At 40.2% G+C, this 72089-nt stretch overlaps 2 pseudogenes; both read left to right on the forward strand.

Annotated features, from left to right (window-relative positions):
• Positions 1-21245: 21245 nt before the first annotated feature.
• On the forward strand, positions 21246-22012 carry LOC137234468 (transmembrane emp24 domain-containing protein 1-like; annotated as a pseudogene).
• Positions 22013-22185: 173 nt separating this feature from the next.
• Positions 22186-47912, forward strand: LOC137234469 (cytosolic Fe-S cluster assembly factor Nubp2 homolog; annotated as a pseudogene).
• The last annotated feature ends 24177 nt before the right edge of the window (positions 47913-72089 follow it).

Below are 72089 nucleotides of genomic sequence, written 5' to 3' on the forward strand. Positions count from 1 at the left end.
CCTACCAAATTTCACAAGGGTTGGTAAATTTTTGTTCGACTTATGGCATTAAAATTATCCTAGACAAATTAAATGAAAAAGGGAGGAGCCACGCCCATTTTAAAATTTTATTTTATTTTTGTATTTTGCTGCACCATATCATTACTGGATGTGAATGTTGACATAATTTTCTTATATACTGTAAAAATATAAAATTTTTTGTTAAAATTTGACTTCAAAAATTTTTTTCTAAAAGTGGGCGTGGCCGTTCTCCGATTTTGCTAATTTTTATTTAGCACACATTTAGTAATACGAGTAACGTTTCTGCCAAATTTCATCATGATATCTTCAACGACTGCCAAATAACAGCTTGCAAAAATTTTAAATTACCTTCTTTTAAAAGTGGGCGGTGCCACGCCCATTGTCCACAATTTTACTAATTTTCTATTCTGCGTCATTAGCTCGACTCATCTGGCAAGTTTCGTCGCTTTATCCGTATTTGGTAATGAATTATCAAACTCCTCTTCGCCTCTACTGTCGCGCCTTTTATACTTTTTGATTTCTCATTGCATATTTCCAGGCTTTTCTATTCCAGAACTTACTAGTTTGTTTCAGCTACAAAATCGCCAGCCACAACTACATTTATAACTTCTCATTTGAGTAATACTTGCACAAAATATTGCCCTCTCTTGTGACAACTCAGATAAAATATATGCATGTGTTTGTGCATTGGTTCTACGCTGCTCGTAAACGTACATATGTATGTGTAGACGCAATTATTGATTCGTTTATGTAGATACATAATGATTGAATTATTGATGTGAATTCACGTCACTGCTTAGCATCGGCTTAGAGATAGTGGCACCCCTTATTTTTGCTAATATTCGTAACAATATGTATATAGTATATATATATATATATATATTCGCAATTTCAGCCTCATTTTAACATCCATAAGCTTCAAAAATCACCGATTGCTTACGTATATAGTATATATAGTTGTGCAAAAAAATCATAGAAATCGGGGATATATATAATATATATATGATGGTATATATAGTATATATATATAGTATATATATATTTTTTTTTGCGATTTCAGCCCCATTTTAACAGCTAGAAGCTTCAAATTTCACCAAGTGCTTACGTGTATAGCATATATTGATGTCTGAAAAAATCATTGAGATCGGTGATATACAGAGTATATATCTCAACCGATTGTTCAGATAAGAAACTTTGCGCAACTTCTGCCCCGTTTTAACAGCTAGAATCTTCAAATTTTACCAAATGCTTACGTATATAGCATATATTTTTGTCTGAAAAAATCATAGAGATCGGTGATATATATATTATATACCCCATATAAACTGCCATTTTTGCCCCTTTTTCATGGCTAGAAGCTTCAAAATTCATCAAATTTCATCAAATAGTTATGTTTACGTCATATATTTTTGAAATACGTGATTCGTAGTCATAGTTTTTACATGCAGACCACAAAAAACGTGAAGTTTTGCATCCTCACACAAAGTACCTACCTATTTTTATACCTTTCATGAAAATGAAATGATATATTAATTTCGTCACGAAACCCAAAATTTTAAGTCCTTAAAGGAAAATTTATAGACCCACCATTAAGTATACTGAAATAATCAGGATGAAGAGCCGAGTTGATTTAGCCATGTCCGTCTGTCATTCTGTCTGTTTGTATGCAAACTAGTCCCTTAATTTTTGAGATATCTTGATAAAATTTGGTGAGCGGGTGTATTTGGGTGTCCGATTAGACATTTGTCGGAACCGGCCGGATCGGACCACTATAGCATATATCCTCCATACAACCGATTTTTCAGAAAAAGAGGATTTTTGTCATATCTTCCTCAATATAACAGATTGAAGCTTCAAACTTCACCATATACTTTCGTATATTGTACATATTGTTATCTGAAGAAATTCACGAGATCGGTCGTATATATAGTATACATCTCCCACAACCGATTGTTCAGATAAGAAACTTTTCGTAATTACTGCCCTATTTTAAGAGCTAGAGGCTTCAAATTTCAACGAATGCTTACGTATATAGCATATATTGTTGTCTGAAAAAATCATAAAGATCGGTGGCATAAATAGTATATATATAGTGGTATATATAGTATATATATTTTTTTTTGCAATTTCAGTCCCATTTTAAGAGCTAGAAGCTTTAAATTTCTCCAAATGATTGCGTGTATAGCATATATTGTTGTGTAAAAAAATCATAGAGATCGGTGATATATATAATATATATATGATGGTATATATAGTATATATATATAGTATATATATATATATATTTTCGCAATTTCAGCCCCATTTTAACAGCTAGAAATTTCAAATTTCACCGAATGCTTACGTATATAGTATATATTGTTGTGTAAAAAAATCATAGAGATCGGTGATATATATAATATATATATGATGGTATATATAGTATATATATATAATATATATATATTTTTTTTTGCAATTTCAGCCCCATTTTAAGAGTTAGAAGCTTCAAATTTCACCAAATGCTTCCGTGTATAGCATATATTGATGTCTGAAAAAATCATTGAGATCGGTGGTATACATAGTATATATCTCATACAACCGATTGTTCAGATAAGAAACTTTGCACATTTCTGCCCCGTTTTAACAGCTAGAAGCTTCAAATTTCACCAAATGCTTACGTATATAGCATATATTGTTGTCTGAAAAAATCATAGAGATCGGTGGTATATATATTATATACCCCATATAAACTGTCATTTTTGCCCCTTTTTTTATGGCTAGAAGCTTCAAAATTCATCAAATTGCATCAAATAGTTACGTTTACGTCATATATTTTTGAAATTCGTGATTCGTAGTCATAGTTCTTACATGCAGACTACAAAAAACGTGAAGCTTTGCATCCTCACACAAAGTACCTACCTATTTTTATACCTTTCATGAAAATGAAATGGTATATTAATTTCGTCACGAAACCCAAAATTTTAATTCCTTAAAGGAAAATAGATAGACCCACCATTAAGTATACTGAAATAGTCAGGATGAAGAGCCGAGTTGATTTAGCCATGTCCGTTTGTCAATCGGTCTGTTTGTATGCAAACTAGTCCCTCAATTTTTGAGATATCTTGTTAAAATTTGGTGAGCGGGTGTCCGATTAGACATTTGTCGGAACCGGCCGGATCGGACCACTATAGCATATATCCTCCATACAACCGATTTTTTATAAACAGAGGATTTTTGTCATATCTTCCTCAATTTAATAGATTGAAGCTTCAAACTCCACCATATACTTTCATATATTGCACATATTGTTGTCTGAAAAAATTGATGAGATCGGTAGTATATATAGTATATATCCCACACAACCGATTGTTCAGATAAGAAACTTTTCGTAATTACTGCCCTATTTTAAGAGCTAGAGGCTTCAAATTTCAACGAATGCTTACGTATATAGCATATATTGTCTAGAAAAATCATAGAGATCGGTGGTACATATATACCCCATATAAACTGTAATTTTTGCTCCTTTTTACGGCTAGAAGCTTCAAAATTCATCAAATAGTTACGTTTACGTCATATATTGTTGAAATACGTATTTCGTAGTCATAGTTTTTACACGCAGACCACAAAAAACCTGAAACTTTGCATCTTCACAAAAAATTCGTACCAATTTTTTATTTTATATTTATCTTAAAAATCGTTCAGGTATGTACATCTGTTCACTATATATTTCTTACTTATACAAGATTATTGTTCAGCCCCATTCATGAAAGGTATGAAGTCTTCGGCACAGCCGAAGACAGTCGCATCCTTACTTGTTTGAAATATAATTTCGGAGTATCGAAAACTAGCTGGACTAGTCTTTTTACTTCACATTTATTAAGCGCTTTATGTACTATAGAGTTCTCCTTGTGACTTTTCTTTTCTTCATTTTTATTACTGTTATTATTGGAATTATTTTTAGTTTCCGATCTTGTCTTAACTTTCATTATTTTACATGCCTGTACTGACATTTCTTTCAAATCATTGATATCTATTCGCGACAGAGCGTCTACCACGTAATTTTCTCTTCCAGCTATGTACTCCACCCCAAAGTCATACTCTTCCAAATCTAACCTGATTCTAGTTAATTTTGATGAAGGGTTCTTCATTGAAAATAAATATGTTAAGGGTCGATGATCTGTTTTCACTGTGAATCTTCTGCCATAAACTTATGGCTTAAAATATATAATGGCCCAATGTATGGCCGCCAATTCTTTTTCGATCGTGGCTTTATTTATTTCGCCTTTTTATTTATTTATTTATTTCAATTAGTCAATGGGCTTAAATCCTTAAAGACTATAATACAAACTAAAATTAGGAGATAGTTATTTGAAAAATAATACATGGTACTTAGAAAGCAGATTTTAAATATTTAACAGTTTCGCTTTTGGAGCAGAAAACTCTAGAGTTATAACAGTACTGATAGAGTTAAACTCACGGAGAGCACGAGCAATGGGAGCATTACTGGAATAGTGAGTTTTAAAATTGTCAAAATAAAATGGATAAAAACTGCGAAGACACCTCCGAGGAATATTAAATCGAATCCTATCCAATAAATATGGACAGTCAACGTACCCATTAATAATATCATACGCAAATGACAAGCAGAGTATTGATCTGCGATTTTCTAAAGACTTAAGTCTTAAAAGCAGAAATCGCGCGGAGTAGGCGGGTATAGGATCAGAGAAGTTTAAAGGACGAAGGGCATATTTCAGAAAAATTTTTTGTATTCTTTCAATTCTGGTAATAGCAGTTTGATTACGTGGTCTCCAAATAAATACGCAATATTCCAGATGAGACCTAATAAAAGTCGTGTAAAATAGCTTAAGCGTGTAGGGATTAGAGAATTTGGCAGCATTGCGCCTCACAAAGCCAAGCATAGAATATGATTTAGAGGTTATGAAATTTATGTGCATACTAAAAGAAAACTTATTGTTAAAGACAACACCAAGGTCCTTAATCTCATTAAAACATTGAAGCTCACAATTAGAAATACTATAATTTGTAGTTAGAAGATTAATTGAGGGTCATTTGAAAGCATTTGGAGGGATTCAAAGAGATACGAGAGTTCAGGCACCATTGGTGCAACTTATTAATATTATTCTACAACATTAAGGCATCATCTGGCGTCTTAATGGCAGAAAATAGCTTTAAGCAATCGGCATATAGCAAACACTTCGCGAATGAAAAGCAACTACTTAAGTCATTAATAAATAAGATAAATAAAAGTGGACCTAATATACTCCCTTGGAGAACCCCAGAAGTGGCTACAAACGGACTAGACGATTGTGCATCTATGGAAACAACACACACAACAAACTGTCTGTTAATTAAATAAGACTTTATCCATAAAAGAAACGAAGATTGGAAACCAAGGCAACCTAATTGTTTAATTAAAACACTATGGTGGACTTTGCCAAATTTGAATATATTTCATTCAAACCAAGTGTATATGTTTGTATGCATGTTAATAAGACAGCAGGCGCGTTAAAGCGAATGAAGAATTACAAACAACCATACAGGTAAAGCTAATAAAAGCATGCTAATAAAAACAATTGAAGGAGGACGGATGGCGGGAGGAGACGGAGAGCACCACCGATCGTTTTTCCAAAATAGTTTATATCTCGATCTGTATGAGCCAGATACCAAAAATTTTTGATTTAGGAGAACATTTATATTGAGTTATAACAATTTATAGATTTTACACCAGAGGGGTTGTGAAGGGGGGTATGGGGACGGATGGAGTGTGTCACTGGTCATTTTGTAAGCCCTCGACTTATTTGATATATTGAGTTGTAATATTGGTGAAGATCAGTAAAGGTAAAGTTATGATGTGTAAAAATTATTAAAAAGTAATTTTTCGAAGGGGTCGTGGGACCCCCACCCCCCTTTCCATGTTCGAAAAAAATTTCGCTAGTAGACTATTGTCTGTGTCTCAAATTTGATCAAAATCCATGTAGCCGTTGTGGCGTGATTCAGCCACAAAAACGAAAAAATATAATAATTAAATATTAACTCTTCCTCGGGGGCGGGGACCTCTCCCCCTTTTGAAAAATATATATCTAGTGGATCCTTCCAGACTATTGGCTATATGTGTTCAAAATTTTACCCAAATCTGTGCAGCCGTTCTTGCGTGATTGAGGCACAAAGACAAACGTTTTGACATCCAAACATACAAACATCCAAACTTTCCCATTTATAATATATATTAGAATTAAAATAGAATAGACTAGCCTTTTACCGTGGCCCCGTCCACAAGGAGATAATAAAATACATGAGCTATTCATGTTAGCCTGCTTATCAAGTTATCTATTTAAAAATTAATATGAATAAAAGTATGTATTTTATTTTTGTAATAGAGTAAAAAAAAAGAACTAAATGAGCTGATAGCCTAAAAGGTACGATTACGTGAATAGTAGAGAACAGTTTTTTCCAATTATTAAAATACATTTTGTTTTAAGTTAAATTAATTGATATGACAGGGGTAATGGTCCCCAGCGGGTTAGGGGATTAGAATATACCCGCGGTAGGTATGCCTGTCTTACGAGGCAACTAAAATACCAAATAGATTCAATGGGTTGTGTAGCGCAACCCTTCAGGATACCAGCGCAATATAAAGCTTCAACAAACCCAGTTGTCAACCTCACCTATCCGAGGCGAATCCTGTTTCATTAAAAGCCGAGGCTCTGGCGACCCCGAACTCCTCATGGATCTAGGAGGTGGGAGGGCAAATCGTTCCCGGGATGGTCGGGCTTGGTACCGGAACGTACCGGATCTGCATCTGGCAAAGGACCATCAACATCGATAACACTCCCAAAGGCCTTCGGGGAGTGTCCTTATCGCTACAACAACAACAACATGGGGGAAATGGTGTAACTATTCATAGAACAAAGGAGTGAAAATACAATTAGCTAAAACCAAAGAGAATTTTTTAGATGAAAATAGGGTTGCTTTTTCGAGTACTTAGTTGGTTAAAACATTACAAAATGTGTAATTACAGGTATAACAGTTCGTTACAGTATTCATTTAAAAAAATCAAAAAAAAAAGAACGAAAAAGCTGTGTTAGATATTGTGACGACTATGAGTGACACTAAGTGATACTCACATCCCTAGTCTGATGCTAAATAAATAAAGTCACAACAACAATAAAGAAGACAGTCACTTGTATCTACATAAACGAATCAATCATTATGAATACACATATGTAGGTACACGCAGCTGAGGAGCAAGGCACACCCATATGCAGACATCTTATTTGAGATGCTCCTAAATGTAGGCAATTATAATTGTGGAAGTGTCGCTCACACATACAAGAATTGGGTATGAGAGAAGCTATAAAATCGTGCAATTTTAGTTATAGCTGAGAAGTTTGAGAGCTCATGGATAATGCTAGTAGATTCTAGAAGATGCGAACGAGGAAACCAGAGAGTATAAAAGGCCGCAGATGTAGAGGCGCTGGAATTCAGTTTGATTTGAGTTGTCAAGCAGTTACGAATAAGACGATATCTAGCGAGCAATAGCAGTATTATTTTGAATGTAGAATTTCATTTGAGCTATTAATCAGTTTGGTTATTAAGCAAGCTATTCGTTGCACAGTTTGAGTGGTATTGTGAAGTACTTTAATAAATGCCATTTTGCATTATTACAAATTGGAGTTATTTATTCAACAGTTTAGTGATTCGAACTTAGCAGAGGATTGCAAATAAGAGGATTTGCAAGTAAATTCGTTACAATATTAAAGATAAAACATACTTAATTTTAATTGCGAATAATTTGCAGCAAATCCATGGCGATAAAAGCTCATAATTTAACAAGAAAAGAAGGCTAAGGCTGAGAGCTATGGAGACAAGATAAGGGAAAATCACCATGCAGGAAAATGAACCTAGGGTAACCCTGGAATTGGTTTGTATGACATGTGTATCAAATGGAAGGTATTAAAGAGTATTTTAAGAGGGAGTGGGCCATAGTTCTAAAGGTGAACGCCATTTAGGGATATCGCCAGGTAAAGGTAGACCAGGGCTGACTCTAGAATTTGTTTGTACAATATGGGTATCGAATGAAAGATTTTAATGTGTATTTTAAAAGGGAGTGGGCCTTAGTTCTATAGGTGGACGCCTTTTCGAGATATCGCCATAAAGGTGGACCAGGGGTGACTCTAGAATTTGTTTGTACGATATGGGTATCAAATGAAAGGTTTTAATGTGTATTTTAAGAGGGAGTGGGCCTGAGTTCTATAGGTGGACGCCTTTTCGAGATGTCGCCATAAAGGTGGACCATGGGTGACTCTAGAATTTGTTTGTACGATATGGGTATCAAATGAAAGGTGTTGAGTATTTTAAAAGGCCGTGGGCCATAGTTCTATAGGTGGACGCCTTTTCGAGATATTTCATAAAGGTGGACCAGGGGTGACTCTAGAATTTGTTTGAACGATATGTGTAACAAATGAAAGGTGTTAATAAGTATTTTAAAGGGAGTGGGCCTTAGTTCTATAGGTGGACGCCTTTTCGAGATATCGCCATAAAGGTGGACCAGGGGTGATTCTAGAATGCGTTTGTACAATATGGGTATTATATATTTATTTATTTATTTATTATTATTATTACAGTTTTTATGCCTAGATTTACAACATATAAACTTATCACACGTAATATGAAATCTCCATCGTATCACAGTTGTGCGACAATATAAGTATAATATATTTTTAAACATATTTAAGTCTTCACAGTTTCTAATTTCTACAGGAAGTTCATTAAATCTTTTTAGACCTTTATATAACAAGTTATGCTATCCTCTTTCCGTTGTAAAGAGCGGAAGTCTGAAGCTATTTTTATTTCTCGTATTAATATTGTGAACTTCTCTTTGATATACAATATTGTTGCTCAAATACTCCGGCAGATTACCCTTTTTAATATTAAAAATAAAAATCATCACAAAGAAAAGGATCCGCTGTTTTACACTAAGCCATTGCAATTCATTTAGCATTTCTCTTGTCGGAGTATCGTATTTTTTCTTAAGAATAAACCTCATCGCTTTATTTTGCATTTTTTGTAAACTGTCTATCACACTATCTGCCACTAAAAACAATATGGTAGGGCAGTAATTAAAATGAGGTTCCACGATGGTTCTATATACAAGAATTTTATCCTTTTTTTGAAATAAATTTACATGATCTGTATAAAAAGCCTATCTTTTTTGCAATCTTTTGCTTCAAGTCGTTTACATGATCCTCGAATTTCACTTTATTATAAATAATTATACGTAGGTATTTTATTTTATCTACTTCCATAATTTTGCTGTTTCCGATTTTTAGTTCATTTGTATTACTAATAAGTGTTCTACTTAAGATCATATATTTGGTCTTATCAGCATTTATCTTTAATTTATTTTGGCACATTCAGATATATACACTATCTAAATCTGAATGCATTTTTTCAATAGCTACATTGAGATTTTTATCGCTTATCATAATAAGGGTATGAGGTATGTTTTGTCGAAGGCTGGGGTAACGCTCAGTCAATCCAGAGTCGAGTAAAAGTCCCACAAATCCCTACTGAATAAATACACGATATTTATGTCTTACGAACACACGCACACACGGCTGGAGATATTAGGCGGGCAGCAGCTTTCCGTCGCAAGATGGCGAGGGGGCGGAGCGGCGGCTAACGGTCGTTGGAGTAGAGGAGGTTCGGTAGGGCGGTTGAACGGTCGTGTGATAGGCGGACTCGTACGGCGGTACGGAAGCAGCGGCGGGATAGAAGCAGCGGCTTAACGGCGGTAGGATGGCAAGCGGCCAGTGGCTAGTGTAGCAGCGGCGGGACGGATGCCTCGGCTTAACGGCGGTAGGGTGGCAGACGGCCAACGGTCGTCGTAGCTGCGGCGTGACGGATGCAGCAGCTTAACGGCGGTAGGACGACGAACGACCAACGGTCGTCGTAGCAGCGGCGGGACGGATGCAGCGGCTTAACGGCGGTAGGATGGCAGACGGCCAACGGTCGTCGTAGCAGCGGCGTGACGGATGCAGCGGCTTAACGGCGGTAGGATGGCGAATGGCCATTGGTTTGTGTGGCAGCGGCGGCACCAGCAAGGCGGGAGGGGCACGGCGGTAGTATGGCGGACGGCAAACGGTCGGCGTAGCACCGGCGGGATGGAAGCAGCCGCGGCACCAGAGGGGCGACGATGCGACGGCAGCAGTAGGCTGGCGATGGTGTTTACCTGGACAGCGGCGGCTCGGTTGACGGTATCGGCGGGATGGGATTGATCGGTAGCCTTCGGCAGGATCGGTAGTACGCGGGGTCGGTCACCTGGGAAAGAGACTGCGAGGACTCGTTAGTGCTGGTTTCACCGCTGGACACCCCCGCCTCCCTACTTGCACACTAATAGAAGGTGCGTAAGGGGGCGGAGTTGTACCAGCCGGGGCACCGTGGGTCGACCCGTGGGCGGAGGGGAATGCATCTTAACGGCACAGCGTTAACCCCTGTGGCACGTATCGGCTCACGGCTGAAACCAGAGCTATGGAGAGGGGTCGTGCGGTCGTTCGGGCAGCGGGTCATTCCTTACCCGACCAGGGCGACGGAGGGAAAAGTAGCCCGAAGACACCACTCTCGTCGTCCTGGTGCAGCAAGGGGTGACTCGCGCCACGGCCGCACCCTCTTCTCCCTAGCTAACTAGTGGGAGTGGTCCCACCGCTCCGACCAGCCTATTAAACCAGAGCTGAGGGGGAGGGGTGCTTTGGGTTATTGAGGCGGCGGGCCGCTCAAGCACCAAGGTGGGCGACGGAGGGATAAGTAGTCCGAACACACCATTCGCGTCGTCCAGCCCTGGTGGGGGGTGACCCGCGCCATGACGGCGCCCCTGCCACGCAGCCCGAGCTGAGGGGGAAGGGGGTATTTGGTCATTGAGGCAGCGGGCCGCTCAAGCACCAAGGTGGGCGACGGAGGGAAAAGTAATCCGAAGACACCACTCGCGTCGTCCAGCCCTGGTGGAGAGTGACCCGCGCCATGACAGCGCCCCTTCCACTCAGCTAGCTAGCCGAAGTAGTTATTTTGCCTTTAAAAAGACAACCACTCCCGCTGGCTCACCTGCGAGGACTGAATTGCAAAAATGCAAATTCGATGTTTATATGGGTGGTGCCGCAAACTGGTTGAGAAGTCAACACACAATTATTGTGATTTTCATTGGTTTGCTATCAGTGGTTGTTGACTATGCTATAAAAGAATAAGTTCAAGTGGTTGTTGGCTATGCTATAGAAAAATAAGTACAGGGAGGTTCAGGTTTAAGTGAATAAGGAAATACAGGGGGTTACGTTATTGTAACGCTACGTTACAATCCCCCTCCCACTTCGGTTGACGGAAAGCTGCGGTGGGGAAAGATGGATCTCCAGGCATGGCCTAGGTCTTATGCCGGTGTGCATGTGGGCAAAGCACTTTATTAATTATTTTTTTCCTTTTTTTCTCAAAAATATACAGAGTCATTTCACTTATATCTAACAGAGTTTATGTTTTTAATTCATTTGTATAACGTAAGAATAATTACATTTCGTTTTTCTTAAAACTAACAGAGTATATTTCATACAATTCATTATAATACACAATATTCTTCTTCTTCGTTTCCATCTTCCTCGGGTTGTGATTTCATCATGGCTATCAGGTATTCGGTAAAATGTGGCCCGAAAAAAATAGGTCCCCTTCGCGTTTTTGTTCGGTTGGCTGGCCACTGGTTCTGCTCCCTCCGTGTACACCCGCTCTGACATCGTTTTATTTCGCCGAAGTTTATGCCTGCTGCAGATGCTTTTTTACCCTCTTTTCTGACCACGTTTATTGCCAGTGCCATTTGTGGATTCTCCTAATCCCATGTGCGGTGGTCGCTCAGGAACGGTGCTAACGCTTTTCCGCCGAACTTCTTCCCATTGTCGGTGAGGAAGGTTTTCGGACAACCAAGTAAGTATATGACCTTTTCTTGTAGCGCTTTGGACACGCTTGCCGTTTTTGCTTGGTGCGCCGGGATTAACTCCACCCACTTGTAGAATTTGTAGATCATGGCGAGGAGGTAATTGCTTCTTTGCTTGGAACGTGGTAGTGGTGGCACGAAGTCGATGGTTACTATTTCCCATGGCTGCGGCTATGGCATGGTTGCCAATAATCTCACTGGGCTCTTCCCTGTCGCTTTTTATTGTGTAAAATATGTCTGGTTCGGTGTTTTGTAACGGGCGGCGGGAGAGCGCATTGCATATCGCGTACGGCGCTCTTTTTCGGTACTCTTTATTGAAGTTGTATTTTTGTATAGCCGGGTAACGGGGGTGGAAGCGTTGCTTCAGCGGTCGGTTATGTTTACGGATGGTCGAATGTTCGGCTGCGGTAATTGGGCTAACGGTTTTACTCAAGTTCGGGATGACGGACATCATTGTGTTGGTCGTTCGTTCTTGGTACGTAATCTTTGCTGTCTAGGAATTCGAACAATAGACACACGTCTGGTCTGCCAATTGGACGCTCCGCCTGTTAAGACGTGGTTTGATGTTGCTTCTCTCCAGGTGATTTCGTATTGACTCATCGACGTATGAAAGGGTAGCGCCGGTGTCCACTAGCGCGCGCACGCTCATGCCCTCGTTGGTTATCGGTATATAGAAACGGTCATCTACTTGCATTTCGGCAGCGGGATCGCAGGCTGGTGGTTCAGTAGGCTTCTGTGGCCGCACAAATGATGCTTGGCGGCTTCCTCTCACATAACTTGACGGCATCCTGGATGTGTTGCTGTCGCTAGATTGGTTGGTCGAAGGGCATAGACAGTCCCTGGAGATGATTTGGTCTTATTCACACCTGGAGCAGAACATTCTCCAGCGGCCCCTGCTTTGGAAAAATATTCAGAATTGATCTCTGAAGGGCACGCGAATGATCCCGAAATATTCCAGAAAAATTCCCGAAATTACCATGACGGAATGCCGGATAGATCCCGAAAACTTTCCAGAAATGATCCCGGAAGGGTCCCAAAGTGATCACGGAGTAGTCCCGAAAGGACCCTGATGGAATTCCCGGACAAATCCCGATAATCATATAGCAATGGTCCCGGAAGGATGTGCGGGTTGGAGGGGAAAACGATCGAGCACGTTCTGTGCTCGTGCCCTGCGCTTGCCAGGCTAATACTCCTATTAGGAGTGATAAGGCTGTCAGATCTAGAAGAAGCAATTGGCTCAAGTCCTAGGAAGCTTCTAGTATTTGCCAAGAGGACGGAGTTATTTTATAACATAGGTCCTGGTTTTTGATAGGGTTTTTTCAGTTTGGTCGTTAAAAACAAACTTCTGGTAACACTACGGACTCAATCAGTCTATGTGAGGTCCTCATGGAGCGTCCGGTTCAACCTAACCCAACGTCTTTTGGTGTGCTCTTATAAAATTCAACCTTGTGGTCATCAGTTTAGCAGCCATGCCCACACAGTAACGGTGAAAGAGATATCCATACCTATGAAGCGCATCTAAGCTATTTTCTCTAATCATAATTTTATATGCATAAAACTGCATAGATGAAACTTTTTTTTGTGGGTTAGGTGCCCCACTGCTTGGATAAGTTTGCGGTTTATTTATGCTGTAACCGTCCTCACCATTTAAAAATATGAAACGGTATTGCTGGGAGTCATATGAAGGATGAATTTCTGACACACGATGGAGAGTGTTATCGCGGGACTGTAGGACAATATCGCGGGGCCAGCATTTTCGTCAACTATCAATACTGCGACCTCGCCTGTAGTCGAGGTATTATAACGACCACGCTGTTCATTAACAGGGTGTTTGCCGGCATGGATTACAACCCATAGTTATTCGAATTAGATGGCATACGCTCCATAGAAGTCATAAAACTTCGAGCATTCACATTATTTTCAAGCAGAATGAATTAATTTCAACATATCTCTTTGAAGAGTTGGTGCAGTAATTTGAAAAAATTTTGGAACCATGTTGGGCGGTGGTAATAAACTTCCAATAATGTGGTACACTTGTCCACGTATTTTTTTCTAGGCAGTGTTTTGCACCATACAATCATAAAAACAATGAAATTTGAAAAAGAAATATATACGTTCCTTGATTTGCGCGCGCTAGCTTCCATATGTGTGTACAATGTACATGTACAATATCTTCACAATGTACATTGTACATACATTAGCTCGCTGCGAGCAAAAGACTTGTGCATTTTCCAAGAGCGAAATGACGCACTCTCTTTGGCTGTGAGTATATGTGTCTCTTCACAAACACAAAGTTGTTTTTGTTGGCCCACCGTAGCTTGGGTTTGGCCATCGAAAAGTGTTATGCTTGCATTATTTGGGGTTTTTCATCAGCTTTATCCTAAAAATAAAGGGCTTTAGTTTGTGAAAATGGAAAAAACAAAAGCGCAGGGTGTTTATAGATTTCGCATCGGTGGGTGAGAGGAGGGGGGAGGGGACGGAGGGTGTCACTGCTCAGTTTGCAAGCCCTCGACTTATTAGACCTTTTGAGTTGTAATATTGGTGAGGGTTAGTAAACGTAAAGTTATAATGTGTAAAAATGCTTAAAAAGTAAATGTTCGAAGGGATCGTGGAACCCCACCCCCTTTCCAATTGCGAAAAAATTTCGCCAGTATACTGTTGTCTGTGTCCCAATTTTCATCAAAATCCGTGTACCCGTTCGGACGTGATTCAGTCACAAATACGAAAAAATATAATAATTAAGTTATAGGTGTTCTTAATGGGCGGGAACCTCCCCCTTTTCAAAAAAAATATAGCTAGTGGATACTTCTAGACTATTGGCTATATGTGTGCCAAATTTCATCCAAATCCGTCCAAACAAACGTCGGGACATACAAACAACCAAACATCCAAACAATATATATTAGACTAGATTAAGACTAGCCTTTACCGCCGCCCCGTCCGCAAGGAGAAAATAAAATATATGAGCTATTCACGTTCAAGTTATATATTTAAAAATTATTTTTGTCTAATGTATTGTGACGAATGTTAATGACACTAAGTGATACTCACATCACTAATCTGATACTAAGTAAAAAAAGCCACAACAACAATAAAGCAAGCAGTCACTTGTATTTGCATAAACGAATCAATCATTATGTCTACACAAATGTACGTACACGCAGCGGAGAAGAGATGCACAAGCACATGCATATATCTTATCTGAGATGCTTCCAAAAGTAGGAAGTGCTCTGTGGAAGTGCCACTCACATATACACGCGTATATGAGAAGCCATACACGTGCATCTGCAGTTATAATTTTATAGCAGTAACTGAGTAAATTCTGGAAGCGGCTAGAAATATGCGAACGAGAAATCACAGAGTATAAAAGGCAGCAACAGTAGAGGCACGACAATCAGTCTGATTTAAGCAAGCTATTAGTTGCGAAGTATAAGTGTTAATTGTGAAGTATTTTAATAAAGCCCATTTTGAATTATTGAATAGTGGAGTTATTTATTCAACAGTTTAGTGATTCGAACGTAAAATTTTATGTTTGTGTTTGCGGGGTAATATGGCACCCGGGGTAGTCGGGCGAAGTGCACGCATTTAAAAGAGAGAAATAAAAACAGAATTAATACCGAGTAGTAATAATTTTTTTAACTGTATAAAAAACAAGAGGAATTAATTGCTGTACTTAGGAACAATCATTTATTCACAATATAGTTGGCAATTCAAATTTAACATTTTTGTGCAATTAGAAAAATTAATTCGAATTCAAATGTAAAAGATATGTGGTAAGACTATTCAACTGTGGGATGGTTGCCGGCTCTTTGACGTTCGTGAAAGAGTGTAAAACAAAGAAAGTCCGCGCAACCCGTCGATATTAAACTTTCGTCGAGTTTTTCGCCTTCGAAGTTAGCGCTCGGCAGCGGTGCGCCGTTACCGGTAAATACTGGTATTATTAAAAATCTGCATTGGAGTGGTCGTGAATATTTAGGCTGGTGGCCTAAACATGCCGGCCCCTTGCGGCCAGCAACTTTAAAACCGCGTGAGTACGCCATTAACCGTCCCAAGGCATGATAAATTAAATAAATTAAAATTAGGATATGCTCTCTAGTGGACATCCCTGTTTCCACTAATTCAACCTCTCTGAACGGTGCTGTGAATAAAAAAGAAAAGTTAGTATTTAAGTACGTGGCGTCGCTTGGTTTCAGTTCACATTGTTAATTAGAAGCAGGTTCTTTGATTGGCGGAAAAATTAGATATGATATAAGCTGGATGTAGTTGTGGGCGTTGATCGCTATGCAGAGCACTACTGCTGGAGCGCCCCGGATATAATTAGTCCGAAGACAGTCGGATGCATGAGCAGACCATTGACCGTTGCCGGGGTTGTACCACTTACCATAATGGTGGCGTAGACGTCGGCACCAAGTGTTAGCCGCACGGGCGCGGATCGATAAAACGTCGGCTCAGCGAGTTTCATGAACTGTAATTGTGCGGCGACCGACGAGTCAATCGTCGCGCTTGGGCTCAGACGCGCATATCGTGCTACCACGGTAGCCTGGGTCGTGATCCTTTTCGTAATTCCATACTTCCCGCGTAACACTAAGGTACCCTTCGTAAGTCTGGCCGTGTTAAGCCGCTCAAGCTGGAGGTCGTTGGATAAGTGCGCGTCTATCACGGATGTCGGCGCGCAGGGATCAAGGAGCGCGCGCACCAAATGGAGGCGCCCCCTGCCTCTATTCGTACGATTGCTGTAGGAGCAATAGCTATAAATGATCGGGTAATCGTCGTCGCGTTGTTGGTTGCCCGCAATCGCCCTTTTCTGAAGCCGGTAGGGATCGCCTGTCGTGGGACTATAGTAGTGGTAGTACCTTCCTTACGTGGAGGATACGGGGCCGCTCTGTCAGTGGAGCGTCGGATCGAGTGGAACGGACGCGGCTCCGTGCCGCCCCATCGCCCACTGTCATTGCGGTACGATTGGCGGAAAGGACGTGTCTCCGCGCCATCCCCGTGTTTCTTTTTCATCTGGTCGCGTTTCCGGTCCGGGACTGCTGTGCGCTTTCCGTGTTGAAGCAGCGGTCGGAAGGATCGCGTTTCACCGCTGGAAGCTGGAGCGATAGCTAAGGCTGCTGCACTTCTGGCGATCTCTTCCATCTCTTCCTCCTCATCTGCTACCTGTTGGACCCATGATCGGGTGTCCTCGGTTATATGTATGGAGAGCCCCTCGTCGGCGTTTGCGTCGTCGTCGCGCTCTTCACAATGTATATGTCATGGCCGCGCTTGCTCCTCTTCCATATTCAGCGAGATATGATGTGGTTCCTGGCAGCGGTGACAACGGCCGTTGCTTGGACATATTTCCAACCGATGGGATGGCGTCAAACAATTAGGACAATGGCGGTGTATTACAATGATCCGGAGGGGTTCTTCTGCCGACATTCAAATTGATTTTTGTTGGTTGCTTGAAAATAATTCCTTGGTTTGTGTTTGCGATTGCGTTTGCGTATATGCGTATTCGTTATCGATTCTTTTGCTTTCAAAGGATAAGTTTGTCACAATTAAGGGATGCGACCAACTTTTTCAACTGAGAGGTGATCAACCGCCTCTGTAGATCGGGCATAACCGTATGCCGGGATTTTTCTGGCATAATCGGCAGGAGACGGTGAATTTGCTTCGCGTTGCTCTCTTTTATTGCGTTTAACTGAGAAACCCGTCATTCTGGAACGGGAATTTGTCATATATTTTGGTTTCTGTTGGCGTTCCAAGTTGGGTGGCGTATGGACGGAGACTAGGGGCTTTATTATGGCTCATATTATGGTTGGAATACTCGGGATGAGGGGCTTATGTGGAATAAATAATCTTTTTGTGTTCATCTGCAGAGATAATTATCTATCAATATTACCGAAAAATTTTATTTTTCTAGCCCTTTTTTCTTCTTTTTTAATGCAAGCAATAAGGGATTATATACGCTATTATTTGTGTAAAATAGGGTATCACGGTAAACCCGTGTATTTTCGATGCTCTTTGTAAGTCACGACTTTGTATTGTCGTTTAGGCGACGTCGTTGAAAGGAATGTGCTACAGGTGTAAAGTGTCCCTCATTCGCTGACCTGGAACACTATTTGTTTCGATTTTGGCAATTTGTTTGAAACCGCCAAAATTGTGGTGTGTTTGTTGATTTCACCACAACCCTGGTGGGGATAGCCTACCTTAGCGATTGTGGGAATTTGTGGAGCTGTTAGCTCTTCCACGTATTTGAATGATACAGTTGTGCGGTGCTGTTCATTGGGCAGCGTAATGATACCTAATGGTCATGTCACGAAGGCATTTAAGGAAATTCACGTCTGGGATCTGACGCGATATGGTTTGGTAATCTTTTCTAAAATTTTCATTTCTCCCTTGTTTGTAAGTAGCAAAAGTTTGCTAACCTTGAGATATTTCGTTGTTTTTTTTTCTACATTTTGCTTGCTGTCGACCGCTGTTCACCTGATCAGCTCTTTTGGGATTTTCCCATTCGCTGATGTCCGTCTGACATCACTGTAGTGCAGTGTTGTTGCGTTTACTGAGCTTGTGCATGAAAAACGGCATTTATAGCGTGACCTGTGACTATTGTGTATCAGATTTTATTAAAACAAGCATGTGAGTATGCGGATTGGATATTTTTTCCTAATGTGCGATTAACACTTTCTTTTTTTTCGTTTCAGGGCATCTTCTGAACGTGGGCTTACAGTTAGAATAACTTTTCTGAATGTGCCGCGGAATTGCAACCGAATTCGATTGACGGTGCGGTATTATGCAGTGGAACCCTCGTGGTGTACCCGTTTTTATCGGGGCTACGAGGGGGTCCTTTGGGTGCGACGTGCACGCGCTGACTCCGCCGGCGGGGCAGAGTTGGTGTGCAGAGTATGTGAGCAAACGTTCAGTTGCTTCACAAGTCTGAAGGCCCACTTAAACCGGCACTTGGGGTTCGCACCCTATCATTGCGGCTGCGGAAAAAGGTACCCTTCGGCTTCGTCGCTGTGGCTCCATCGAAAGCGAAAACATGCTTCGCTTTAACGTTTTCCATTTTTTCCTCAGGTTTGTAAATATATATTTCCCAATAAATTATAAATAAATGTAAAATACACTTAATTGGATGATAAACGAAAAAGTTTTACTTTCTTTTCGTCCTTTATTTATTCCTCCACCACTTTTTTCTTTTATAATTTTGTTGTTTATTTTGTTTTTTTTTTTTTTGTGTCCCGAACCATGGCTGTTAGTAAGGTGTGTCGGACACCTTACATAGCTCGCGTACTAATAATCGGGCTTGTCGGATCTCACGGATCTGAATTGTGATCCCATGGGATCGCGGAGAGGGGGCAGCCAGAGCAATTGCCCTGGGGCCCGGCAAGGATAAGCAGTATTGACAGTACTCTAACTAAGATTTCATAGATACATACATATTTTGTTGCTACAAAAAATTGTTTAAAATTGAAAATCTCTAAACTTAAATGATAAGCATCCAATCAAATACTATGGGGCATAGTCATAGTCGAAATAAAATGTGATTTTAAGTTAGATAAACGTTTTTGACACAATTTTATAAGCGCTATCTGTCAAAAATGCTTCAACTAACAATATTCCACTGGATGACTGCCGTCGGCAAGGGTATGATAATGGCAGTAATATGAGCGGTCATTACAAAGGAGCGCAGAGTCATATCCTGAGAGATAACTCCTTGGAAATATTTGCTCCTTGTGCTTGTCATAGTTTAAATTTATGTGGAGTGCAAGCTGCTGAATGTTGTGCAGAAGTCATCACATTTTTTTGGTATTATGCAGAAATTGTATAATATCTTTAGCGCAAGCCCTCAGAGATGGGAAATTCTGAAGGAAAAAACTAATTTCTCCTTGCACAGCATGTCACAAACATCTGTTCGTGTGGATAGTGTGAAACCTTTCGCAACTCACATTCCTCAAATATTGAAAGCTATTGATGAAATCAAGCTTTTCAATCTGAGTTCAGAAACAGTAACGGATTTGAAAGGTGTTGAAGCATATATGGGTAAATTTGAGTGTATCCTCTTAGCCTCCATTTGGATCAAAGTGTTGACGGTAATCAACCATCGAAATCTGGTACTGCAAGCTAGAAATGCCACACTGGACGTGGAAACAGAAAATATACGTAGCCTGATTGATAAGTAGAAGAAGTTCAGATATCAATGGTCGATCATACTACAAGAATGTAAGGTTCTGGCAGGGAGTATAGGAGTTGTGAAAACCTTCGCAGAGAAAAGAAGGAAGATAAGAAAGCGCCAGTTCGATGACACACAGCATGTTTTTTACGTTCTTTTGGACTGCTTGATTGGTAAAAGACGTTTCGAAGCCGTAAATGACATTGCGATTACATTTACGGAAGATGAGCTCAGAGAAAAGGCAGCGGCATTCTGCACGATTTATGGCATCGATATTTCTACGGATCTAATAGATGAAATCATTCATCTCAAAGTCATCCACTTAGCAAATTTGGGATGTGATTCACTGCCACGATTTCAACTTCTGAACAAATTTCATGACTAGAAGATGGAAGTATTATTTCCTAACATCTGCCTAGCATTAAGAATATTTTGCACATTTCCAGTCAGTGTGGCTGAAGGGGAGCGTTCTTTTAGTCTATTGTATCGCGTGAAAAATTTTTTAGGTTCTATTATGAGCCAAAATCGCTTGACAAGCATTGGAACATTGGCGTTGGAGGCCAGCCTTGCTCGCAGCATTAGTTTTGAATCGGTAATTTCCATATTCGCAGACAAAAAATCACGGAAGCTTTTCCTTGGCTGGTTCACGCTCTTAAAATATACATATTTAGAAAAATTTAATGTAAGCAAATCAAATAATGAAATCTAACATTTCATTTATGTAAGTGCTCCAGTAAATCTTATTTTATATGAAATAAAACTGACACTGTAAATTGAAAAATTTATGTATTTGTGTTATTTTTTTTTTACTGGATTGAGTTTATTTTTTAGAGGGGCCCGTAAACGCGAACTGTCCCAGGGGCCCGGCTCGGCTCTCTGTGGCCCTGCTTAAGGGAAAAATGTGATAAGAGTGGCAACCTTGTTTTGTTCATTCAAACTGTCATTCATTCATGTTACATTGTAACATTCAGAATTGTATGCACATCGGAAAAAAAAATGTTCTGGGTGGGTATGTGAGTATCCCCTGTTTTTTTTTTCTTATACATTTATGCTAATTTCTTTGTGGTTTTCTTCGTTTCAGGTATGGCATCTCAATGACTCTGGTGAAGGTCTTGATTATGTGCAGTTAACATGTGCTCTATTTGTTGGAAAAGCCATGAAAGGATGATGAAAAGTTTTCCATGATGTCCCTTGCTGATGCTCATAATCTTTTGTGACATTGTGCGTAGAAACGAAAAGGAAATGACGATGTATGTTGAAGCTGGTAAGCCTGGGTGCTTCTATCATTAAGTTCGGATTGGCGAAACCATCGACCTAGAATATCAAGTAATTGATGGCGGACATGGCGACCTGGACATAACCTTCTCGATCGCTCCAATTGGTTTGATAACTGTACGCGACTATAAAAACCCGAGAATATACATAGGCACGTGGCAAACAAGGAAGATGACTATCGTTTTTTTCTTTGACAATACATTTAGATCTTACCATAGAGAGCCTGTGTTCTTTGAGCTTATCATTGAGCAAGAACGACAATCAAGCTTTAACAATGCCTGGAATAAGGCTTCTACGGCCACGACTCCAGAAGAGCTTTATGCCATCCAGGTACATGCAATGTTAGAGTAGGTTGGAGGCTTACATATGGATTTATCTAAAGCGAATCAAATTCTGAATAGGTTTCGCTCCAATGAAGCACGCGACCGCAATTTGGCAGAAGCAAACGGTAGTAAAGTCACTATGTGGTCATTAATGCCGATTATCGCTCTGATATCCGTAAGACTTCGACAGGTATTTATGCGACAAAACATGTTGATACCAACGATACACGCATGAGTAAATGTTGGCGTGAGTTAGGATTGGGGTATGCATGAAAAACGGCCTATTTAGTAAAGCTGATAAATAAGTGTAGTAATGATGTAGTTCTAATGCAAGGAAAACCCTACCTCTACTGATAGCCAATGAAACAAAAACTGAGTTATAATATAGGAATTAACCAGTGCGGTGCTAGTTGCCCACCGTAATGCAGCAGCGCTAGGAACGGAAAATGGAAATCTTCAAGTCGCCACTGGCGATCTCAAAACCGGCTAAATATACGTTTTTGGCTTCTTTCGTCTCAAAGTATGTTTGCTATACTATATCTTAAAATTAGTCACAATTACATTTAAGTGTTCCTCGTCTGTTGATGCAAAACAAAAGCGGCTATCGTACGTGATAGGTGGTGTGGTGCGAGGATGCAACGCCTCCGGTATGATTGAAAGTGGCCAGAGGCGCCACATTGACCATTTCCGCTGTGACAACAGCATAAGCACTGGATTATGTATATGTACATTAGAGTGGTTTAAAAAATTTTTTTTCCGCAAAAAGACTGTACCGCACCCGCAATTTATTCCTTTGCATGTAAGTAATAAATATCACAACTCCTGGGAGAGTATAATGCCCGACTAAATCTTACAATAAGTTTTAAATATGCTGTTTTACTTATAGTGTATTTATAACAAGAATATGAAAAAGGAAAACAATTTTTGGAAATTCGGATTGGAAATAAGGTTTCCGTTTTTCAATCAAGCATTTTCCAACGTTGCGGAAGACCAATTGACGTATCAAGTCCAAATCCGTTACACATATTTCTCCACATTGGTTAAGGACCACACATATTTTATAAATTTTTTTTTTTTTAAATAAATAATCATAGACCTATGTAAAAGCTATTATCCTTGCAAAAAAAAATCTTCATATCAATCGTATTTTACTTTCAAAATACCATAATAAAAATAAATTTAAGAAACTAAAATATTTGAAATAGGTGTTTCCCCACTCCTTCTTCGACCATTCAATACTCTGCGTTTCGATAGCCATTACTGGAAGAAGAATTGAACTATTGTGAAGAAAGTATATATCCTTTTATTATATATAGAATATTTCTAATAAAATCGGTCAAACCTATTTAATAAATACCCCCCTTTGGACAATTGTACGACAGCACGTAACCGTTTAAACGCTTATGGCCGTCCAACAAAGGGCGCCAAAACATCTTATTCACTCCGCCAACTGGCGCCAATTGGTCACACCAAGGTAGCTTAAATTGTTTTTTCCTCCTGGTCTCTCCAGCACAGTGGGGCTGCTCTTTTCCTCTGCGTTCATAGGCGTATACCGATAAAAATATTTTCTAGGCCGGAGCGTCATCTTTCATTCGCATAACATGGCCTGCTAAGCGCAGCCACTGCGTTATAATTCGCTGGATTATGTTGATGTCTTTCTTAAAGCTTGTACAGCTCATAATTAAATCTTCTTCGGTACTCGCCAACGCCAACGCGTAGAAGTCCGTAAATCTTTCGAAGAACTTTTTCATTATTTCACTAGCTGACGACCACTGCCTTACACCATGGAGGGGTGTTTATTTAATGATTTTTGGGGTCTCTTATAAGAAGTATTCCTCTTCGTATAGGAAATAAGTGTAAAGAGTTTCTTCACAGTAGGTCAATTCTTCTTAATTGGTCAAAAGAGGTTGCCAAACCCATTTAAAAATGTTTAAGTTACGTGAAACGGCCTTCGAGTTATGGCTTCAGAAATGGTACCCAAAGCATTTCCATTCATTTAATTGTTATAAATACACTTTAGAAGAGAAATAGCATATAAACAACTTTTTATAAGGTTTCGTCGGACATGGCTCTCGAAAATTACAAAAAAAAAACCGATTCTGGGCACTTTCAATGAAAATGTGCCACGCCTTAACTTGAAGTTATCTGCCCAAGAGTTTGGAATTTTATTAACTACATGCAAAGGAATAATTTGAGGGGGCGGTACAACTTTTTAACACGCTTTTATTAGCTTGGCCTGTATGTAACGGAATCTTTGAACTTAATTTTCACCGGTTTCTAGAAGTCTGATTAATTTGAAACTTTGAATGCGTATCAAGGACCGATGACAATGCATTAATGTGATGGGGTGGTGACATAAGGTCAACGGCCATAAGGTCAATTGTTCTTATTACCACTTTGAATGGCCATAAGTTTGATTGAAACTTTGCACACGTATCTAGGCTCGATGACAATGCAATAATGTGATGGTGTGGTGACATAAGATCAACGGACATAAGGTCAATTGAACTTATGACCACCCCAAATGGCCATAGATTTGAAACCTTGCACATAATGCGAAAAACGCAGTCCTTTATTAATGATAGAAGAGGATGCATGGCACATCTACGAAAGAACATACTGGAGCCCTTTTTAATTAACACGCTTTTATAAGCTTGGCCAGTATGTAGCGGAATTTTTATACTCAGTTGAGCAGAGCTCACAGAGTATATTAAGTTTGATTGGATAACGGTTGGTTGTACATATATAAAGGAATCGAGATAGATATAGACTTCCATATATCAAAATAATCAGGATCGAAAAAAAATTTGATTGAGCCATGTCCGTCCGTCCGTCCGTCCGTCCGTCCGTCTGTCCGTCCGTCCGTCCGTCCGTTAACACGATAACTTGAGTAAATATTGAGGTATCTTGATGAAATTTGGTATGTAGGTTCCTGACCACTCATCTCAGATCGCTATTTAAAATGAACGATATCGGACTATAACCACGCCCACTTTTTCGATATCGAAAATTTCGAAAAACCGAAAAAGTGCGATAATTAGTTACAAAAGACAGCTAAAGCGACGAAACTTGGTAGATGAGTTGAACTTATGACGCAGAATAGAAAATTAGTAAAAGTTTGGACAATGGGCGTGGCACCGCCCACTTTTAAAAGAAGGTAATTTAGAAGTTCTGCAAGCTGTAATCTGGCAGTCGTTGAAGATATCATGATGAAATTTGGCAGGAACGTTACACCTGTTACTATATGTACACTTAATAAAAATTAGCAAAATCGGAGAAGGACCACGCCCACTTTTAAAAAAAATTTTTTTTTGAAAGTCAAATTTTAACAAAAAATTTAATATCTTTACAGTATATAAATAAATTATGTCAACATTCAACTCCAGTAATGACATGGTGCAAAAAAATACAAAAATAAAAGAAATTTTCAAAATGGGCGTGGCTCCGCCCTTTTTCACTTAATTTGTCTAGGATACTTTTAACGCCATAAGTCGAACACAAATTAACCAATCCTTTTGAAATTTGGTAGGGGCATAGATTTTATGACGTTAACTGTTTTCTGTGAAAATGGGCGAAATCGGATGATGCCACGCCCAGTTTTTATACACAGTCGCCCGTCTGTCCTTCCGCATGGCCGTTAACACGATAACTTGAGCAAAAATCGACATATCTTTAATGAACTTAGTTCACGTGCTTACTTGAACTCACTTTATCTTGGTATGAAAAACGAACGAAATCCGACTATGACCACGCCCACTTTTTCGATATCGAAAATTACGAAAAATGAAAAAAATGCCATAATTCTATACCAAATACGAAAAAAGGGATGAAACATGGTAAGGTAATTGGATTGTTTTATTGACGCGAAATATAACTTTAGAAAAAACTTTATAAAATGGTTGTAACACCTACCATATTAAGTAGAAGAAAATGAAAAAGTTCTGCAGGGCGAAATAAAAAACCCTTAAAATCTTGGCAGGTATTACATATATAAATAAATTAGCGGTATCCAACAGATGATGTTCTGTGTCACCCTGGTCCACATTTTGGTCGATTTCTGGAAAACGCCTTCACACCACTCCCTTTCAAAACTCTCATTAACACCTTTCATTTGATACCCATATCGTACAAACATATTCTAAAGTCACCCCTGGTCCACCTTTATGGCGATATCTCGAAAAGGCGAACACCTATAGAACGAAGGCCCACTCCCTTTTAAAAATACTCATTAGCACCTTTCATTTGATACCCATATCGTACAAACAAAGTCTAGAGTCACCCCTGGTCCACCTTTATCGCGATACCTCGAAAAAGCGTCCACCTATAGAACTAAGGCCCACTCCCTTTTAAAATACTCATTAACTCCTTTCGTTTGATACCCATATTGCACAAACGAATTCTAGAGTCACCCCTGGCCCACCTTTATGGCGATATCTCGAAACGGCGTCCACCTATGGAACTATGGATTACTCCCTTTTAAAATACTCATTAACACCTTTATTTTGATACTCATATTGTACAAACAAATTCTAGGGCCACCCCTGCTCCACCTTTATGGCGATATCTCGAAACGGCGTCCACCTATGGAACTAAGGATTACTCCCTTTTAAAACACTCATTAACACCTTTCTTTTGATACCCATATTATACAAACAAATTATAGGGTCACCCCTGGTCCACCTTTATGGCGATATCTCGAAAATGCGACCACCTATACAACAACCACCACTCCCTTTTAAAACCCTCATTAATACCTTTAATTTGATACCCATATCGTACAAACACATTCTAGAGTCACCACTGGTCCACCTTTATGGCGATATTTCGAAACGGCATCCACCTATAGAACTAAGGCCCACTCCCTTTTAAAATACTTATTAACACCATTCGTTTGATGCCCATATTGTACAAACAAATTCTAGGGTCACCCCTGGTCCACCTTTGTGGCGATATCTCGAAACGGCGTCCACCTATAGAACTAAGGCCCACTCCCTTTTAAAATACTCATTAACTCCTTTCGTTTGATACCCATATTGCACAAACGAATTCTAGAGTCACCCCTGGCCCACCTTTATGGCGATATCTCGAAACGGCGTCCACCTATAGAACTAAGGATTACTCCCTTTTAAAATACGTATTAACACCTTTCATTTGATACCCATATCGTACAAACGCATTCTAGAGTCAACCCTGATCCACCTTTATGGCTATATCCCTAAATGGCGTCCACCTATAGAACTATGGCCCACTCCCTCATAAAATACTCTTTAATGCCTTTCATTTGATACACATGTCATACAAACACATTCCAGGGTTTCCCTCGGTTCATTTTCCTACATGGTTATTTTCCCTTATGTTGTCACCATAGCTCTCAACTGAGTATGTAATGTTCGGTTACACCCGAACTTAACCTTCCTTACTTGTTGAGCTTAATTTTCACCGATGGTGTGGTGTGGTGTGGTGACATAAGGTCAGCGGCCATAAGGTCAATTTGCCTTATTACTACTTTGAATGGCTATAAGTTTGATTGAAACTTTGCACACGTATCAAGGCTCGATGACAATGCAATAATGTGATAGTGGGGTGACATAAGTTTAACGGACATAAGGTTAACGGACATAAGGTCAATTGAACTTATGCCCACCCCAAAGGGCCATAGAGTTGAAACCTTGCACATAATGCGAAAAACGCATTCCTTTATTAATGATAGAAGTGGATGCATGGCACATCTACGAAAGAGCATACTGGAACCCTTTTTATTAACACGATTTTATTAGCTTGGCCTGTATGTAACGGAAACTTTGAGCATAATTTTCACCGGTTTCTAGAAGTCTGATTAGTTTGAAGCTTCGCATACGTATCAAGGACCGATGACAATGCATTAATGTGATGGTGTGGTAACATAAGGTCAACGGCCATAAGGTCAATTGGCCTTATTACCACTTTGAATGGCCTTAAGTTTGATTGAAACTTTGCATTCGTATCAAGAACCGATGACAATGCATACATGTGATGGTTTGGTGACATAAGGTCAACCGCCATAAGGTCAATTGGCCTTATTACCACTTTGAAAGGCCATAAGTTTGATTGAAACTTTGCACACATATCAAGGCTCGATGACAATGAATTAACGTGATGGTGTGGTGACATAAGGTCAACGGCCATAAGGTCAATTGGCCTTATTACCACTTTGAATGGCCATAAGTTTGATTGAAACTTTGCACACGTATCAAGGGTCGATGACAATGCATTAATGTGATGGTGCGGTGACATAAGGTCAACGGCCATAAGTTCAATTGGCCTTATTACCACTTTGAATGGCCATAATTTGATTGAAGCTTTGCACACATATCAAGGCTCGATGACAATGTATTTATATGATGGTGTGGTGATATAAGGTCAACGGCCATAAGGTCAATTGGCCTTATTACCACTTTGAATGGGCATAAGTTTGATTGAAACTTTGCACACGTATCAAGGGTCGATGACAGTGCATTAATGTGATGGTGTAGTGACATAAGGTCAACGGCCATAAGTCAATTGGCCTTATTACCACTTTGAATGGCCATAGGTTTGATTGAAACTTTGCACACGTGTCAAGGCTCGATGACAATGCAATAATGTGATGGTGGGGTGACATAATTTTAACGGACATAAGGTCAATTGAACTAATGACCACCCCAAATGGCCATAGATTTGAAACCTTGCACATAATGCGAAAAACGCATTCCTTTATTAATGATAGAAGTGGATGCATGGCACATCTACGAAAGAGCATCATGGAGCCCTTTTTAACACGCTTTTATTAGCTTGGCCTGTATCTATGTAACGGAATCTTTGAGCCTAATTTTAACCAGTTTCTAGAAGTCTGATTAATTTGAAACTTTGCATACGTATCAAGGACCGATGATAATGCATTAATGTGATGGTGTGGTGACATAAGGTCAACGGCCATAAGGTCAATTGGCCTTATTACCACTTTGAATGGCCATAAGTTTGATTGAATATTTGCACACGTATCGAGGGTCGATGACAATGCATTAATGTGATGGTGTGGTGACATAAGGTCTACGACCATAAGGTCAATTGGCCTTATTACCACTTTGAATGGCCATAAGTTTGATTGAAACTTTGCACACGTATCAAGGCTCGATTAAAATGCAATAATGTGATGGTGGGGTGACAGAAGGTTAACGGACATAAGGTCAATTGAACTTATGACCACCCCAAATGGCCATAGATTTGAAACCTTGCACATAATGCGAAAAGCGCATTCCTTTATTAATGATAGAAGTGGATGCATGGCACATCTACGAAAGAGCATACTGGAGCCCTTTTTATTAACACGCTTTTGTTAGCTTGGGCTGTATGTAACGGAATCTTTGAGCTTAATTTTCACCGGTTTCTAGAAGTCTGATTAATTTGAAACTTTGCATACGTATCAAGGACTGATGACAATGCATTAATGTGATGGGGTGGTGACATAAGGTCTACGGACATAAGGTCAATTGGCCTTATTAATACTTTGAATGGCCATAAGTTTGATTGAAACTTTGCACACATATCAAGGCTCGATGACAATGCATTAATATGATGGTGCGATGACATAAGGTCAACGGCCATAAGATCAATTGGCCTTATTACCACTTTGAATGGCCATAAGTTTATTTATTTATTATTTATTTTATTTATTTATTATTACGGTCTTTAAGACCTAGTTTAGGTTAAAATAAACATAAATACTCATGTCACATTTAGTGACGTACAATATAAAAACAATTTTTCTTTGAACTTACTAATATTTTCACAGTCTTTCAAATCAGAAGGTAACTCATTATACATTTTATACCCTAAATATTCAAGACACCTTTTGGCGAACTCAGTTCTTATTCTAGGCAGTCTTATATTATTGCAATTTCTTGTTCCATAATTGTGGATTTCATGATTATAATGTATTTTACTACTCAGGTAATTCGGTGATCGAAACTTTGCACATGTGTCAAGTGGCGATGACAATGCATTAATGTGATGGTGTGGTGACATAAGTTTAACGGCCATAAGGTCAATTGGCCTTATTGCCACTTGGAATGGCCATAAGTTTGATTGACACTTTGCACACATATCAAGGCTAGATGACAATGCATTAATATGATGGTGTGTTGACATAAGGTCAACCGCCATAAGGTCAATTGGCCTTATTACCACTTTGAATGGCCATAAGTTTGATTGAAACTTTGCACACGTATCAAGTGTCGTTGACAATGCAATAATGTGATGGTGGGGTGACATAAGGTTAACGGACATAAGGTCAATTGAACTTATGATCACCCCAAATGGCCATAGATTTGAAACCTTGCACATAATGCGAAAAACGCATTCCTTTATTAATGATAGAAGTGGATGCATGGCACATCTACGAAAGAGCATACTGGAGCCCTTTTTATAAACACGCTTTTGTTAGCTTGGCCTGTATGTAACGGAATCTTTGAGCTTAATTTTCACCGGTTTCTAGAAGTCTGATTAATTTGAAACTTTGCATACGTATCAAGGACCGATGACAATGCATTAATGTGATGGGGTGGTGACATAAGGTCTACGGAAATAAGGTCAATTGGCCTTATTACCACTTTGAATGGCCATAAGTTTGATTGAAACTTTGCACACATATCAAGGCTCGATGACAATGCATTAATATGATGGTGTGTTGACATAAGGTCAACGGCCATAAGATCAATTGGCCTTATTACCACTTTGAATGGCCATAAGTTTGATCGAAACTTTGCACATGTATCAAGTGGCGATGACTATGCATTAATATGATGGTGTGGTGACATAAGGTCAACGGCCATACGGTCAATTGGCCTTATTACCACTTTGAATGGCCACAAGTTTAATTGAAACTTTGCACACGTATCAAGGCTCGATGGCAATGCAATAATGTGATGGTGGGGTGACATAAGGTTAACGGACATAAGGTCAATTGAACTTATGACCACCCCAAATGGCCATAGATTTGAAACCTTGCACATAATTCGAAAAACGCATTTCTTTATTAATGATAGAAGTGGATGCATGGCACATCTACGAAAGAGCATACTGGAGCCCTCTTTATTAACACGCTTTTATTAGCTTGGCCTGTATGTAACGGAATCTTTGAGCTTAATTTTCACCGGTTTCTAGAAGTCTGATTAATTTGAAACTTTGTATACGTATCAAGGACCGATGACAATGTATTAATGTGATGGTGTGGTGACATAAGGTCAACGGCCGTAAGGTCAATTGGCCTTATTACCACTTTTAAAGGCCATAAGTTTGATCGAAACTTTGCACACATATCAGGGCTCGATGACAATGCATTTATGTGATGGTGTGGTGACATAAGGTCAACGGCCATAAGGTCAATTGGCCTTATTACCACTTTGAATGGCCATAAGTTTGAATAAAGCTTTGCACACGTATCAGGGCTCGATGACAATGCATTAATGTGATGGTGTGGTGACATAAGGTCAACGACCATATGGTCAATTGGACTTATTACCACTTTGAATGGCCATAAGTTTGATTGAAACTTTGCACACGTATCAAGGCTCGATGACAGTGCAATAATGTGATGGTGGGTTCACATAAGGTTAACCGACATAAGGTCAATTGAACTTGTGATCACCCCAAATGGCCATAGATTTGAAACCTTGCACATAATGCGATAAACGCATTCCCTTATTAACGATAGAAGTGGATGCATGGAACATCTACGAAAGAGCATACTGGAGCCCTTTTTAACACGCTTTTATTAGCTTGGCCTGTATCTATCTATATATCTATGTATCCATATATGTATGTAACGGAATCTGGAGTGGAGCCGAGAGCTCCGGTAATGCAGAGCTCCGAACTCCGTGGCACCTTTTGAAGCATTTTAAGATATCTACTTTTAGCTAGTGCAGGCCACCAGACCAAGGCACCATAAAGAAGAATCGGGCGCAAAATGGCTGTGTAAATACAGTAGGTAACCTTAGGGGAGAATCCCCAGGAGGTGCCAATTGCCCTCTTACAGGTGAACAGCTCTGCTGCTGCCTTCTTGGATCGCTCCACTATATGGTCACTCCATAATAGCTTCCTCTCCAGAATGACTCCCAAATACTTGACTTGATCGCTAAACGCTAAGAAAGTACCCCCAATTCTTGGCGGTGTAAGATTTGGTACTTTTTACCCCCTCGTGAAGTGAACAAGCTCGGTTTTATCCGGGTTGACTTCCAAACCTGTGGCGGGTTGTACTCCTGGAGCAGCTCCAGGACGTCAGCTGGGTCCGTTGTCGTCGTCACTGGAACCCTGGCTCTAGCCCTTGGTCGTGAGGGGATATCACGCCCCTCCACTACCTTGAGGTGCGCGCCCGGATATACCACCCCTATCAGCGTGGCGGAGGCCCTATAGAGGGTTGACCGACCTGGCGTTATCACAGGCAATTAGCTTGACATTGCCCTGGAACCACCCTGCATCGGTGTAAGATGGCGGTGGACCAGGGTTGTCTTTTTAACCTTAACGGCTACCGTAGCGAGCGCGCCTCGATACACTTACACTGTTGTTTCGGTAGCCTGCAATCTTCGCTGCTATCATCTATAATGCCAATGATCTGCCGACCCTTTGCAATTTAGTATTTAGTATTTATTTATAAGCCAATTAGAATACAAAATCTTACAGGCTAAGTAGGAATATCTGGTAACAGTAGGGAAATTACTAGTATAAATAAATGGCTTACTTATAAAAAGAGGTTAATTGTATTTAAAAAGCGCTCTTTTGAGCAGAGAAATCTATTCCAAATTATTTAAAATTCTATTAAACTCAATCAAGGTTCTAGTAATTGGAGCATTGATTGCACAAAGAGCTTTGAAAAGACGAACATTGAAGAATTCAGAGTTCCTTAGCGCTCTGGCAGGAATGTTGATGAAAATCCTCTCAAGGAGCATTGGGCAGTCAGTCGCACCGCGAAAAACGTCAAAATAAACGACAGCGACAAAGTTAGTCTCCTGTTCTGAAGTGACTTTAAATTAATCAATACGCATCTAGCTTCATAAGTCGGAATGGGTTCAGAGAAGCGTAAGCTGTGCAAACCAAAATATACGAATACTTTCTGGATCCGCTCAATTCTTGCAATGTGGCACTGATAATACGGCGACCAAATGAAACAGGCATACTCAAGTTTAGAGCGCACAAACGCTGTATACAAAAGCTTTAGCGTGTAAGGGTCAGTAAACTCCGAGCTATGACGCCTAAGAAATGCAAGCATGACATATGATTTCGAGATGCAATGGTTAATATGGTTTGCGAAAGTAAATTTGGAGTCAAAAGTTACTCCCAGATCTTTTATTTCACTAACCCTTATAAGGGCGAGTTAGATAAATGGTATGAGGTATCAATGACATTAACGCGTTTTGAAAAAGTTATATGAAAACTTTTTTTTAAGTTAAGAGTTAACCGAATGCTATTACACCATGTACTTAAATTATCCAAATCTAATTGCACCAATTCAGAGTCATGCTGACTGTGAATAAGTGAATAGATTTTAAAATCATCCGCATATAGTAGAAACCTAACTGCAGAGAAGCAAGAGCGAATGTCAATAATGAACAATATGAAGAAAAGTGGTCCTTGGATGCTTCCTTGTGGGACACCAGAACAGGCAACGAAAGGCGAAGACCTCACATTGTCCACAACAACCCTACAACTGCGGTTTTGTAGGTATGATTCAATCCATTTTAGAAACACTGAGTGTAGACCCATACAGGCCAGCTTCTTAAGCAGGACTACATGATAAACCGGATCAAAAGCTTTAGAAAAGTCCGTATATACTGCGTCAACCTGACACCCAGACTGAAAAGCTGCGATGCAGTCATCAGAGAAAATAGCTAAGTTAGTCAAAGTTGAGCGTCCGGGAAGAAAGCCACGTTGCTCTGGACATACAATATTCTTAACGAAAAAAAGTAATTTTTCTTGGATTATGCATTCAAAAAGCTTTGACGTGGCGGAAAGTTTTGAAATGGTTCCGTAATTGCTAATATCATTTTTATTGCCACTCTTAAAAATAGGTGCAATAAAAGCCGGTTTCCACGCGTCAATGAAAGTACCCGAGGAAAGGGAACTATTAAATATTAATAAAAGGGAATGAACAAGAGCTTCGCACTGCTTAAATAAAATTGCTGACAGACCATCAACATCGGTATTTGATGACTGTTTAAGTCGAGAGGTGCCACAAACGACATCATCAAAAGACAGTGCAAGATTTCCAAAATTTATCGACGGTTGTATGTTGAAACTAATATCACTGTTATCAGGGTCCGACGCGAAGTTGGCCATGAAAAACTCAGTGAACAGATTTGCCGCATCAGCTAGATTATCAACAGCTTTATCGCCAAGGAAGAGAGAGGAGGGAATATTCGACACAGATTTTTTCGAGTTAACAAAATTCCAAAACGATTTTGGATTTGTTTTTATGTTTCTTCAAAACTTAAAATGTAATATCTGTGCAAAAAATTATCCAGCCACATGAACTTTAATTATTTAATTGTTGTTATTTTTTAATTTTTCTAAATTTGAAAAATTGTATTTTGTTTTTGGAATAGTAAGTAGAAAATTTTTCAGACAACCTGCCATAGGTGCGCAGATAGATCCATTTCGAAGGGTGCTAAGCCTTCATCATCCGTACGCTTTAGGCATGCTGCGCTAACCATCTAGCTATATAGTTGGTAAAAAGGAATAGAAGTAGCAAATTTGCCAGTCAAACAAACCACCGCTGTATAGCTAAATGGTTAGCGCAGCATGCCTAAAGCGTACTGATGATGAAGGCTTAGCACCCTTCGAAATGGATCTATCTGCGCAGCTATGGCAGGTTGTCTGAAAAATTTTCTACTTACTATTCCAAAAACAAAATACAATTTTTCAAATTTAGAAAAATTAAAAAATAACAATAATTATCATTGGAAAAAAAATTACTGTTCTGGCCTTGAGCTCGATTCGAACCTTGAATGATTTATCAATAGGCCGATAAAAAAAAAAAACAAAAACAATTGTTAATAAACCATGAGCACTTGGGAATGTCAAACAAAGTACTTGACAATAAACAAAAAATCCAGCATTATCACTGATTTGCACCAGATGGCGTAACACTGAATAAATATAGTTGGTAAAAAGGAATAGAAGTAGCAAATTTGCCAGTCAAACAAACCACCGCTGTATAGCTAAATGGTTAGCGCAGCATGCCTAAAGCGTACTGATGATGAAGGCTAAGCACCCTTCGAAATGGATCTATCTGCGCAGCTATGGCAGGTTGTCTGAATAATTATCTACTTACTATTCCAAAAACAAAATACAATTTTTCAAATTTAGAAAAATTAAAAAATAACAATAATTATCATTGGAAAAAAAAATTGTTGTTCTGGCCTTGAGCTCGATTCGAACCTTGAATGATTTATCAATAGGCCGATAAAAAAAAACAAAAACAGAAAAGTACGAGTTTTTACTTGGACTAACTACACTAGACCAGCAAAGCCTAACAAAATGCTAATAAATAACAAACTGGTCAGCAAATTATTAATAAATTTAACCCATTTCGGAAGGCCTGCCGATAAAAAGCTTACATATATTATTCCATTACAACAACAAAAGGAAAAACAAAACCATGGAGAACTTCTACAAACACATGAAGTACAAATATGGAGAATAGATTTGTACAATGCTAAAACATCACAGCAAACAAAAACAAAAACTAACCCAACAAACATCGCAACTCAATTTCCTATTAGAATGTAGGAAATATGACATATTACCCGACCACTTGACAAACTCTACAAAGAAAATAACCATAAAAACAAAGTCAAACAATATAAACGGGCTCCTAGAAAAAGAAAAGCGGCTATTCCTTAAGAAATTAATGAACATAGAGATTACACAAACAAACATCGACATAAAAACGACAAAAGACCAAGTTTTGCATGCAGAGCAACGACTGAAACGCAGTCTGAGTGAATTTGATTACAACTCCGTCATACAAAATCAAACACTACTGAACCAACGGGTTGCTATCGAGAGACAAACAACACAATCAACAAAGCTGGAAAGACTAAAACAAACACATCTAAAAAAAACTGGTCATAAGAGTTAACAATGACTAGTTTGTAAACAAAACTGAAATTCATTTTCCCGAGGAAGTAAAATGGCTACTCTCTCTTGGTAAAAAATTTACCTTACTCACAACAAATTCCAGCTTCAAACCTCTTAAGACAATAGCTGAGATGGAACAGGTTATACAACAAATAGAAGATGAGAGAGAAAGAGAAATTGAGAGAACCAAACTCAGCAGCAGAATAATGCAATTCAAACGACATACTAAGCATAACTCAACGGACAAATTCATCTTAGAAGCATACAGAAAAACTTCAGAATTTTTAAAGAAGCACAAAGACATAATTGTGACGGACTCAGACAAAGGGAACAAGACAGTGGCAATGTATAGAACTGACTACAACGAAAAAATTAACAGGCTACTTGAAGACAAAAATACGTATAAAAAAGCGAGGACTGACCCACACAAACGCACTACAAAAACAAAACAACAACCTAGTCGACGAACTTTACAAAAACAAAATAATTGATTTCAAATAAAAAGGCGACTAACTTGCACCGCGGCCACAGCACCTAGACTCTACGGTCTGCCTAAGATCCACAAAACGGATATTCCCTTACGTCCCATTGCGTCATCTGTTGGCGTTCCATGTTATGGTCTATTAAAATACATTTGGAAGATACTAACTAACTTAACGTCAGACGAATACAACATAAAGAACTCCTACAGACTCAAAGAAAGACTGGATAACATGAAACTATCAGAAGAAGATATACTGGTCTCATTCGATGTGGTATCGTTGTTCACCAACATACCAATATACTTAGCCATCAAAATAATAATGACCAAATTCAGCAAAATACACTCAATGATACCAAAAAACAAGTTCCTTAAAATTTTTAACTTCTGCCTGAACGATAACAACTACTTCATGTATGATGACCAAATTTTCACACCAAGTTTCGGAATGCCAATGGGAAACCCACTGTCCCCGACCATAGCAGACATTATAATGGACGATTTGCTGGACAACACCATCTCCGAACTGAAGCAAACCCACAACATACAACTGAAGTTTATAGTAAAGTACGTGGACGATGTTTTTGCGATCGTCAAACGAAACGACTTAGACATAATTCTAAACACATTGAACAGATACCACAACAAACTGAAATTTACGATGCAGAAAGAAGAGAATTTGATGATCCCGTTCTTGGATGTCCTTATTCACAGGAAGAACAACGAAATAGTGCTGGACTGGTATTCTAAATCCATATCCTCTGGCAGAATAATAAACTTTCTATCCTCGCAGCCCACAAAATACAAAGTAAATACAGCAAAAAGCCTCATACACAAAATATTTACGTTAAGCCACAAACAGTTCTGGGGAAAAAATAAAACAAAAATATACAGCATACTAATAAACAATAATTACCCGAGCCACTTAATTACATCCCTAATACAACACAAATTATTAGAAGTAAACAGAGCGCAAGAAATAACATCAACTAACAACACAAGGGAGACAAAGCAATACCACAGTGTCACATACATTCCGAAGCTTACGGAAAACTTCAATCAAGACATGAAAAAACAAAAACCGAACATATCTCTCGCATACAAATCGAACTGCACACTCTCTACCATTTTTACACGTACAAAAAGCCGTATAGAACCACACCAACAAAACAACGTAGTTTACCAAATTCCATGCAAAGGTGGAGACAACGAGAACTGCAACAAAATCTACGTTGGAACAACGAAACGGGCACTAGAAACCCGACTGGTAGAGCACGACGCGGATATAAGAAATAAGAAGAACAGCACTGCACTTGCTCAACACGCACTAACACACGGACATACACCTGATCTAAAAAATGCAACAATAATAGACGTGGAGAAGAGAGAAAAGACGAGATACACGTTGGAAAGCTTACACATATTACAAAGAAGGGAGAGAACTATGAACAGAAAAGAAGACACCAAGTTTATTGCTGCTAGCTATTTGGCTTGTTTATGACATTTTAGTATGACAAAAGTACCCAATGACCATGGTACTGATGGATGTTTTTAGTTTTAAGTGTTTGTTGTTTTATGTTGTGTGATGTTTACACGTTAATTTAAAACTTTTTATGTAAGTTTGTCACCAATGTTTTTATAGTGATTTATGTGTTTTCAAAAATTGATTTTCTGTTTGTTTTTGTTTGGTTTTTTATTTAAAATAAAGATTATACCCCTGAGGATGCCAAGGAGCTTGGCGAAACGTAGGGTGATATTGGAGAAAAGTACGAGTTTTTACTTGGACTAACTACACTAGACCAGCCAAGCCTAATAAAATGCTAATAAAAACAAAAACAATTATTACTGACTTTGGCAAATCTATAAAATTCAAAAGCTATGACTAACGGTACATGATGCATGTCAGACTTTGTAATAGGTGAGTCGCATTTAAGCAATGTGAAATTTAAATTATTACTCAAAAATGCTAAATCTAAGGTGCGACCAAGTAGATTTGGGTAACAATAAATTTGCCTTAAATCAATGCTTAAAAAGCTATCAATCACATATATTTCATTCAGGCTGATAACATCACCCGCTATTAATGAAGAACTGGAAGTATCTTGAGACCAATTTATGTTAGGAAGGTTGAAATCCCCTAGCACGCAGAGATGATCGCCACCAATTTTACTCAGAGCTAAGGAAACAATATTGTCAACATGCGCTGTGTACAGGTTATGGCTACTGTTGGGCGGAATATAAGATGCACACAGAAATATTGAGTCTGGGCTGCCTCGGATTTGAACACAGACATGATCAAGCAGCTCATTGTTATTATTAAGTGCAACCACAGAATCGCGATGTTTGCAATGCACTGCGATGAGAGCTCCACCACCTCTAGCACATCCTGTGGTGTTAGCATTTCTGTCCTTGCGAAAGACGTTATATAACATGCGGTCAAAGTACTCCGCGCTACGAAAGTTATCATTCAACCACGTCTCGACAATAACGAAAACATCATAATCCTGGTGGGACTGAATAACCGCAAAAGATGATATTTGGTTCTAATGCCAGCCATGTTTTGCATATAAATTTTTAATCGGTTCATTGTTCCGTCTGACCCAACCGATTGCCATTGGACATCGGTTGGACCTCGTCGTTTTTTGAATGAAAATTAAATGGACGCACAGCTACATTTGAAGGCCATAACTCTGGCACCAATAGCTTTGGAAGTGGGCTGGCCTCAACACCCAGCTTAAAATTAATATACCGCAGAGATTTTGGATCCACGCCAGCCTTTACCAACGGAGCACAAACGATGGAGTTTTCATCTATACCGGTATATTGAGAAATGTGCGATTTCAATTTTTCGGATGTATCCGAGGCAGAGAAGGGCGAGAGACGCAACCACTTCCTTTGCGCAACAGCACTTAAATCCCCATTAATGGCCGACCCAACAACTAAAGGTTGCGCTAGTAACGCAAATTATTTCGTTTACCATTATTGGGGGTGGGTCTAATGTTGTTATTTGCCATGGCAGAATTATTGTTGCTTTGAGCACTATCCGGCATTGAACTTGTACCTGCTTCAGCATTCGCATTGCTAGAACCACTTTCTTTGTTGTTTTGAGGTTTATTTTTATACTCAGTTGAGCAGAGCTCACAGAGTATATTAACTTTGATTGGATAACGGTTGATTGTACAGGTATAAAGGAATCGAGATAGATATAGACTTCCATATATCAAAATCATCAGGATCGAAAAAAAATTTGATTGAGCCATGTCCGTCCGTCCGTCTGTCCGTTAACACGATAACTTCAGTAAATTTTGTGGTATCTTGATGAAATTTGGTATGTAGGTTCCTGAGCACTCATCTTAGGTTGCTATTTAAAATGAAGAATATCGGACTATAACCACGCCCACTTTTTCGATATCGAAAATTTCGAAAAACCGAAAAAGTGCGATAATTCATTAATAAAGACGGATAAAGCATTGAAACTTGGTAGGTGAGTTGAACTGATGACGCTGAATAGAAAATTAATAAAATTTTGGACAATAGGCGTGGCACCGCCCACTTTTAAAAGAAGGTAATTTAAAATTTTTGCAAGCTGTAATTTGGCAGTCGTTGAAGATATCATGATGAAATTTACCAGGAACGTTACTCCTATTACTATATGTATGCTTAAAAAAAATTTGCAAAATCGAAGAACGACCAAGCCCATTTAAAAAAAAAATTGTTTTTAAGTCAAATTTTAACAAAAAGTTTAATATCTTAACAGATTATAAGTAAATTATGTCAACATTCAACTCCATTAATGATATGGTGGAACAAAATGCAAAAATAAAAGAAAATTTCAAAATGGGCGTAGCTCCGCCCTTTTTCATTTAATTTGTCTAAGATACTTTTAATGCCATAAGTCGAACAAAAATCTACCAATCCTTGTGAAATTTGGTAGGGGCTTAGATTCTGGGACAGTAACTTATGTCTGTGAAAAAGGGCGAAATCGGCTGAAGCCACGCCCAGTTTTTATACACAGTCGGCCGACTGTCCTTCCGCTCGGCCGTTAACACGATAACATGAGCAAAAATCGATATATCTTTACTAAACTGAGTTCACGTACTTATCTGAACTAACTTTGTTTGGTATAAAAAGTGGACGAAATCGGGCTATGACCACGCCCACTTTTTCGATATTGAAAATTACCAAAAACGAAAAAAATGCCATAATTCTATACCAAATACGAAAAAAGGGATGAAACATGGTATTTGGATTGGTTTATTGACGCAAAATATAACTGTAGAAAAAAACTTTGTAAAATGGGCGTGACACCTACCATATTAAGTAGAATGAAATGAAAAAATTCTGCGGGGCAAAATAAAAAACCCTTGAAATATTGGCAGGAATAGGTACTGTTCGTGGTATTATATATATAAATAAATTAGCGGTATCCAACAGATGACGTTCTGGGTCACCCTGGTCCACATTTTGGTCGATATCTGGAAAATGCCTTCACATATACAACTACCACCACTCCCTTTTAAAAGCCTCATTAATACCTTTAATTTGATACCCATATCGTACAAATCCATTCTAGAGTCACCCCTGGTCCACCTTTATGGCGATATCTCGAAAAGGCAAACACCTATACAACTACAACCACTCCGTTTTAAAACCCTCATTAATATCTTTAATTTGATACCGACATCGTACAAACACATTCTAGAGTCACTCCTGGTCCACCTTTATGCCGATATCTCGAAAAGGTGTCCACCTATAGAACTAAGCCCCACGCCCTTTTGAAATACTCATTAACACCTTTCGTTTGATACCCATATTGTACAAACGCATTCTAGAGTCACCCCGGTTCCACCTTTATGGCGATATCTCGAAAAGGCGTCCACCTATAGAACTAAGGCCTACTCCCTTTTAAAATGCTCATTAAGACCTTTAATTTGATACCCATATCGTTCAAACACTTTCTAGAGTCACCCCTGGTCCACCTTTATGGCGATATCTCGAAAAGGCGTTAACCTATAGAACTAAACCCCACGCCCTTTTAAAATACTCATTAACACCTTTGGTTTGATACCCATATTGTACAAACACATTCTGGAGTCACCCCTGGTCCACCTTTATGGTGATATCTCGAAAAGGCGACCACCTATTCAACTACCAACACTCCCTTTTAAAACCCTCATTAACCCTTTGATGTCATAATTAAGGTGGGCGCGATTAAAAATATGTGTAATATATAGGGTTATTAGTTGAGCTTTGAATATGAACTGATATCTCTTTCAAGTATCTATCCCTTTTGGAATCACCGTTATAAGATGTTTCTTATAAGCAACATTGCGCCATGGTGGTACATTTTAGAATAAAACCGAATTTTGAACTTTATATCATTTTTATTAAGTTTTATTACATTTTATGTGTGGTATGAAAGAAAACAATTTGATGGTGGGTTACAACACAAGTGTACCTGACATCTTGACATTATAATGCCGGTTTGGCATAATCGGCACCTCCCTTTTGCTCCCCATTCCAGCCAATGGCGGTCTCGATCTAGACGCATTGATTTTGCAGGTTTCGATATGTATGATCGAGTTGCTGAAGATGGTGGACTTGGTGATCCAGTATTCGAAACATTAGATGGTATTGGAGAAGTTGATGGCGGTGAATCTGATTCCATACTTGAAAGGGTTGTCGACGGACGACGCGTTGTTGTTGTTGCTGTAGCAGAGCTTCGCCCCATCCAATAGGTCTGACCAATCAAAAATTGTCATCAATGTCCTCTAACGGGAGTCCGAGAAAACTTGCTGTTTCAACAGGGGTGGACCATAATGAGAGAGGTGTTAGAGGCGTTGGTTCCACATTACAATTGAAGAGATGGTCGGTGCCATGTGGGGACACATTGCAAGCAGGGCATACATTTTGTATGTCGGGGTTGATTCTGGATAGGTAAGAGTTTAACCTGTTACAGTATCTAGATCGAAGTTGGGCTAGAGTGACTCGCGTTTCCATAGGGAGTGTGCGTTCCTCTTCCGCAAGTTTAGGGTATTGCTCTTTGAGTACTGGATACACCGGGCAATTCCTGACATAGAAGTTCGACGCCTCTTTGTGGAGTTCACCAAGGACCTGCTTATGTTTTTGGGCTTCATACGGCTGTGTCATGTGCCGTATTTCCTCATAGTGCTTACGGAGGTGACTCCTTAAGCCCCTGGACGGTGTTGGCTCATCAATCAGATGTCTGTTGGGATGCCCAGGTTTCTGGGTATTCAATAGAAACTGTTTGGTTAGCATTTCATTTCTTTCCCTTATTGGAAGTATTCTCGCCTCATTATGCAGATGGTGTGCTGGGGACATAAGGAGTCAACCCGTGGCGGTTCTGAGGGCAGTATTTTGGCAGGCCTATAGCTTCTTCCAGTGGGTAATCTTTAGGCTTGGCGACCATATCGGGGACGCGTAGCATGAAATCGACTGGCCAATTGCTTTGTAAGTGGTAATGAGCGTTTCTTTATCTTTTTCCCAAGTACTGCCAGCAAGATATTTGACAACTTTATTACGGCTCTGGATGTTCGGTACAATTGCGGCCCCATGCTCACCAAAATGTTGATCCTGATCGAACGTCACACCCAAGATTTTGGGGTGTAGGACAGTCGGTAGCGTAGTGCCATTGACGTGGACGTTCAAAATGGTTCAAATGGTCGATTATTTGTTTTATTTCAGATTCTGCGGTGCATTTCTAAAAAAAATCTAATTGTTGATAATAGTTTCTTCCTGAGCTACTACAGACAAATATTGCCTATAAGCAACATTGTGTTCATAAAATTCCTCACAAAACAATACACAATTTTTAAAAGTTTTGCAAATGTTATTTAATTTATTTACCTTTTATTTATAATAGTATTCAGTTTTTAAGAAAAAATTTCGAGTCTTGACTTTTTTATATGAACTTTGGTAAAACCTTTTTTTTACTTTCTTTTGCACACGCTTGAGCCTTATTTCAACTACCTCGCAATTAAACACTTGTAAAGCTCTTCAAAATATAACTTCGTAAAGAAATACTTATACACACAAATTTCATCGGAAAAAAACCGTTAGCAAAAATAACATACCCTGTAGGAAATATAACCGAAAACACACAATGTTGCCTATAGGCAACATTTGACATCAAAGGGTTAATACCTTTAATTTGATACTCATATCGTACAAACACATTCTAGAGTCACCCCTGGTCCACCTTTATGGCGATATCTCGAAAAGGCGTTAACCTATAGACCTAAGCCCCACGCCCTTTTAAAATACTCATTAACACCTTTGGTTTGATCCCCATATTGTACAAACATATTCTAGAGTCACCCCTGGTCCACCTTTATGGCGATATCTCGAAAAGGCGTCCACTTATAGAACTAAGGCCCACTCCCTTTAAAATACTCATTAACACCTTTCCTTTGATAGCCATATTGTACAAACACATTCTAGAGTCACCCCTGGTCCACCTTTATGCCGATATCTCGAAAAGGCGTCCACCTATAGAACTAAGCCCCACGCCCTTTTGAAATACTCATTAACACCTTTCGTTTGATACCGATATTGTACAAACGCATTCTAGAGTCACCCCGGGTCCACCTTTATGGCGATATCTCGAAAAGGCGTCCACCTATAGAACTAAGGCCCACTCTCTTTTAAAATGCTCATTAACCCCTTTCATTTGATACCCATATCGTACAAACAAATTCTAGGGTCACCCCTGGTCCACCTTTATGGAGATATCTCGAAACGGCGTCCACCTATGGAACTAAGGATCACTCCCTTTTAAAATACTCATTAACACCTTTTATTTGATACCCACCTTTATGGCGATATCCCTAAATGGCGTCCACCTATAGAACTATGGCCCAATCCCTCATAAAATACTCTTTAATGCCTTTCATTTGATACACATGTCATACCAACACATTCCAGGATTACCCTCGGTTCATTTTCCTACAAGGTTATTTTCCCTTATGTTGTCACCATAGCTCTCATCTGAGTATGTAATGTTCGGTTACACCCGAACTTAACCTTCCTTACTTGTTATTTCTCGTTTGTATTTTTTTTATAACCGTAGTAGAAGGTCAAACAATCGTTTATAGTTAATCACCTCAAAATAAAATTATAATAAAAACTATCTGAGAGGAAAGATATGAAATGTAGTCAAATGCACCCCACGCTTTTTAATCTGAATTAAATTATTCTGTTAATAACTTAAATTTTATTATAATTTTATTTTGAGGTGATTAACTATAAACGATTATTTGACCTTCTACTACTGTTATATAAACCCTTTTTAATTGAAAATTATTTTCTATTTTTTAGTTCGGTTTGCTATAAAAGCGTGTTTTTTTAGTTTTTTTAAACTATTATTTATTTTTAATTTTTTAGTTCAAGTAATTTTAAAAGTTTTAGTCGAGAGTGATGAAACCTCGAAACGCCAACGGTCCATGGATGAATTCAACCCCACGGCACCGAAAAGGGCCAAGACGCAGGGAGGCCGGATGCGGTCTTTCGCCGAAATTGCCAAAGGTCGGCAGATCAATGGCATTATAGACGAGAGCAGCGAAGATTGCAGGATCCCGAAACAACAGTGTAAGTGGATCGAGGCGCGCTCGCTACGGTGGCCGTTAAGGTTAAAAAGACAACCCTGGTCCACCGACATCTTACACCGATGCAGGGTGGTTCCAGGGTAATGTCAAGCTAATTGCCTGTGACGACGCCAGGACGGCCAGCCTCTATAGGGCCGCCGTCACGCTGATAGGGGTGGTATATCCGGGCGCGCGCCTCAAGGTAGTGGAGGCGCTTGATATCCCCTCACGACCAAGGGCTAGAGCCTGGTTTCCAGTGACGCCAACGGACCCAGCTAACATCCTGGAGCTGCTCCAGGAGTACAACACGCCACAGGTTTGGAAGTCAACACGGATAAAACCGAGCTTGTTCATTTCACGAGGGGGTAAAAAGTACCAAATCTTACACCGCCAAGAATTGGGGGTACTTTCTTAGCGTTTAGCGATCAAGTCAAGTATTTGGGAGTCATTCTGGAGAGGAAGCTATTATGGAGTGACCATATAGTGGAGCGATTCAAGAAGGCAGCAGCAGAGCTGTTCACCTGTAAGAGGGCAATTGGTACCTCCTGGGAATTCTCCCCTAAGGTTACCTACTGTATTTACACAGCCATTGCGCGCCCGATTCTTCTGTATGGTGCCTTGGCCTGGTGGCCTGCACTAGCTAAAAGTAGCTATCTTAAAATTCTTCAAAATGTGCAACGGAGTTCGGAGCTCTGCATTACTGGGGCTCTCGGCTCCACTCCAGATTTCATTACATACATACATGGATACATAAATACATAGATAGATACAGGCCAAGCTAATAAAAGCGTGTTAAAAAGGGCTCCAGTATGCTCTTTCGTAGATGTGCCATGCATCCACTTCTATAATTAATAAGGGAATGCGTTTATCTCATTATGTGCAAGGTTTCAAATCTATGGCCATTTGGGGTGGTCACAAGTTCAATTGACCTTATGTCCGTTAACCTTATGTGACCCCACCATCACATTATTGCACTGTCATCAAGCCTTGATACGTGTGCAAAGTTTCAATCAAACTTGTGGCCATTCAAAGTGGTAATAAGGCCAACTCACCTTATGGCCGTTGATCTTATGTCAACACACCATCATATTAATGCATTGTCATCGAGCCTTGATATGTGTGCAAAGTTTCAATCAAACTTATGGCCATTCAAAGGGGCAATAAGGCCAATTGACCTTATGGCCGTTGACATTATGTCACCACACCCTCACATTAATGCATTGTCATCGAGCCTTGAAACGGGCGCAAAGTTTCAATCAAACTTATTGCCATTCAAAGTGGTAATAAGACCAATCGACCTTATGGCCGTTGACCTTATGTCAACAAACCATCACACTAATGCATTGTCATCGAGCCTTGACACGTGTGCAAAGTTTCAAATTAATCAGACTTCTAGAAACCGGTGAAAATTAGGCTCAAAGATTCCGCTACATACAGGCTAAGCTAATAAAAGCGTGTTAAAAAATTAAAAATGGCTTCAAATAAATGTTTTCATACATTTATAAAAAAGCAATACGGGCAATCCCCGATTAAATCATACAAACATACAAAATTGGTTAATTCGTTGTAGTTCTATAAATAGAACAAAAACAGCAACAATACCAAAGTTTCTTTGAAAACCGCCGTACCAACAAGCATAGCTTTAACACATAATGTGTAAAAGATTAAAATATGCAAAAGAATGCAATTGGGAAAAACTTTACAACAACTAAGGCATGACGTAGCTGAATGCGCTTGTAACCATTTCAACTATCGTAGGAGTGCGGGTTCGACTCCCACTACCGGGAGAAAAGGCTTTGAAGAGATTTACAAGCTATAATGGAAACTGCTGTCGCCTTGTCCGTCCTTTTGTCACGTTGTTTAAATTTTTCCCAAATTATTAAATAAATTATAAAAAAATTAAAAATTGTTTCAAATAAATGTTTTCATACATTAAAAAAAAAAGCAATACGGGCAATCCCCGATTAAATCATACAAACAGACAAAATTGGTTAATTCGTTGTATTTATATAAATAGAACAAAAAAAGCAGCAATACCAAATTTTCTTTGAAAACCGCCGTACCAATAAGCATAGCTTTCACACATAATTGCATACGAAGTATGCAATATGTAAAATATTAAAATATGCCAAAGAAGGCAATTGGGAAAAACTTTACAACAACTAAGGCATGACGTAGTTGAATGCGTTTGTAATCATTTCAACTATCGTAGGATTGCGGGTCCGACTCCCGGGGGAAAAGGCTTTGAAGAGATTTACAAGGTATAATCGAAACAGCTGTCGCCTTTTCCGTCCTGATGTCACGTTGTTTAAATTTTTCCCAAATTATTAAAAAAAATGAGTTGATTTAAAAAAAAAAAAGATTTGATTTAAAAAATTACACAGATGAACACAAACCGCTTACAGCCATGCCTATTGGCTTCTTGTTAAAAAATCGTAAGGATCCAGTTATTTCGTGTGGTCCAAAAAAAAACTATGATGGTTTAACAATGTCTCACCGGTGTAAAGTGGGATGGATTGGATTACTTGATTATTGATACACCACCGGACACCTCAGATGAGTACGTTACTGTAATGGAATGTATGCATGATTGAAGTGTGAAGGTGCAATTCTGTTTACGACGCCACACGGGGTTGCCTTGGACGCTGTACGTAAGGGTTTAACATTATGTCGGAAGACAGGTGTTCATGTTATTGATATTATAGAAAATATGAGTGGATTTGTTTGTCCACACTGCAGTAAATCGCCTAATCTATTTTCATCTAATGGTGCCGTTGAGTTAGCGAAAATTTCGAGTGTCCCACATTTGGGTACGTGGACAATTGATCCACGTCTAAATGTTTTAGCTGGTTCTGTGTCAACTGAAATGCCGGATTCAAATACAGCAAACGTTTCGAAGTCAATAGTTAACCAGATAACAAGTCAAGATTCTACGTAAAAGCTTAACGAGGAATCAAGCATCAATTGATTAATTTTTATTTGATTTTCGGAATAAGGAATTGCTACAGTTTTGACTAATACATTATGAAGAAATATACAAATTTTAGGATATATGTAATACCAGCATGCCATCGTAGTACTCCATGATTTTAAATGTTCCTTTGTGTTGACGGTGTGTAAGGTAGTTGTAAGGGATGTTGGCATGGTTTAGGGATTGCTATTTTGAGGATAGCGTCATGCAATTTCCCACCAGCATAAGTGATAGAAATCAAAAAGTTGATAGAAATCAACCGAAAGTGCTGTACGCTAAGTGCGATAATCTTTTTTACATACATTTTGTTGCTATCCGTCAGTCAGACGTCGATTTTTTATTGAACTCCGAGCAGAGCTTTTTTTTGTAAAAATTGTGCTACTCAGTGTCGGAATTCCCTTCGCTCTCCTCACCCAACTATGGTGATGGATGAAAAGGCTATTGCCATAAACTCGAATTTGTCAGAAATTAATACTTCAGAATCTACGATATCTAAGCCGGACAAAGAGAAAAAGAGAAAAAAGTGAAAAAAAGTGACAACCCTATCAACAATGTCAAAAAACAACAACCAACATTGGTATCTTTATTTAATATAATATATTCTCTTAAAGCAGAGAATTCTCGTGTTTTTAATGTGGTCTGTGTTCTAAAAGATGATAACAAAAAACTCTCGTTAAAATTTGATAGCTTGCACTCAGCTCTCCCTGCGTTTCAGCGCGATATGGTAGAAAAAGACAATACAATTGCTTCCCTCACCACGGAAATAAATTGCCTACGCGGCTCTTTTGAAGTCGCAGTTAAACAAGTTATGAGTAATGCCGATATGTGGAATGGTAATCCCTCCCATCTGCCACCCACAACTAATGAGAGTGATAACAAACTAAATACTACTAACACAACGAACGTTGTGATGTCAGTGCATGAGAATGCTTACTCGCCTGTTGCTGTTGATGCTGCTTCTTGTGCCATTACAATCGCGACGCCTAGTGTTGTAACGTCAGCGCATGCGGATACAATAAATCATAATGTTGTGACGTCAGTGCCAGTGAATATCCAACCATCCGTACTATCAGCTAGTGCTGCTGCTTGCACTACTAAACCGTCAACGCTTTGTGTTGTGACGTGAGTGCCTATGAATCCTCAATCATCTGTAGTATCGGTTAGTGCTATCTCAAATATTAGTGCTGCTTGCACTACTAATACAACGGTGTCCAAATCTATGACGTCGACGCCTTAGAATGTTGAAATAACATCAAATAATAATCGCAATACGTATGCATCCATAATTACGGCCGTGCCAATGCCCGATATTTCGGCTTCTTCTTCCTCCGCTCATGCGCCTATTAATGATGCTGGACAGGGCGCAAATGTGTCTAAAACTAGAACCAAATTGAAAAAAAGTAATTCTCAAATTCTTATTAGAGGATCTAACGCATCGAGCGATCTGGTGGTTGCTAATCGTTACAAATGGCTACATATATCGTTTTTTCGCCATCTGTAACTGAAGATAATATAATTGAATACGTGGCTAGGCAAGTTAAATGAAACAAAACATCGTTAAGTTATACGAAGCTAGTAAAAAAAGATTTTGTGTTGGCAAATCTGAATAGAGTTAGCTTCAAGTTGGGAGTTCCTGAGTCACAAAATTGCTCAGCTCCGAAATTTGGGCGACTAATGTTACGGTGAAACCTTTTCAGTTTTTTCGGAAGGCTCACAAAAAGCCACCTCGCACACAGTAGGGAGAAATCTCCCCACTAATAACAGCAATAACGATTTAAAGATATATTTTCACAATGTATCTGGCATGAGAATCAAGTCTGATCTTGTGTATAATTTTAGTGCGCAAATGGATTACGATATCTTTGTCTTCATCGAGACATGGCTCAATGAAACATTTTTTGATAGCGAGGTCTTTGACTCAAATCTTTTCAATGTCTATCGCAAGGATCGGGATGCTGTCAAGCGCCAGCTGCATTCATTTTTATTTCCGCTCAACAATGACGACTCAATACTTGACCAAATCTGCGTGTGTATAAATGGTTCTGGTTCTGGTGCACAAGGCTCCCTATATCTGCTTACCTCGTATGTTCCACCAGGCAACGCATTTTATGTATACAAAGCACATGGTGATAACACAATCTCTCTTGTTTTACGAAACCTAAATGATGACCACCTCTCCGTCCTTGGTGACTTCAACCTTTGTAATATTCACTGGTCAACAAATGTTTCCAGTTATGTTCTCACACCTAATAATCTTTCTTTGAATCACGAACTATATTTCATTGATAATTTATTGAGTCTTAATTTAAAGCAAATTAGTAATTGTGTTAATGCCCTAAATATATTATTATTGGATCTAGTATTTATAAAAGACAACATTAATTGTGAAGCCAGTGAATGCTCTAATGCAGTTATTCCCAAGGATAGGCATCACCTACCCCTGGTCATTACTTGTAGTTTTTATTATTATGCGTCGGATACTACCTCTAACTGCTTCTCCACGTTCAAATCCATTCTATTTAGTAACTGCTTGGATAAAATTCCGGTAAAGCGAAAGAGGCCGTATAAACTTCCGTGGTATTCCTAAGAATAAAAAAAACTGAAGAACATAAAAAATAAATACTTGTGTAACTTCAAACGCTCAAAAACCATATATTCTTTACTAAGTACAAGCACTATTTAAATATATATAATCATTTAGATAAGTTTCTGTACAATAACTATATTCATAATAACAATTGGCACGAACCAGAATAGAAGTAGGATTAATGAAGACAAACAAAAAGCCGCTATGATGGCAGAATGGTTATAGCAGCGGTGCCTAAACGTTGCCGATGAAGGAATTTAGCAGTTCCCGAAATGGATCTATACAACGAGCTTTGACAGTTGTCTAAATTTTTTCTTTCTTCTATTCTAATTTAAAAATTTTTTCAATTAAGAAAAAATTTATCATAACAATAATAATGATACAAAAAATTATTGTTAGGCCTTGAGCTCGATTCTAACCCGCGATATTCATAATATTGAGTCGAATATTAAATCGAGTCCTAAAATTTTTGGAACTATATAAAGTCAAAAAAAGGTGGCTCCAGTGTACCCTCTGGACTTTTCCTTAATGATCAAGCTGCGCGATCTTTAAGTGAGGCAGCCAACTTATTTGCCGAGTTTTTTTAAGTCAAATTTTTCTCAGGATGATAATTATAAAGCATTTGATCTTTAATTGGATGCCTTTGTATCCTGAACTTCGCTGCGCATACTCTCTCCTGTGAGGATGTTAGTAAAGCTGTTATTATACTTAAATCCTCCTCCCAAACTAACGTTGATGGGTTTTCTTATGTCTTGTTAAAAAACTGCCTTGGTCTATCCGTTGAATCTGATGTTCAATAAATCATTATCATCTGGGACGTTCATCGATGGTTGGAAGCTCACCTCAATTACGCCCGTTTGCAAATGTGGAAATAAGAAGGATGTGCGTATCTATAGACCAATATCCAAGCTGTCCACAATCTCTAAAATTTTTAAGCATACTGTGAACGCCAAGTTGAGTTTTTCTGTTAAATCCCTTATATCCCCCTACCAGCACGGGTTTGTTGCGGTTCCAAATCTTGCTGTTTTTAGCGAATACTGTGTATGGTCTTTCTCTGCTGGACTACAGGTTGATTGCATTTACACCGACTTTTCCAAAGCTTTTGATAGAGTTCCTCACACAGTTCTGATAAAAAATTAAGCTGTCTCTGTTTTCATTCAACGTTTCTTTTGTGGATACGTTCTTATTTAAGTAATAGACACTGCTTTGTTACCATTGATGGGAAAATGTCTAGTCCATTTATTGCGACTTCTGGCGTTCCCCGCGGAAGTATACTAGGCCCACTTTTATTTTAATTATTTATTAAAGGCATCAGCAGTTGTTTTTCGTTTGCAAAGTGTTTACTTTATGCAGATGACTTAAAAATATTCTCAGCTATTAAATCGCCAGAAGATGCCATAAAGCTGCAGGATGGTGTAAATAAGCTTCACCAATGGTGCCTGAATTCCTGTCTCTCTTTAAATACGCATAATTGCTTCCAAATTATTTATTCAAAATCAACTAACATTTTGTCTACAAAATACAGTATATCTAACTATGAACTACAATGTGTTGATGAGATTAAAGACCTTAACTACGTAACATCGAAAGCATATTCTATGCTCGGATTTGTACGGCGTAATGCCTCAAAATTCTCAGACCCCTATAACTTTAAGCTGCTCTACACGGCATACGTTAGATCTCATCTTGAATATGCTGTCTTCATTTGGAGACCAAGCAACCAAACGGCCATTCGTATAATTGAGAGAATTCAAAAAATTTTCCTCAAGTATTTCCTTCGGCCGTTAAACTTTTCGGAGCCGATTCCTTCCTACTCTGCACGTCTTTTACTTTTAAGCCCCAATTCCTTGGAAAATCGTAGACCTTTACTGTGCTTGTCATTCATGTATAATATTATTAATGGCTACATTGATTGCCCATATTTGCTGGAAAGGATTCGATTTAATGTTCCCTAGAGATCTCTCAGAAATTCCTTTCCATTACGATTATTTCAGAACGAATTACGCTGGTAATGCTCCCATTACGCGTGCTATTCGGGAGCTTAACTCAATAAGTAATTCCGCTGCTATTGATTTTTCTATAAAAAGATGACCGATGACAATGCATTAATGTGATGGTGTGGTGACATAAGGTCAACGGCCATAAGGTCAATTGGCCTAATTGCCACTTTGATTGGCCATAACTTTGATTGAAACTTTGCACACGTGTCAAGGCTCGATGACAATGCATTAGTGTGATGGTTTGGTGACATAAGGTCAACGGCCATAAGGTCGATTGGCCTTATTAACACTTTGAATGGCAATAAGTTTGATTGAAACTTTGCGCCCGTTTCAAGGCTCGATGACAATGCATTAATGTGATGGTGTGGTGACATAATGTCAACGGCCATAAGGTCAATTGGCCTTATTACCACTTTGAATGGCTATAAGTTTGATTGAAACCTTGCACACGTATCAAGGCTCGTTGACATTGCAATAATGTAATGGTGGGTTGACGTAAGGTTAACGGACATAAGGTCAATTGATTTGAAACCTTGCACATAATGCGAAAAACGCATTCCTTTATTAATGATAGAAGTGGATGTATGGCACATCTACGAAAGAGCATACTGGAGCCCTTTATAACACGCTTTTATTATTATTAGCTTTATTAACTTGCCCTGTATCTATCTATGTATCCATATATGTATGTAACGGAATCTGGAGTGGAGCCGAGAGCCCCGGTAATGCAGAGCTCCGAACTCCGTTGCACCTTTTGAAGCATTTTAAGATAGGTACATTTAGCTAGTGCAGCCCACCACACCAAGGCACCATAAAGAAGAATCGGGCGAACAATGGCTGTGTAAATCCAGTAGGTAACCTTAGGGGAGAATCCCCAGGAGGTGCCAATTGCCCTCTTGCAGGTGAACAGCTCTGCTGCTACCTTCTTGGATCGCTCCACTCTATGATCACTCCATAACAGCTTCCTATCCAGAATGAATCCCAAATACTTTACTAGATCGCTAAACGCTAAGAACGTATCCCCAATTCTTGGCGGTGTAAGATTTGGTACTTTGTACCTCCTCGTGAAGAGGACAAGCTCGGTTTTATCCGGGTTGACTTCTTAACCTGTGGCGGGTTTTATTCTTGGAGCAGCTCCAGTATGTCAGCTGGATCCGTTGGCGTCACTGGAACCCAGGCTCTAGCCCTTGGTCGTGAGGGGATATCACGCGCCTCCACTACCTTGAGGCGCGCGCCCGGATGTACCACCCCATTCAGCGTGACGGTGGCCCTACAGGGGTTTACCAACCTGGCGTCGTCACAGGCAATTAGCTTGACATTGTCCAGGAACCACCCTGCATCGGTGTAAGATGGCGGTGGACCAGGGTTGGCTTTCTTAACCTTAACGGCCACCGTAGCGAGCGCGGCCTCGATCCACTTCCACTGTTGTTTCGGAATCCTGCAACCTTCGCTGCTCTCGTCTATAATGCCAATGATCTGCCGACCTTTGGCAATTTCGGAGAAAGACCGCGTCCAGCGTCCCTGCGTCTTGGCCCTTTTCGGTGCCGTGGGGTTGGACCCATCCATGGACCGCTGGCGTTTCAAGGTTTCATCACTCTCGACTAAAACTTTTAAAATTACTTGAACTAAAAAATTAAAAATAAATAACACGCTTTTATAGCTAACCGAACTAAAAAATAGAAAATAATTTTCAATTAAAAAGAGTTCATATAACAGTAGTAGAAGGTCAAGCAATCATTTATAGTTAATCACTTCAAAATGAAATTATAATAAAATTTAAGTTATTAACAGAATAATTTAATTCACAGTAAAAAGCGTGGCGTGCATGATATTGAATATAACAATCATTCTATTGGCAACTATCTGAGAGGAAAGATATCAAATGTAGTCAAATGCACCCACGCTTTTTACTGTGAATTAAATTATTCTGTTAATAACTTAAATTTTATTATAATTTCATTTTGAGGTGGTTAACTTGTTGCCGTCACCCTGTGCGACGGATCTGGACATAAAATCTGGCAACCTCATGTCCGTGCCTGTCAGCAAATGACAAACGTCAGTTGCACGTTTATCGGTGCAATTTCCGTGGCCAACTTCTCTTTTAATCGACAGCAGCGGAGGCGAACACACGCGCCAAATAAAGAAGAGGAAAAAAAACAGGAAAAGATCTTCCCACAAAATTTATCGGGTGACTACTTTCGGTTTTGGAAGCTATCCAGTGATCGCAAAATAAGCGTATCACACCGCCCGACTGGCCAATGAGTTTGGCAATTGTTTGGGGCAGACTCCACTTTATTCAGCACGGCCTATACGTGTCTGCACTGCAATCTTTTGGCCATCCTGCATCAACACTTACATTTTTATAAAGTGTGCTACATTCGTCAGCGGCGTCGGAAAGAAGTAAGGTAGTGTAACTAATACGGGGGTAATAAATTAATATCTCGTCCCCATAGCCGCAGTCTGGTCCAGCCGGGCGAAACAGCTGCCGTGTCGCCAGGACGATCTGGGCCACGCGGTTGGTAAATCAACCACGGCACCTACGAGTACATTGATCGGCCCGTCGCGAAAAGGCGAGAGGCAAATGGCCGCATATCCGCGACCGATGTAAAAGCGTAACATCACCGGGCATCTAGGACCATACCCAAGAGCGTCATACCCACTTCCTCTAAGCACAATATCGATACAGGACTACGTCCAACTAATGAGGCAGCACTCTGTTCGGACGGTTTATAGGTTTTTCTAGTTTAAGCATATATTTAGTAACGGGTAGAAGCACATATACGTTTTTGTACACAGCCATATATTTGGTGGTGAATTTCGGGGAGTGTTCGGTAGCACCGCGAATAACGTAGGTTCGTCCCTCGAAATACCCATCCAAAATTCAAGTTTGATTGAATAAGAATTATAGGGAGGGGTCCAAAGAGAGAGTAATAATTCGCCACCGCGGGGTTATCCAATTACCCTGAGAGTATTCCCTGATACAAGACGTCTTGTAGGGCTGAGTGGGAATTTGATCTATTCGTCGGATGTTCTCCTGGAGGAACCCAACCCGTTCGGGTTTCTTTTGCGTTGTGTTTTCTTTTCTTTGGGAGGGCGAACCGACGTTCGCATGTATTCCTGACATTCCGTTTGTATAGCAGTGACTGTACTCAGCAGAGGATCCCGATAACGCCAAATGTTGGTATCACATATATACGTTTGTTAGTTTGTGGATAACCCATGTAACCATAAATGAAAATTGAATAGAATCCAATATTTGAAGATAAACTACCGAGAATAAATACAAGAGCTAGGAATCATACATTTATATACTCCTAGGTCAAAGTAATTGATATGTTAAGCATTAATGTACACTTAAGCTAAACTCGGTTGAAATGGTCGAATATTTATATAAGCCGAGTAGCTCATAGAATATAGACAATATCGGTCACTGAATTAGAACTCAAATTAAATTTATATGGTAGAGCGTAAGATTCCGACGAAATAGAGGTAGTGCACGATGGTAAGGCACCCAAGTGCATTAGTGCATATGTATAAGGTGGAGGGCTTGGGGAATGGGTGTCGATTGCACCAGTTAAGGTGCGTATAAGGACTCATATAAAGAGCGGCTAGATTGCCATAGATCCCACACCATACATACCCCAAGTATATATATATGCACGCATGCATGGTCATGGGCAAGGGAAGGGATGTTCAGGTACATAATTTTTAAGGTTAATTAGTTGTGAATTTTTGTTTTGAAATCATAGCTACATATGATAGCATACGTATTTATATGACATATTAGTACATGAATTGTTAACTTTGCAGATTTGGTGACGATATTCTTTTAGATGTGGGGGAGACGGACGGACATGTGGACAATAGGGGGGGGGGTGAAGCGGGCAGCGTGGTATCCCTAGAGTGAACATGGAGAGTATCAGGTATGTATTGTTTTCTTGAATGGTGCGGTTGGAATGACTCAGAGTCGCAACAACCATCCCATATTCCGGCGAGCTAGCTCGTACTAAAAGCAAGCATACCTGCGCGACGACTGGGCCATGCAACATGATGTTGAGGCAATCGGGAGAGCATGCGTCCGCCTGGCAGAAACACCGCATGTAACAGAAAATGGCGCCCAGCGTGGGGCCCACAGCCTTATGAGCCTTGAATAGAGTTTTTTTTGTCGGACACACTCTGGGGGTATACAGGTTTGCCTATGGAAGTTGAATGGGGTTCGCCCCAGGGTTTCGGGAATGTTTTGGTTGAATTAATAACTACAGTTGTTTCAATTTAGAATTTTTTTTTATAAGGCGATGCATTGGGATCTTGATCTGGCTTGGTTATAGCTGGTCAATAATGTCAATGTCGGGGGGTATGATGAATGGTGTTCTGTTATTTGGCAGCTTGTCTTGGGCCTTGTAGGTACTGGGCAATAGTGTCAGAGGACAAATACCACTCACCAGGAGTCCCATTCCGGGCAGCTCGTTTTGCCAATCGAGAATTAGTAGACGAAAGTGTTCGGCCCGGATTTTAATTGGGTTGGGGTGAGCTGATTAGGTATCTCAGTTGGTCATTTAGAAGCCATCTGATTGTGCTAGCAGCCGAGAAAGGTGTTGACGGAGTCACTTTTGGGGGGGACAAACATCGTCGGACGACAATAGGGTAGACAGACCCCACATTTACTAAATGAGTCACGATGTTTATTATTATTATTATTATTATTTAATCAGTTGCGTTTTATTTACCTAATCTTATTTTGGGGTGTTTTATTTAACCACGTCTATAAACCACGCCTATTTCAATTTTTTCGTCCTATATTTTCGACAAAGGCCTAACTTCTCGGAAGTAGGAAATTATTTTGAGATTTGGATTTTTTTAGATTATCTGATTTGACGTCGCGCTAGATTGAACACCATTCGGTATACATTTTTTTTTATTATCACTCTCCGAAGTGAAGCTTGGCGAATCGAAAATAAAAAACGTGATTTTTCTTACCTTTTTTTTTAATACATATAATACTGCGAGTCGGTTTGATTATCATTCGCGTACTCATCGTCGGTATTCCCCCTCGACTATCCGAGTAAAAGACAGCTAGGAACATAGCACCAGTTCACAGTTTGCATTCAGCGCTTACGTAGTTGACGGGGTATAGCGACAACTTGGAACACGCTAGAACCGCAGGTTAATAGAAGTGGGTGCTGACGCTCGGCCAAACAGCGGTCTAAGCGACGATTTCATGGAAAAGTTCGAATTGATGTTTGTGCAACATCAGTTAGAGGTAAGCCGCTCTACCACAGAGGCGGTCAAAGGTTTGGTGCGTACGCTGAAAAAGGAAATGAGCAGCCTCGCGGGAAGACTCTCAGTGTTGGAAGACGCAGACGCGCGCTCAGGGATGCAGCGCGGGGACTGGTTGCTGGAGGCCGATTACGAGCGCAAACGAAATGGATCAGACAAGGAGCGAGCACAGAGGAAGCGCGAATCACAAATTAGCGTTAGGAGCAAGAGAGCGGCGGGGGGATTCGGGCGGCGCGCGGCACGAAAGGGGCGCGACAAAAGCGATGCGCGACTGGCACATAAAGTTCGACGGTGGGTCCAAGGCGATTCCAATCGAGCGCTTCTTATTCCGCGCTGACACCCTGCGGAGAAAGCATAGTATACCGTCGCAAGATTTGTATGCAAATTTCCACTTACTGTTCGAGGGTCAATCGCAGGAGTGGTATTGGTTGCATACCGAGGAGCACCCAGACGACTGCGTGGTCGATTTTCAAGCGTTCCGAGTAGCGCTGGTAGAGCACTATGGTAGAAAAAGACAATACAATTGCTTCCCTCACCACGGAAATAAATTGCCTACGCGGCTCTTTTGAAGTCGCAGTTAAACAAGTTATGAGTAATGCCGATATGTAGAATGGTAATCCCTCCCATCTGCCACCCACAACTAATGAGAGTGCTAACAAACTAAATACTACTAACACAACGAACGTTGTGATGTCAGTGCATGAGAATGCTTACTCGCCTGTTGCTGTTGATGCTGCTTCTTGTGCCATTACAATCGCGACGCCTAGTGTTGTAACGTCAGCGCATGCGAATACAATAAATCATAATGTTGTGACGTCAGTGCCAGTGAATATCCAACCATCCGTACTATCGGCTAGTGCTGCTACTTGCACTACTAAACCGTCAACGCTTTGTGTTGTGACGTGAGTGCCTATGAATCCTCAATCATCTGTAGTATCGGTTAGTGCTATCTCAAATATTAGTGCTGCTTGCACTACTAATACAACGGTGTCCAATTCTATGACGTCGACGCCTTAGAATGTTGAAATAACATCAAATAATAATCGCAATACGTATGCATCCATAATTACGGCCGTGCCAATGCCCGATATTTCGGCTTCTTCTTCCTCCGCTCATGCGCCTATTAATGATGCTGGACAGGGCGCAAATGTGTCTAAAACTAGAACCAAATTGAAAAAAGTAATTCTTATTAGAGGATCTAACGCATCGAGCGATCTGGTGGTTGCTAATCGTTACAAATGGCTACATATATCGTTTTTTCGCCATCTGTAACTGAAGATAATATAATTGAATACGTGGCTAGGCAAGTTAAATGAAACAAAACATCGTTAAGTTATACGAAGCTAGTAAAAAAAGATTTTGTGTTGGCAAATCTGAATAGAGTTAGCTTCAAGTTGGGAGTTCCTGAGTCACAAAATTGCTCAGCTCCGAAATTTGGGCGACTAATGTTACGGTGAAACCTTTTCAGTTTTTTCGGAAGGCTCACAAAAAGCCACCTCGCACACAGTAGGGAGAAATCTCCCCACTAATAACAGCAATAACGATTTAAAGATATATTTTCACAATGTATCTGGCATGAGAATCAAGTCTGATCTTGTGTATAATTTTAGTGCGCAAATGGATTACGATATCTTTGTCTTCATCGAGACATGGCTCAATGAAACATTTTTTGATAGTGAGGTCTTTGACTCAAATCTTTTCAATGTCTATCGCAAGGATCGGGATGCTGTCAAGCGCCAGCTGCATTCATTTTTATTTCCGCTCAACAATGACGACTCAATACTTGACCAAATCTGCGTGTGTATAAATGGTTCTGGTTCTGGTGCACAAGGCTCCCTATATCTGCTTACCTCGTATGTTCCACCAGGCAACGCATTTTATGTATACAAAGCACATGGTGATAACACAATCTCTCTTGTTTTACGAAACCTAAATGATGACCACCTCTCCGTGCTTGGTGACTTCAACCTTTGTAATATTCACTGGTCAACAAATGTTTCCAGTTATGTTCTCACACCTAATAATCTTTCTTTGAATCACGAACTATATTTCATTGATAATTTATTGAGTCTTAATTTAAAGCAAATTAGTAATTGTGTTAATGCCCTAAATATATTATTATTGGATCTAGTATTTATAAAAGACAACATTAATTGTGAAGCCAGTGAATGCTCTAATGCAGTTATTCCCAAGGATAGGCATCACCTACCCCTGGTCATTACTTGTAGTTTTTATTATTATGCGTCGGATACTACCTCTAACTGCTTCTCCACGTTCAAATCCATTCTATTTAGTAACTGCTTGGATAAAATTCCGGTAAAGCGAAAGAGGCCGTATAAACTTCCGTGGTATTCCTAAGAATAAAAAACACTGAAGAACATAAAAAATAAATACTTGTGTAACTTCAAACGCTTAAAAACCATATATTCTTTACTAAGTACAAGCACTATTTAAATATATATAATCATTTAGATAAGTTTCTGTACAATAACTATATTCATAATAACAATTGGCACGAACCAGAATAGAAGTAGGATTAATGAAGACAAACAAAAAGCCGCTATGATGGCAGAATGGTTATAGCAGCGGTGCCTAAACGTTGCCGATGAAGGAATTTAGCAGTTCCCGAAATGGATCTATACAACGAGCTTTGACAGTTGTCTAAATTTTTTCTTTCTTCTATTCTAATTTAAAAATTTTTTCAATTAAGAAAAAATTTATCATAACAATAATAATGATACAAAAAATTATTGTTAGGCCTTGAGCTCGATTCTAACCCGCGATATTCATAATATTGAGTCGAATATTAAATCGAGTCCTAAAATTTTTGGAACTATATAAAGTCAAAAAAAGGGGGCTCCGGTGTACCCTCTGGACTTTTCCTTAATGATCAAGCTGCGCGATCTCTAAATGAGGCAGCCAACTTATTTGCCGAGTTTTTTAAGTCAAATTTTTCTCAGGATGATAATTATAAAGCATTTGAACTTTCATTGGATGCCGTTAGTATCCTGAACTTCGGTGCGCTTACTCTCTCCTGTGAGGATGTTAGTAAAGCTGTTATTATACTTAAATCCTCCTCCCAAACTAACGTTGATGTGTTTTCTTCTGTCTTGTTAAAAAACTGCCTTGGTCTATCCGTTGAATCTGATTTTCAATAAATCATTATCATCTGGGACGTTCATCGATGGTTGGAAGCTCACCTCAATTACGCCCGTTTGCAAATGTGGAAATAAGAAGGATGTGCGTATCTATAGACCAATATCCAAGCTGTCCACAATCTCTAAAATTTTTAAGCATACTGTGAACGCCAAGTTGAGTTTTTCTGTTAAATCCCTTATATCCCCCTACCAGCACGGGTTTGTTGCGGTTCCAAATCTTGCTGTTTTTAGCGAATACTGTGTATGGTCTTTCTCTGCTGGACTACAGGTTGATTGCATTTACACCGACTTTTCCAAAGCTTTTGATAGAGTTCCTCACACAGTTCTGATAAAAAATTAAGCTGTCTCTGTTTTCATTCAACGTTTCTTTTGTGGATACGTTCTTATTTAAGTAATAGACACTGCTTTGTTACCATTGATGGGAAAATGTCTAGTCCATTTATTGCGACTTCTGGCGTTCCCCGGGGAAGTATACTAGGCCCACTTTTATTTTAATTATTTATTAAAGACATCAGCAGTTGTTTTTCGTTTGCAAAGTGTTTACTTTATGCAGATGACTTAAAAATATTCTCAGCTATTAAATCGCCAGAAGATGCCATAAAGCTGCAGGATGATGTAAATAAGCTTCACCAATGGTGCCTGAATTCCTGTCTCTCTTTAAATACGCATAATTGCTTCCAAATTATTTATTCAAAATCAACTAACATTTTGTCTACAAAATACAGTATATCTGACTATGAACTACAATGTGTTGATGAGATTAAAGACCTTAACTACGTAACATCGAAAGCATATTCTATGCTCGGATTTGTACGGCGTAATGCCTCAAAATTCTCAGACCCCTATAACTTTAAGCTGCTCTACACGGCATACGTTAGATCTCATCTTGAATATGCTGTCTTCATTTGGAGACCAAGCAACCAAACGGCCATTCGTATAATTGAGAGAATTCAAAAAATTTTCCTCAAGTATTTCCTTCGGCCGTTAAACTTTCCGGAGCCGATTCCTTCCTACTCTGCACGTCTTTTACTTTTAAGCCCCAATTCCTTGGAAAATCGTAGACCTTTACTGTGCTTGTCATTCATGTATAATATTATTAATGGCTACATTGATTGCCTATATTTGCTGGAAAGGATTCGATTTAATGTTCCCTAGAGATCTATCAGAAATTCCTTTCCATTACGATTATTTCAGAACGAATTACGCTGGTAATGCTCCCATTACGCGTGCTATTCGGGAGCTTAACTCAATAAGTAATTCCGCTGCTATTGATTTTTCTATAAAAAGGGCTGGATTTATGAATGTTTGGAAGTCTGCTTTCTAGGTACACCGATTACATTTAGGCATACATATTTTTTAAATTTTCATTGCATCATAGTCTGTAAGGATTAAAATTCATAGACTAAAAAAAATAAATAAAATATATTAATGAGTTTACACGTTTTGGGCTGTTATCTCCATCGTCAGTTTACCCTAACTGTCATTTCATTTCACATAACTGAACGATTTTGGCTATTCATGACTGAAATGAAGAAACCGGCCTTAAAGCACGACCTTTTAATATTTTAAAGTATCAGCAGCGTACTAATGCAAAGTTTTTTAACACGCTTTTATTAGCTTGGCCTGTATCTATGTAACAGAATTTTTGAGCTTAATTTTCACCGGTTTCTAGAAGTCTCATTAATTTTAAACTTTGCATACGTATCAAGAACCGATGAAAATGCATTAATGTGATGGTTTGGTGACATAAGGTCAACGGCCATAAGGTCAATTGGCCTTATTACCACTTTGAATGGCCATAAGTTTGATTGAAACTTGGCACACGTATCAAGGCTCGATTACAATGCATTAATGTGATGGTGTGGTGACATAAGGTCAAAGGCCATAAGGTCAATTGGCCTTATTACCACTTTGAATGAACATAAGTTTGTTGAAACTTTGCACACGTATCAAGGCTCGATGACAATGCAATAATGTGATGGTGGGGTTGACATAAGGCTAACGGACATTAGGTCAATTGAACTTATGACCACCCCAAATGGCCATAGATTTGAAACTTTGCACATAGTGCAAAAACGCATTCCTTTATTAACACACTTTTATTAGCTTGGCCTGTATTTATGTAACGGGATCTTTGAGCCTAATTTTCACCGGTTTCTAGAAGTCTGATTAATTTGAAACTTTGCATACGTATCAAGGACCGATGACAATGCATTAATGTGATGGTGTGGTGACATAAGGTCAACGGCCATAAGGTCAATTGGCCTAATTGCCACTTTGATTGGCCATAACTTTGATTGAAACTTTGCACACGTGTCAAGGCTCGATGACAATGCATTAGTGTGATGGTTTGTTGACATAAGGTCAACGGTCATAAGGTCGATTGGTCTTATTACCACTTTGAATGGCAATAAGTTTGATTGAAACTTTGCGCCCGTTTCAAGGCTCGATGACAATGCATTAATGTGAGGGTGTGGTGACATAATGTCAACGGCCATAAGGTCAATTGGCCTTATTACCACTTTGAATGGCTATAAGTTTGATTAAAACCTTGCACACGTATCAAGGCTCGATGACAATGCAATAATGTAATGGTGGGGTGACGTAAGGTTAACGGACATAAGGTCAATTGATTTGAAACCTTGCACATAATGCGAAAAACTCATTACTTTATTAATGATAGAAGTGGATGTATGGCACATCTACGAAAGAGCATACTGGAGCCCTTTATAACACGCTTTTATTATTATTAGCTTTATTAACTTGCCCTGTATCTATCTATGTATCCATATATGTATGTAACGGAATCTGGAGTGGAGCCGAGAGCCCGGTAATGCAGAGCTCCGAACTCCGTTGCACCTTTTGAAGCATTTTAAGATAGGTACATTTGGCTAGTGCAGGCCACCAGACCAAGGCACCATAAAGAAGAATCGGGCGCACAATGGCTGTGTAAATCCAGTAGGTCACCTTAGGGGAGAATCCCCAGGAGGTCCCAATTGCCCTCTTGCAGGTGAACAGCTCTGCTGCTACCTTCTTGGATCGCTCCACTCTATGATCACTCCATAACAGCTTCCTATCCAGAATGAATCCTAAATACTTTAGTAGATCGCTAAACGCTAAGAACGTATCCCCAATTCTTGGCGGTGTAAGATTTGGTACTTTGTACCTCCTCGTGAAGAGGACAAGCTCGGTTTTATCCGGGTTGACTTCTTAACCTGTGGCGGGTTGTACTCTTGGAGCAGCTCCAGTATGTCAGCTGGATCCGTTGGCGTCACTGGAACCCAGGCTCTAGCCCTTGGTCGTGAGGGGATATCACGCGCCTCCACTACCTTGAGGCGCGCGCCCGGATATACCACCCCATTCAGCGTGACGGCGGCCCTACAGGGGTTTACCGACCTGGCGTCGTCACAGGCAATTAGCTTGACATTGTCCAGGAAGCACCCTGCATCGGTGTAAGATGGCGGTGGACCAGGGTTGGCTTTCTTAACCTCAACGGCCACCGTAGCGAGCGCGGCCTCGATCCACTTCCACTGTTGTTTCGGAATCCTGCAACCTTCGCTGCTCTCGTCTATAATGCCAATGATCTGCCGACCTTTGGCAATTTCGGAGAAAGACCGCGTCCAGCGTCCCTGCGTCTTGGCCCTTTTCGGTGCCGTGGGGTTGGATCCATCCATGGACCGCTGGCGTTTCAAGGTTTCATCACTCTCGACTAAAACTTTTAAAATTACTTGAACTAAAAAATTAAAAATAAATAACACGCTTTTATAGCTAACCGAACTAAAAAATAGAAAATAATGTTCAATTAAAAAGAGTTCATATAACAGTAGTAGAAGGTCAAGCAATCATTTATAGTTAATCACTTCAAAATGAAATTATAATAAAATTTAAGTTATTAACAGAATAATTTAATTCACAGTAAAAAGCGTGGCGTGCTTGATATTGAATATAACAATCATTCTATTGGCAACTATCTGAGAGGAAAGATATCAAATGTAGTCAAATGCACCCACGCTTTTTACTGTGAATTAAATTATTCTGTTAATAACTTAAATTTTATTATAATTTCATTTTGAGGTGGTTAACTTGTTGCCGTCACTCTGTGCGACGGATCTGGACATAAAATCTGGCAACCTCATGTCCGTGCCTGTCAGCAAATGACAAACGTCAGTTGCACGTTTATCGGTGCAATTTCCGTGGCCAACTTCCCTTTTAATCGACAGCAGCGGAGGCGAACACACGCGCCAAATAAAGAAGAGGAAAAAAAACAGGAAAAGTTCTTCCCACAAAATTTATCGGGTGACTACTTTCGGTTTTGGAAGCTATCCAGTGATCGCAAAATAAGCGTATCATACCGCCCGACTGGCCAATGAGTTTGGCAATTGTTTGGGGCAGAATCCACTTTATTCAGCACGGCCTATACGTGCCTGCACTGCAATTTTTTGGCCATCCTGCATCAACACTTACATTTTTATAAAGTGTGCTACATTCGTCAGCGGCGTCGGAAAGAAGTAAGGTAGTGTAACTAATACGGGGGTAATAAATTAATATCTCGTCCCCATAGCCGCAGTCTGGTCCAGCCGGGCGAAACAGCTGCCGTGTCGCCAGGACGATCTGGGCCACGCGGTTGGTAAATCAACCACGGCACCTACGAGTACATTGATCGGCCCGTCGCGAAAAGGCGAGAGGCAAATGGCCGCATATCCGCGACCAATGTAAAAGCGTAACATCACCGGGCATCTAGGACCATACCCAAGAGCGTCATACCCACTTCCTCTAAGCACAATATCGATACAGGACTACGTCCAACTAATGAGGCAGCACTCTGTTCTGACGGTTTATAGGTTTTTCTAGTTTAAGCATATATTTAGCAACGGGTAGAAGCACATATACGTTTTTGTACACAGCCATATATTTGGTGGTGAATTTCGGGGAGTGTTCGGTAGCACCGCGAATAACGTAGGTTCGTCCCTCGAAATACCCATCCAAAATTCAAGTTTGATTGAATAAGAATTATAGGGAGGGGTCCGAAGAGAGAGTAATAATTCGCCACCGCGGGGTTATCCAATTACCCTGAGAGTATTCCCCGATACAAGACGTCTTGTAGGGCTGGGTGGGAATTTGATCTATTCGTCGGATGTTCTCCTGGAGGAACCCAACCCGTTCGGGTTTCTTTTGCGTTGTGTTTTCTTTTCTTTGGGAGGGCGAACCGACGTTCGCATGTATTCCTGACATTGCGTTTGTATAGCAGTGACTGCACTCAGCAGAGGATCCCGATAACGCCAAATGTTGGTATCACATATATACGTTTGTTAGTTTGTGGATAACCCATGTAACCATAAATGAAAATTGAATAGAATCCAATATTTGAAGATAAACTATCGAGAATAAATACAAGAGCTAGGAATCATACATTTATATACTCCTAGTTCAAAGTAATTGATATGTTAAGCATTAATGTACACTTAAGCTAAACTCGGTTGAAATGGTCGAATATTTATATAAGCCGAGTAGCTCATAGAATATAGACAATATCGGTCACTGAATTAGACCTCAAATTAAATTTATATGGTAGAGCGTAAGATTCCGACGAAATAGAGGTAGTGCACGATGGTAAGGCACCCAAGTGCATTAGTGCATATGTATAAGGTGGAGGGCGTGGGGAATGGGTGTCGATTGCACCAGTTAAGGTGCGTATAAGGACTCATATAAAGAGCGGCTAGATTGCCATAGATCCCACACCATACATACCCCAAGTATATATATATGCACGCATGCATGGTCATGGGCAAGGGAAGGGATGTTCAGGTACATAATTTTTAAGGTTAATTAGTTGTGAATTTTTGTTTTAAAATCATAGCTACATATGATAGCATACGTATTTATATGACATATTAGTACATGAATTGTTAACTTTGCAGATTTGGTGACGATATTCTTTTAGATGTGGGGGAGACGGACGGACATGTGGACAATAGGTGGGGGGGGGGGGGGGGGGGTGAAGCGGGCAGCGTGGTATCCTTAGAGTGAACATGAAGAGTATCAGGTATGTATTGTTTTCTTGTATGGTGCGGTTGGAATGACTCAGAGTCGCAACAACCACCCCATATTCCGGCGAGCTAGCTCGTACTAAAAGCCAGCATACCTGCGCGACGACTGGGCCATGCAACATGATGGTGAGGCAATCGGGAGAGCATGCGTCCGCCTGGCAGAAACACCGCATGTAACAGAAAATGGCGCCCAGCGTGGGGCCCACAGCCTTGTGAGCCTTGAATAGAGTTTTTTTGTCGGACACACTCTGGGGGTATACAGGTTTGCCTATGGAAGTTGAATGGGGTTCGCCCCAGGGTTTCGGGAATGTTTTGGGTGAATTAATAACTACAGTTGTTTCAATTTAGACTTTTTTTGTATAAGGCGATGCATTGGGATCTTGATCTGGCTTGGTTATAGCTGGTCAATAATGTCAATGTCGGGGGGTATGATGAATGGTGTTCTGTTATTTGGCAGCTTGTCTTGGGCCTTGTAGGTACTGGGCAATAGTGTCAGAGGACAAATACCACTCACCAGGAGTCCCATTCCGGGCAGCTCGTTTTGCCAATCGAGAAGTAGTAGACGAAAGTGTTCGGCCGGGATTTTAATTGGGTTGGAGTGAGCTGATTAGGTATCTCAGTTTGTCATTTAGAAGCCATCTGATTGTGCTAGCAGCCGAGAAAGGTGTTGACAGAGTCACTTTTGGGGGGGACAGACATCGTCGGACGACAATAGGGTAGACAGACCCCACATTTACTAGATGAGTCACGATGTTTATTATTATTATTATTTTTATTTAATCAGTTGCGTTTTATTTACCTAATATTATTTTGGGGTGTTTTATTTAACCACGTCTATAAACCACGCCTATTTCAATTTTTTCGTCCTATATTTTCGACAAAGGCCTAACTTCTCGGAAGTAGGAAATTATTTTGAGATTTGGATTTTTTTAGATTATCTGATTTGACGTCGCGCTAGACTGAACACCATTCGGTATACATTTTTTTTTATTATCACTCTCCGAAGTGAAGCTTGGCGAATCGAAAATAAACAACGTGATTTTTCTTTACTTTTTTTTTAATACATATAATACTGCGAGTCGGTTTGATTATAATTCACGTACTCATCGTCGGTATTCCCCCTCGACTATCCGAGTATAAGACAGCTAGGAACATAGCACCAGTTCACAGTTTCCATTCAGCGCTTACGTAGTTGACGGGGTATAGCGACACCTTGGAACACGCTAGAACCGCAGGTTAATAGAAGTGGGTGCTGACGCTCGGCCAACCAACGGTCTAAGCGACGATTTCATGGAAAAGTTCGAATTGATGTTTGTGCAACATCAGTTAGAGGTAAGCCGCTCTACCACAGAGGCGGTCAAAGGTTTGGTGCGTACGCTGAAAAAGGAAATGAGCAGCCTCGCGGGAAGACTCTCAGTGTTGGAAGACGCAGACGCGCGCTCAGGGATTCAGCGCGTGGACTGGTTGCTGGAAGCGACGCCCGGCGAGAGGAGGCCGAATACGAGCGCAAACGAAATGGATCAGTCAAGGAACGAGCACAGAGGAAGCGCGAATCACAAATTAGCGTTAGGAGCAAGAGAGCGACGGGAGGATTCGGGCGGCGCGCGGTACGAAAGGGGTGCGACAAAAGCGATACGCGACTGGCACATAAAGTTCGACGGTGGGGCCAAGGCGATTCCAATCGAGCGCTTCTTATTCCGCGTTGACACCCTGCGGAGAAAGCACAGTATACCGTCGCAAGATTTGTATGCAAATTGCCACTTACTGCTCGAGGGTCAATCGCAGGAGTGGTATTGGTTGCATACTGAGGAGCACCCAGACGACTGCGTGGTCGATTTTCAAGCGTTCCGGGTGGCGTTGGTATAGCACTTCCGCCGGGCGGACTGCGACGAAGAGATCCGCCAAGCTATGAACGAACGTAAGCAAGGATATAATGAAAAGTTCGAGGAGTACTACGCTGAAGTCCGAGGTCTAGAGCTTTCCTTGAGGACGTGGCTTCCGGAGTTGAGTCTAGTGAATCTCATGCGCAGAAATTTAAGACCACGAATCAAAAATTTAATATTTGGCTGCCAAATTACGTCACTGGAAGAGCTGCGAAAGGAGTGTCGCAGAGCGGAAAAACACCCAGCCGAATTCGAAGTCAAGCCTCAGTGCAGGAAGGCGGTGGATGAACCGGAGGGCGATCTAAGTGAAGATCCGCTGGAAACATTAGAGGCTTTCCACCGACCAGCGAGGGACAGGCTGGCGCGAAGGGAATCCTTGGGAGACGGGGGTACGAAACGGGAAGGTCCGACGGTAAGGAAGGGCGACGCGGTTAACTGTGATGGGCGATTACACAGCATGATATGCTATAAATGTAATCAACCCAGTAGGCAACTATGCGCAGAATGCCAACCGAAAATCTTAGAGGGTGGTGGGAAAACCGGGGTGCCCTGCCAACGCCAACAGACCCCGGACAACTAACCACCAATTTTTACATACCAGATCTAACCAACCAAGACGATCGACATTCTGGCAATCAGTCAAACCAATTTTTGACAAAGAGACAAACGGAGCCAGTGCGCGCACCGATACCACACCTAACGCTGCAGGTGCGGCAAGCCCGATATGACGCGGCGCGGAAAAGAATTTTTGGAGACTCAATGGACACGGAAGCCAGGAATATGGAGCTAAGCGTGGCGAAGGTGAATACGGAACGAGGGCCAAGTAGGAAGTGGCGCCAGATTGCGGAGTTACGCAGGCGTGCACGGGAGCGGCGAAGTGAAACGCGGTCAATAGATGAATCGGTTATTCGGACTCCGTTGATAATCGGCCATACACACAAGTTGACATCGAGGGGATCCGAATGCAAGGGTTGCTGGATAGCGGCGCGTCGATAAGCTGTCTGGGGTCAGTGGCGCGCGTTTGGGAGAATAAAATGGGAAATAAGATGCACAAGTTGAATGAGCGATTGAAAAGATCGGATGGGGAAGCACAAGCAGTCGTGGGTAAGATTGACGTGACCGTAACGTGGAGGGGCAAAACTAAGGCAATTACGCTCTATTTGGCCCCAAGCCTGAAACAAGAACTGTATCTGGGTATCGACTTCTGGGACGCCTTCGGAGTGGCACCGATGGTGATCTCAGGACTGGATACCCAGGGCCAACTTGAGTTGTCAGTCGATCAATGTCGAGAATTGGAGCGCATCAAAAGCTTTTCCCCTCATTCGCTGAATTAGAACTCGGGAGAACGCATCTCATTGAGCACACGACGAAGTGACAGATGAAACGATACCGATTAAACAACGCCACTACCCCATGTCGCCAATTAAACAAAAGTACGCATACGAAAAAATCGACCGTATGCTGGAACTCGATGTAATTGAAGAGAGTAACAGTGCCTGGAGTTCGCCGATTTTTCTAGTGGAAAAGCGCAGGAAAAATCGTATGTGCGTAGATATGAAGAAGCTTAATGAACGCACCAAGAAAGACGCACACCCAACTCCACATGTGGAAGGGATTCTAGCACGGCTGCGAGAAACACATTTTATATCGGGGATTGATCTCAAGGACGCCTTTTGGGAGATTCCACTAGAACAATCCTCAAGAGAAAAGATCGCGTTCACGGTACCAGGGCGGCCGCTTTATCAATTTAAGGTGATGCCATTCGGCTTGTGCAATGCACCGCAGCCGCTATGCAGACTAATGGACAAATTTATACCGGCGCGCCTAAGGGAACATGTTTTCGTGTATATCGAGGACCTGTTGGTTTGCTCTCCGGATTTTCCGTCTCACATAGTTCACCTGGCGGAAGTGGCAGAGTGTCTCGCGAGCGCTGGCTTAACCATAAATCTAAAGAAGTCTAAGTTTTGCTAGAAAGAATTAAAATATCTAGGGTTTATTGTTGGCCAGGGTGAGCTGAAGACCGATCCCGAAAAAGTTCGGTACATAGTCGAATTCCCAGTACCAGTAACCATAAAACAACTTCGGAGGTTTCTGGGCATGTGTGGGTGGTGTAGGCGCTTTAACCAAACTTTTCTACAATTGCGGCTCCCATGACTGAGTGCCTACGTAAATCGAAGACGTTCGTCATGACGGAAGAAGCAACTGCAGCGTTTGACAAGCTCAAAGAAGCTCTCACATCCACAGACGTGCTAGTGAACCCAGATTTTTCTAAGCACTTTTATACACAGTGTGATGCGTCGTCTCAGGATATCGGGAGCGTCCTATTCCAGCGGGACAATGAAGGAAATGAGCGTCCCATTGCATTCATGTCGCAAAAATTTAATTCGACTCAGCGAAACTATACTATAACGGAATTGGAATGCCTTGCTGCAGTAGTGAGCGTGAAAAAGTTTCGCGCGTATGTAGAAGGATTACCATTTACCATCATCACAGATCATATGAGTCTAAAGTGGCTCATGGGTCAGAAAGATCTTTCCGGGCGTTTGGCTAGATGGAGTTTGAAACTTCAATCATTCAATTTTGAGGTGGAGCATAGGAAGAGGGCGCAGAATGTCGTTCCCGATACCTTGAGCCGAATGCACATGGAGCAGATTGACGAGCCGGACCCCATAATAGAGATAGATTTCGCGTCACCAGATTTTTCAAGCGAAACGTATGAAGCGCTGAAAAGGCATGTGGAGCAGAGTGCAGAACGACTACCCGATTTACGGATGGTGGACGGCGTGGTGTATAAGAGAATACGCCCGAGATGCGCAGAATAGATAGAGGAGTCTGCACGGTGGATATGGATACTGGAGGGACTTACGTTAGGACTCATCGAAAAGTTACACGACGATCGGTCGGCCGGTCACGGCGGTATAACAAAAACGCTGTATAGGCTGCGTTTCAAGTATTTCTGGCCTGGCATGGTGGGAGCAGTCCCTAACTTTGTAGCGCGCTGCGAGGTCTGCAAGTGCTCCAAAGCACCGAATATATCTCAGAGACCGCCTATGGTAAATCGATTCCAGTCCGAAAGACCCTTTCAACGGCTTTACGTGGACTTCTGTGGATCATATCCACGCTCTCAGACTGGAAAGACGGTGGTGTTCGTAGTACTTGATCATTTAAAAAAGTTTATACTTCTTAAGCCAA

This window comes from Eurosta solidaginis, chromosome X, assembly GCF_040869045.1.
Source record: "Eurosta solidaginis isolate ZX-2024a chromosome X, ASM4086904v1, whole genome shotgun sequence".
Lineage (NCBI taxonomy): Eukaryota > Metazoa > Arthropoda > Insecta > Diptera > Tephritidae > Eurosta > Eurosta solidaginis.